The sequence below is a fragment of the Coffea arabica genome, chromosome 10c (genome assembly GCF_036785885.1).
Source record: "Coffea arabica cultivar ET-39 chromosome 10c, Coffea Arabica ET-39 HiFi, whole genome shotgun sequence".
Taxonomy (NCBI): domain Eukaryota; kingdom Viridiplantae; phylum Streptophyta; class Magnoliopsida; order Gentianales; family Rubiaceae; genus Coffea; species Coffea arabica.
In genome coordinates this window covers 4873647-4939417 of record NC_092329.1, presented here as the reverse complement: position 1 = coordinate 4939417, position 65771 = coordinate 4873647, and the positions used below count along the sequence as shown (strand labels likewise).

The 65771-nt window shown below is 36.2% G+C and overlaps 6 protein-coding genes and 4 long non-coding RNA genes across 14 annotated transcripts; 3 read left to right on the top strand and 7 right to left on the bottom strand.

Moving 5' to 3' along the window:
• Nucleotides 1-259: 259 nt before the first annotated feature.
• LOC113715177 (uncharacterized) lies at nucleotides 260-4169 on the top strand. 5 transcript variants are annotated; one of them, XR_011822455.1, is made up of 4 exons: nucleotides 427-815; nucleotides 995-3130; nucleotides 3550-3637; nucleotides 3706-4169. It is a non-coding gene; the product is annotated as an uncharacterized lncRNA (long non-coding RNA). The 5 variants fall into 5 exon arrangements; XR_011822453.1 differs by having other exon boundaries at nucleotides 425-815; nucleotides 995-3637; XR_003453844.2 differs by lacking the exon at nucleotides 3550-3637 and having other exon boundaries at nucleotides 428-815.
• A 1203-nt stretch (nucleotides 4170-5372) lies between these two features.
• LOC113714777 (patatin-like protein 2) lies at nucleotides 5373-8103 on the bottom strand. The gene is made up of 7 exons (XM_027238844.2): nucleotides 7842-8103; nucleotides 7466-7647; nucleotides 7093-7279; nucleotides 6829-6990; nucleotides 6404-6703; nucleotides 6028-6200; nucleotides 5373-5675 (listed from the first exon to the last, which is right to left on the bottom strand). Exons 1-7 carry the CDS (start codon nucleotides 7971-7973, stop codon nucleotides 5615-5617), a joined length of 1197 nt encoding a protein of 398 aa, XP_027094645.1. The 5' UTR covers nucleotides 7974-8103; the 3' UTR covers nucleotides 5373-5614.
• Nucleotides 8104-18881: 10778 nt separating this feature from the next.
• On the bottom strand, nucleotides 18882-20462 carry LOC113714989 (patatin-like protein 2). Its single transcript, XM_072069658.1, has 4 exons — nucleotides 20362-20462; nucleotides 19675-19786; nucleotides 19421-19582; nucleotides 18882-19299 (listed from the first exon to the last, which is right to left on the bottom strand). The coding sequence occupies exons 1-4, from the start codon at nucleotides 20460-20462 to the stop codon at nucleotides 18913-18915; spliced, it is 762 nt and encodes a 253-aa protein (XP_071925759.1). The 3' UTR covers nucleotides 18882-18912.
• An 11047-nt stretch (nucleotides 20463-31509) lies between these two features.
• LOC113713346 (patatin-like protein 2) lies at nucleotides 31510-33889 on the bottom strand. Its single transcript, XM_027237060.2, has 7 exons — nucleotides 33648-33889; nucleotides 33248-33429; nucleotides 32946-33132; nucleotides 32682-32843; nucleotides 32257-32556; nucleotides 31894-32066; nucleotides 31510-31803 (listed from the first exon to the last, which is right to left on the bottom strand). The coding sequence occupies exons 1-7, from the start codon at nucleotides 33777-33779 to the stop codon at nucleotides 31716-31718; spliced, it is 1224 nt and encodes a 407-aa protein (XP_027092861.1). The 5' UTR covers nucleotides 33780-33889; the 3' UTR covers nucleotides 31510-31715.
• A 9300-nt stretch (nucleotides 33890-43189) lies between these two features.
• Nucleotides 43190-46319, top strand: LOC140016225 (uncharacterized). Its single transcript, XR_011822568.1, has 2 exons — nucleotides 43190-43409; nucleotides 45199-46319. It is a non-coding gene; the product is annotated as an uncharacterized lncRNA (long non-coding RNA).
• A 3055-nt stretch (nucleotides 46320-49374) lies between these two features.
• LOC140016023 (uncharacterized) lies at nucleotides 49375-52504 on the top strand. Its single transcript, XR_011822352.1, has 2 exons — nucleotides 49375-49594; nucleotides 51384-52504. It is a non-coding gene; the product is annotated as an uncharacterized lncRNA (long non-coding RNA).
• Nucleotides 52505-54037: 1533 nt separating this feature from the next.
• LOC113714349 (patatin-like protein 2) lies at nucleotides 54038-56507 on the bottom strand. The gene is made up of 7 exons (XM_027238150.2): nucleotides 56234-56507; nucleotides 55910-56091; nucleotides 55618-55807; nucleotides 55364-55525; nucleotides 54943-55245; nucleotides 54639-54811; nucleotides 54038-54327 (listed from the first exon to the last, which is right to left on the bottom strand). The coding sequence occupies exons 1-7, from the start codon at nucleotides 56363-56365 to the stop codon at nucleotides 54246-54248; spliced, it is 1224 nt and encodes a 407-aa protein (XP_027093951.1). The 5' UTR covers nucleotides 56366-56507; the 3' UTR covers nucleotides 54038-54245.
• Nucleotides 56508-59979: 3472 nt separating this feature from the next.
• On the bottom strand, nucleotides 59980-62078 carry LOC113713805 (chaperone protein ClpD, chloroplastic-like). Its single transcript, XM_072068301.1, has 5 exons — nucleotides 61353-62078; nucleotides 60788-61282; nucleotides 60592-60690; nucleotides 60330-60426; nucleotides 59980-60242 (listed from the first exon to the last, which is right to left on the bottom strand). The coding sequence occupies exons 1-2, from the start codon at nucleotides 61838-61840 to the stop codon at nucleotides 61252-61254; spliced, it is 519 nt and encodes a 172-aa protein (XP_071924402.1). The 5' UTR covers nucleotides 61841-62078; the 3' UTR covers nucleotides 59980-60242; nucleotides 60330-60426; nucleotides 60592-60690; nucleotides 60788-61251.
• Nucleotides 60203-60889, bottom strand: LOC140016199 (G2/mitotic-specific cyclin-2-like). The gene is made up of 4 exons (XM_072069657.1): nucleotides 60788-60889; nucleotides 60592-60690; nucleotides 60330-60508; nucleotides 60203-60281 (listed from the first exon to the last, which is right to left on the bottom strand). Exons 1-4 carry the CDS (start codon nucleotides 60887-60889, stop codon nucleotides 60203-60205), a joined length of 459 nt encoding a protein of 152 aa, XP_071925758.1.
• A 1706-nt stretch (nucleotides 62079-63784) lies between the features above and the next one.
• Nucleotides 63785-65095, bottom strand: LOC113713410 (uncharacterized). Its single transcript, XR_011822449.1, has 2 exons — nucleotides 64526-65095; nucleotides 63785-64058 (listed from the first exon to the last, which is right to left on the bottom strand). It is a non-coding gene; the product is annotated as an uncharacterized lncRNA (long non-coding RNA).
• Between the last annotated feature and the right edge of the window lie 676 nt (nucleotides 65096-65771).

The following is a 65771-nucleotide window of genomic DNA, read 5'->3' as shown; positions in this document are numbered from 1 at the left end:
TGGCTGCTGAAAACGTTGACAAGCTTTTTGAACAAAATAAAAAAGAAGTATCACCCTCTGAGGTTTTCAGAAAAAAAAAAAAAAAAAAAACTTTTGTGTCCAACCGATGCCAAACAAACTTTTATGGTGCAAGTTATATAATTTTTTATGCAATATTGAGGTAAAGTGAATATTGTTAATTTCCTTGTTGAATTTAATTGGAGAAATCCTAATCTTACATATATAAAGCGTGAATCGGCTTGTGAACAGTGAAAAATGGACCGGTTATCCCGTGGTTGTTGTGGCTTTGAGGGGCGTTTTGGTCTTTTGCTGATGGATGGCAGTGGCTCTGCTGGAATTTGATTCTGTCCGCGTGGCTTTCTTGGATTGTAACTTTGCGGGGCGTTCTGTCCGCGTGGCTCTCAATTTTGGCAGTCAGCAATTCATATTGGTAAGTGGGCGGTTGGGCGGTCAGCAACATCCTTTCTTTTCTCTTAGCTTTCTTCTTCTTCTTAGCTTCTATTCTTCTTCTTAGTTTTCTTTGGTAGCTTCAGAAATGTCTTGAAAAGTTCCTCTCATTCTCGGTCTTGTTTCCTCTGTTTCTTTTCTTGGCCTTTTTTACCAGGCGTGATTTGAGGAACGATGGAACCACCACCGCTTGAAAGCTCTGCAATCTCCATTGCCCTTTCTCGTTCATCTCTTGGCCTTCTCTACCAGTTTTTTTCACTCATCAGCTTCCTATTTAATTGTTCCCTTCAACGCGTCTTCCTCCATAATCTTATCTAGAAATCTACAGCAGAATGCCTCTATATTTTTCCTGCACGCACAACAAAAAGGTAAACACTTTTCCAATTAATCTCATCTCCGTAATTGCATTTTTTAATTGTTTTGCCTCTTTTTCTTATTATTTTTTGACTTTTAAGTGTTCTGGGTTTTATCATTGCATGGGTTTTCAATTTCATGTGAATGGTTGGATTTTTTCTTGAGTTGGGGTTGACTAAATATGTCATTACAGAAAGTGGAAAAGAGGGCGACGAAGGAGGAGAGCTCCTTCCATCGGCATTAGAGGGAGATTTACAGTTGCATGGGACATTGGAAACCACAAGGCTTCGATTGGAGTTCAAAGATAAATAGGAATTTTGGCGGTCGGCAATTTCCTCTCATCCTCTTCTTCGTTCTATTCTTGGTTTTAGGAGCACCGCTTCAGAGTTTTGGCAGCTGCTACTTTTTCTTATTCTTTTGTCGGTCTTGTTTCTTCGTTGTCGGTCTTGTTTCTTCGCCTTCTTTACCAGGTGTGTCTTTCCCGTTCCTCGCTCTTCTTCTGAGCTTTCTCTGGCCAGTGTTTTTTCCTTCCCCTGTTTTCCTATTGAATTTTCTACTAGATTGCAGATAATTCAGTCGAGGAAGAAGCGGTTGAATTGCGCATAAGTTTGCGCATCGGTGCATAGGTGTAACTATTACTTTTTTTTTTATTGGGATTTGTTTCTGGTTTGTTAAGTTGTGTTTTTCATCGGGGATTTGTTTCTGGTTTACTTGTTCTTCTTTGGCTGGATTAGATGTTAGATTTATTATATTCAATTAAATGTTAAGTTGTGTTTTTCATTCCTTTTCTTCCGCATGGAATTCTTGGATGGGAGCAATTTTGGCAGTCAGCAATTTCGGCCTTGTTTCCTCTCTGTCTTTTCTTGGCTTTCTTTACCAGGTGTGCCCTGTTCTCTCACCATCGAAGTACACTGATACAATCGCCGCCCTTTCAATCACCTACTGAGAGATGACGCATTCCAGTTGAACACTCTCAAGGCACGCATGAAATAATCAACCGGATAGCTTTGCTTTTTCTTGCTGCTCTCTCTAAGTTGCTCTACACACTTTTCCAAACCCTCTGCCAATCCTCTCTTATGAGGGCTGCTTGAAGGTGGGTAAAAATATTTTGCTGGCACCAGGTGAAGTTAATTCTTGAGGCTTTAGCTTATTTCCTTCCTAGCCTGTTTTTTGCCCCAAAAATTTTGCCAAATTTGAAACCCAACCATAGCTAAAGTTGATAAGTTGATTAAACTTAATAACCGTCTTATTGTTTAGGGATGAAATTGATTTGTACCGTGACCTTTGTTATGTTTGGATTATTTATTCTATTTCCAAATTTTTTTTATTCTTTTCAATATGATTTAATAGAAAGCTTCAGTCATGGGTTCGGCCTAATTTTTTCAAATTTTGATCACTAGAATTACGGTTTACTTAGTTTTAAGTTTCCTAACAAATTTCTTGTATTATCTAAGAATTTAAGTAAAACTCATCTCCAGTATCTCTGATACTTCCAAGTGTGGTGTTATTCAGCTCAATAGTGGCTTCGCTCAAACTCCTCAGATGAGGTACAAGTTACATTCATAGTATCATCCTTTCTGGAATGCTTTTTTGTCTCTATCTAGCTATTGATATTGGTGGGAAGTCTGTCTATTGAAATATGGGAATGTATCTATAGTGTTGCTGGGAGACCATACGGAACATTTATAATAGGGCATTTTCCTTTGTTCAAATTTTGATAGATAACTAGCTGAACTTCCTAATTACTTCTCTGTTGGTTTCACTTTGTACACTCGGGTCTTCATGGAAAAATCTTTCTCAATACAAAAGGGGATATAGCATATATAGGTACATGCACATGTCTGTTTGTGAGGGCAGGGGGAAGGCATGCATGTGTGTGTGTAGGATGTTGGTGCGATTGATGTGTGGTGTACACCTGATTTCTTGATCTTTAATGCATTTTCCTATTAATCATGAGAAAAGATGTCAAAAAATAGCAATTGTTTGTGTAGATCTTATCTGACATATGTGAAGGAACTTATGATTTCTAATGCCTTTGGTAACTTGATATTTCTAAATAGGATCATATTTACATGGAATGCCAAATAAAGGTAGTAGTTTTATTGCACTCTGGTATGATTTGGGCTTCGTGGCCATTCTGTTATGAATGTTTACTGCAACAATTAAGATCATAATGCTTTTAACATTCTGCAGATTTACAGCATAACAGCTTACTTGCCAACTAGGATCAATCCTGCTACTACCACCAAAGCATGCAATTCATCGCCAGCTTCAAAATTGCTTATTTTAGAGAAGTAACGTCACTAATAAGCAAGGCTACACAGTACATGTATAGCCTGATGCCTTTTAGTTTTACCTAATCTTAGGCATTACTTACCGATTAATGCTACATTAAGAATGTTAAATGCCACGTTAAGAATGTTAGATAATCATGCCTTTTAGTTCTGCCTAATTTTAGACATTGCTTACTGATTAATGCTACATTAAGAATGTTAGATAACCCGATTTTAAGGTCATGTTTATCTGTGCAATTAGGAAAAAAAACACACACACACACACATGTCTACTCTATCTAACGAAGAAAAAAAACACACAAATATAACAGCAAAATAACGAGTCTTAGCTACCTGATGCATGGCATCAGGGCTTAAAAACTAGTAAAAGAATAAAAGCGGGAATGGAGTTAGGAACAGTGACTTTCGTCCCCATTGGCACCTTGGCTGTGTGATCATTTTTGGAATTTCACAGCAAAGGCTAAAGTGATGGTGAGGTCCTGATGAAGGATCGGTCGGCTGGGATTTGATATTGTGATGGCGTTTTACTATCCTACCCCTTGGTACCTATTTTGCCCCTTTATGAGGAATGCCAACATAGTATGAGTTATTGACTTTTTCGTCATTTCAGCCCATTAATTACTCGACAATTGGGATTCAAGTGCTAATGGTGCGCCCCCTCCAAAAAAGGAAAAAGTACTAATGGTGTGGTGCAATAGTGCTTTGTTGTGAGGCTTCTTCTGCTCGGTTTGATCATGGTTCAAAAACCTACACATCACCAGTAATCATAAAAGAAATAGAGCGGTGTTCGGCATTTGGCCATTGTCTTCTGCTGCGGAATTCTATCAATGAGCTGTGCACTATTGCAGTAAATGCAATTGAAATTCCTCCTAAAGTCGCAGAATCAGTTCATAAAAATTCGATGGTAAACCAATTTTCTGTACATTGCGAACAACAGAGTGAATAAATAGCATATGCTTAGATTGAAAGGCCATGTATCTTTACAATGTGGCAACAATTTTCCGGATTGAAAGGAAAAATATCTGCTAAACATCTTGATTGAATAGCCATCAATGATAGTTACCAGTGCCCATCTATCTATTATCTTTTCAATATCAAGTCTTGTGGCTCAAACTCAAAGAACCACCGGAATGTTATTTGAGCCATGTTCCTGAAGGCATTGCAAAGGCCAGATATCCAATATGCGTTCCCTCTTGCATTCATGGGGAACAACAATAAACCAGCTCACTATAGTAGAGAAAAAGACCTTTATATTAGCTTCATCTATTGCAGTAAATGATTTCTAAATCACATGTACCATCACTGGTTTGTTTAGGCATAATCGCGTAAGTATATGAACTAGACGTATAACTGAATCATTTAAGATCCGAACATCCTTTGATTTTTCCTTTTTCACCACCTATTCTCTCTAATGTTCTCTTTCAATATAACAAATTCTATCCAACAACTATCATACATATACATATTGGATACAATAGAAGTACACTGCCTGGGCAACCTCACGCAACGCGTGAGGCCCAATCAACTAGTTCTTCTAACCAATGTGATTATTTTGGTCCAGAACCGACAGCAGCTCCAGATGAAAACAAGCGTCCTGTTTTCGCTGCTAAAGACATCGAGCTCTTTTATCTTGAAAATGGTAATCTCGGTGCATCTTTTTTTCCCTCTGTATCGTTGTAGGGGGGACGCGAATGTTGATAACTTCTATAAACGGCTTCCAAACTTTCAATTGCAACGCCAGCAGGAAATTAAGAGAAAAATGCAATCTTGGTACTTAAATTTTGTTATCTGTGAGCGCTTTTAGTCTCCGAACTTTGGACAAAAATAAACCTGGTATCCAATCTTTTAAGTTTTGAGCACATTTAGTACCTTTAACGAAATTTTCGCAAATTACTATCGGAAAAAGTCACGTGATAGTCACATATCCGGTAACTATTGTGTAAAAAGAAATGTAGTCCTTGAACTCAATACTTAGTGTCAGAAGGATATTTTACATTTTTTAGCATTTTTAACATAATAGTTGACAGACATGTGACTATGACATGACTCATTTCGATAGTAATTTGGAAAAAATCATCAAGGGTATTAAATGTGCTCAAAAGTTGAAAGATTGGATATCAAATTTGCTTTTTTCTGAAGTTTGTGGACCAAAAATAGCTTCTATGTCAAATTTTAGATACCAAAACTGCATTTTTATAAAATCTTAAGACCTCACAGTTCACACAATGAATAGTGGAGTAACTAATAAAGTAAACGAATTCATGTGCAAGAAAGAACTTTGGAAAACAAAAGGTACAATGAGCTGATTATTCAAATTTCAAAGTCCTGATTATTGAAAATAAATTACAGCAACACTGGAAGGAAATTACAATCTCTTCCCCGGAATTGGTACGGACACTTATTGGGGATTTACTTATTTTACACATACACATACGTAGTCAACGTATAATATGTATATTTTTACGACAAGTGCTTCAATTATAAATTATCACACTTAACAGCGTTGAGCCTTCAGAAGATCATTTCTTGGACTTGTTCGAAAGACGAAGGCGCCTCTCCTGAGAGAGTGATGCTGCCAACCTACATATTCAAAGATCAAATTAAAAAGCAAGATTGAGCAAATTCAAGAAATCTAGATATTTTTGAAAAAACAGTAAATATTTTTTTGCTTTTTTTTTTTTGGTTAGATCAATTTTTTTTTTTCAGATTTGTGTATCACATCTGAAAATTTTTATAGTCAGTCATGGCAGTTTTTAGGACTAATATATTTGTAAATAAAGTAATTCTAGGAGTGCCGAATTTTAAAATCTGTTTTCTAATAAGTAATTCAAACCAAATAGATCAAAGGGTAGTCGAAGAGTAGATAAATTGAATTAAATCAATGTAACTTGATAAGCAAAAGAAAAAAGGGCTTGAGGACGATGGTTTGCACCTTTTGAGAGCCTCCTCGTTTGTGCCCTTGTTCACGGACTCACTAGCACCACTCTGCAAATTAGTCCTAGAAAGCGGTTTCTTCAACAAATTCTCCCCAACTTTGACAAGATTCTCTAAATTTTCCTTTGTGGCAAGATCCACAGAACCCAGGTCTCCAGATAACGTGTCATCCTGAAATATGCATGTTTGTACAAGCGTACGCTTATATACTATTTGGAGGACAGAAAAACTATATATAAATCAGGGCCTTCAAGGTTCGTACTAATATAGCTCATATTGCTTTCTTTTTTACTTCCAATTTTTTTTTCTTAATTATTTTTTCAAGTGTAAGCAAAAAAAAGATAAAAGAGTACAGCTAGCGCAAAGACTTTTACCTGAATTCGCAGATAATTTTCTTGACACTGCATAGTTTGAAAAATAGTGGAAAGATGAAGATCAGCGATATCGCCACTTGCTTGAGTGTATATATCTATTATAGGAGTTGTATTAGCATTTGTCAGCCAAGACAAGAGTCCCCACTTGGCAACATCCTCAGCATCAAACCCTCCCGCTTTTGTAGTACCCGTTCCCAAGGACAGAACAATGAAACGACTATAATCCGATGAACCGACAGAGGCGAAGTCGGGATTTCCTCGACTAATCTCCCTAGTCACTTGGCCCATAGCAACTAAGGTCTGAAGAAAATACAGTCGACAGATATAAAATTGCAGTAATCATGAGGAAAGTAATAATTTTGTAATAAAATAATTAGTGCATGGCTCTCAAATTAACATGGGATAGATGAGATTTAATATCTTACCGGATTGTTGGCCGCCATGCCACCATCGATCATGTGAAATTCTCTTGTGCTGCCATCAGGTTCCTTAGTTTCGAATTTGTGGGCAGGAAGATAAGTAGGAGCAGCCGAAGTTGATATGCATATATCGCTGAGCAAGGCGTCCAAACTTGAAAAGCGCTTCATCTGAGCCATTAAAAACACGAACCATATTAATTTCTGTTGGATGAGATAAAAGTAAACAATAGTCTAACTAAAATAACCAAGGTTTCTTGAATTGGTACGAACTGCATAGCTGGAGAAGATGGTGGGCTGGAATAGTTTGACGTCGAAAGCTGGGATGACAACATTAGTCAATGCATCGTGCAATCTGCTCTGGCCAAGCTTTTCCCGGAGCATGCAATGGAGATATTTCCCGTCATAGCTGGGTCCTGTCATTGATTTCACCACGTTTTCGACTCCACTGAATAGATGACTGGTCATGGACGAAAGTCGTGTCAATTGTAAGTTAAAAGTAGCATACACAATTTGAGTTTCTTGATATAGTACGCATTAAATTATTTGGAATGAAGATGGATCGAGTCTAATTAAGATATGGTATAAAAAAAAAAGTCTAATTAAGATATGGTATAAAAAAAAAAAGTCTAATTAAGATATCTACTTTGATTGAGGGAAGATTTTGGGACACTCCTCAAGGTAGAAGTCCTTGATATCTTTCGCAGCATAAAGAGGTCTTTTCTTCTCATTTGGAGCTGTAAGCATGGCAGTCACAAGGCCACCAGTGCTTGTGCCGGCAATCACATCAAAGTAGTCAGCAAGTCTTACATCCGAACCATCCAATTTCTGCACCAAGGCCATTCCAAAAATGAATTATGTACAAAGAGAATTTCTACACCAAGGCCATTCAAGAAATGAATTAGTACAAAGAGAGATTCAATTTTCCTTTTGGTCCATGGAATAGTCGTGCAAATCGAGTCCATGATTGTGTAGTTACGCTACACAAAATTAAAGATTGGAGAGATTAATTATTTTCAAACCTGAAGCTCAGTCTCTAAATATCCAAGGATTACTCCGGGGATGATTCCTCTGATCCCTCCACCATCAATGCTTAGGATGGTCACACAATTTCCATAAGATTGAGGCTTCAAAGCTGATACGGTGGTTGCCATGATGGATTGTAAGTTAAATACAAAGGAATGGAGAAAAAGAACTCAGAAAATGAAGGTTTCAAATACTAAAATGAAGCAAAACAAGGAAGAAAATGAAACCCTTTTTAGACTTGTATATTGTGATTGTTGAAACTTTTGTGTGCTGCATCCATGACGAAGTGGGGGTATTTATAGTGTTTTCCTACTCCATCTTCGAAGTACTTAGCTCATTAACGTCAAAACAAAAAGTAAAAAAAAAAAAAGGCACGTTTTTTGTTTATGCAAATTAAACTCATCTACTTTTCATTGGAAAGATGGTGCATGTAGTAGGCTTATCCAAAGGTATAGGAAAACCCCCAAGATTTACCTCAGGAAATCCCTAAACTAAGCTATCTCTCTATTGCGATGCATTACCTACCTATCTGTCCCCAGAACAAAGTTGCCCATTGTTGTAATACACAATTATTGTCATAGTTTCTCATCAAACGCATAAAAACTTTGGGACCCATCCCTCATAATTGTGCTAACTTATCTTGCAATTTTTTATGAAAGTAAATCAAACTTTACTAAACAGGGACATTTTAAAGTATTTATTTAAAATTTTGACCAAGTCAATTAGAAATTTTAAGGTTTTGCTACTAATATTATTAAATTGACGGAGATTAGTGTAATTTTTAAAATCTTGACAGTGAAATTGTCAAAAACAACAGGAAGGCTTCTGCAATTTTCCCTTTGAATAATGTTAGTTTTGAAAGAATAAACTGGAGAAGATTATGGGGTTCTTTTCAATGGCTGTGGCTATCCCATTCAATATTTCTCTTTTCTTTTCTTTTCTTTTTCTTTTGCCTTTCTTAACAGGAAAACTCCGTCCAACTAATTCTTAGTGGGTCGTATCGTACGTAACCTATCAATCTTTAATAGCAACTTTTACTAAGCACGACGACGTTTGTTTAGGAAAAAAGCATTACATTGATCCGTCATGGACGATGCCTAAGGTTCGGAGACCGCCCGGAGAAAAACTCCACTGGCTTCTGTTAATGATGTTGTCCTCTCTAAATTAATACAGGTATATAATTTTCGAACGAAACGAAACAGTATCAAGCCTCATCATTTTCCAAGTCTTCTTATCTCACTCACAGCCTCAAACGTGTCAGCCAATACTGCCCCAAAAAAACAAAAATCAAGATTAGTGGAAGTTCATTCATATTCTAAAGCATTACTTCAACGTGGCCGCCATTGCTTACTTTCGTGTGTCTGTCCTACCAACTATAACAATTTCTTACCCCACAAGAAATAAAGAAAAACTAAAATAATTTCGAAAATGCCCAATGATTTGAGGACCGTCTACACCAGGGCTTCAAGTTTTACACGTGTAGAAAAATGTGCCTTTAAATGAAGCATGATAGAATCGTGCATGCATCAAGTAATTAGCTGGTCAACCGTCAACGTCCACTGCTGTGCCATTATCGTTCATTGTGTATTTGGCATTGGGTCTTTGGTCCGGTGATCGCTGCCAAACCTTAATGATGCGGGAGGTCAAGGATTCGACCCTTATCTTTCACAAAAATTTGTTCATAATTTGTGACGGTTTTCAGTGGTTATTTTCGATAAAATTTCTACTCATATCGAGTCCCCTCCCCTTCCCCTTCTCTTTAGATTAGGTTAGATTAAATTATAAAAATTCTATCGTCGCGACAAATAAAAAAAAGAATATTTGGCCTAGCATCCAATGCACTTGAATAAGCAAACAGTAAAATGAAAGTTGAAGGAAACACCCAAAACAAAAACCTTTATACACATGACAAAATGTAAGAACTGCAAGGATCATGCATCTGGACTTGTAGATTATCATGCATTTTGACTTGAGATTAGCTAGGCTAGATATATTGTTGCCCCCTAGAATCTTGCCTCTGGCTGCCGCCGACCCTGCTAGAGGTTCTCGATTACACCGACAAATAAATAATGCTCGTGGAGGAATTTTACCAAGCTCGATCAACGACTGAGCAAAATCAAAAACCATCTCAGGAGAAGGATGTACTTGGAGCTATCTAATGTACAATATATTTTTATGGGTCTGATTCTTGGAATCTTTTTCCTTTAATTTTCCCTGTGTCAAATGAGGAGATTGGAGAATTCTTAACAATTTTTTCAATTTTTAGTAGTTTGAACTGGGATTTTAATCAGGATATTCCTGGAAAAAGTAAACAGTAAAATCAAGAGTTCAAACAGAAAACAAAAAAAAAAAAAAAGACAAGAAAAGAAAAGAAAATGTAGCTGAAGAAACTAATCAGTTGATGGTTTGGTTTGACATTTTCAATTTGTTTATCATGTGATATTATAGCACCAAATAGAAAAGACTTGTAAGGTATTGGAGTGATCGAATTGTGTGCTTATCGTAGAGTTTCTTTTTAGTTCTCATTGCAGATATTTTAACTGCTTGTGTTGACTTCCTGCTCTATCTAATAATATATTATTATTTTAGCTAGAAAAAACAAAGAATTCTGATTTGGGCTTGTATTCGTCACCATATGCATGCAGGCCCAGGAAAAGAAATCCATAATTGCTCGTCTCTCCGACTAATGCATCAGCACATCGGCAACTCCAATTTTTTTTTTTTTTTTTTAATAAAACGGAAGCCAATGTAATTAATAAACTAGTTGGAAACATTTCCAGTACGATTTTCTTTTGCTTGATAAAGAAAACTATATCAATGGTAGAAAATACAAAGAATATGACACAGATATTGTAGAAATATAAACCAAACTAGTGTTATTGGTTAGTTTTATTTTATTGGCCACATGTCATTTCTTTATTGGCTAGTTTCTTTGGCAAGTCAAAAGTTGGTCACATGGGATAAAATCCCATATTGGTAGTACTAATAAGTTGGGCAAGTCTGTAGGATACACAGGTTGTATAAAGCCTTTGCTTTTTGGTTTTTGTACTTGTGTAGCCACAACCTCCTTTGAGTAATAGAAGAAAATTTCTTTCCTTTTGCTTCATATATCAAATTCTTGAGATTGTTCCTGTCCTGTCGGTTTATATGTGTTTATTTATTTGGGTCTTTCAAAGTGGTACCAAAGTTATGGTAGATTGAAATATAGCAAGCTTTAACCCCAATATTATTTGTTTTATTCAAAAACTCAAAATAAATGTGGAGTTTCAATTTTTAACAGAAATAAATGATAACCCATCTCAAGGCATGAAAATTACATCGATATATTGAATCTGCACTTGCCCAAGATGCCAGTGAGGATGATAAGGCGAAAGATAGTTTGGCTTTGTCACAGATTCATCAGGCAATTGACATTTCAATTTTTGAAAAAATTACTACAACTAATACGACAAAAGAGGCTTGGGATATATTGAAGAAAACATACAAAGGGATTGGCAGGGTCCAACAAAATAATTTAATGATGTTGAAGAGAAAATTTGAACTCGTGACGATGGAAAAGTCGGAGTCTATTGAGTCATATTTTTCTTGTTTGTCAGATATTAAAAACGAGATGAAACTGAATCAGTATAACCTTCTTGACATAACATTTGTTGAGAAAATTCTCAATACCCTACCTATGAAATTTGATCATGTGATAGCTGTAATCCAAGAAACGAAATATTTGAAGGATTTGAATATTGAAAATTTGCATGGGTTATTAATTCTGCACGAACAAAGAATTAATTAAAAATTGGAAGATACCCCGGAGAAAAATACAGTAAAAAAGACGTTGCAGGTACAGTTGAATTTGAGAGACAATAATAATGTTATGGAGCAAGGCGAATCCAGTCAAAGGAACAGAGGTGGTTACAATAACAGAAGTGATCGTGACAACAATAATAGAGGCCGAGGAAGTACATCAAATCTTGGATGCGGTAGAGGTAATAATTTCAATTTTGGAGGTGGTTATGGTAGAGGCAGAAGTGGTAATTTTGGTAGAAAAATAATTTTAATCAGAATAATTTTCAAAATAATTTTGGACAAAGAGCTTAATGTTATAATTATGAAAAATTAGGTCATAGACAATTTAAATGTAGATTTGGAGAAAATGAAGACAGAAATTTTCAGGCTAATGTTGTTGACAATCAGGTGCAAGATAATAATAAAAAATCTGAAACTTTATTATTAGCCCATAATGCTGTTGATATGGTTGATAAAAATAAATGATACTTGGATAAGAGTTGTAGTAACCATATGTTTGACAAGAAAGAATTATTTGTTGAGATTGATAAATCTGTCTGTGATGAAGTTGAATTTGGGAATAACACTGTTTTACCAGTGATTGACAAGGAAAAAATTTCTGTTAACTTGAAAAATAGGTCTATTGATTTTATTTTTTATATTTTCTATGTTCCTGGCTATATCAAAATTTGTTGAGTACAGGCTAATTGTTTGAGGAAAAAAAATGATATTTGTATCAGAAATGGTGTTTGTACTATTTTTGATAAAAATATTGGAATGATTACTAGTGTACCAATGACTTCAAATCACTTATTTCCACTGAATTTGAGTAGTGTCAATTTTTCTTATTTGAGTATAATAATAGATAACAGTAATTGGTTGTGGCATATATGATATGGTCATTTGAATTTTGATAATTTAAAATTTTTGACCGATAAAAGAATGGTTGGTGGATTGCCTAGTATTAGAAATTCTGGTAGAATCTGTGATATGTGCGTTTTGAAAAAATAACATAGGAATGCTTTTCAGATTGGCAAATCATGGAGGGTCAGAAGACCATTAGAAATTATTCATTCGGATTTATGAACTGTGGAGGTTCCTTCTAATGGTGGTTGCAAGTATTTTATTACCTTTATTGATAATTTCAATAGAAAAGATTGGGTGTATTTTTTGAAACAAAAATCTGATGCCTATGACATTTTAAAATTTTTAAAACTTTTGTTGAGAGACAAAGTGGATGTCAGATTAAAATTTTGAGAACAGATAGGAATCAAGAATATTTGGTGTGTGATGATTTTTTTTTGAGAAAAATAGGATACAATATCAGTTGACTACCAGGTACACTCCCCAACAAATTGGAGTGGTGGAGAGAAAGAATATGACAGTTATGGATATGGTGAAATGTATATTGAAAGTAAAAAATATGCTAAAATTATTTTGAGCAGATGCAGTTTCTTGTGCAATTTATCTGTTAAGCAGATGTCCTACCAGAAGTATTTCCGAAAAAACTCCTGAAAGAGTTTGGAATGAAAGAAGACCATTTATCGGTCATCTCAGAGTTTTTGGGTGTATTATCTATTCCCATCTTCCTGATCAATTAAGAAAGAAACTTGATGGTAAAAGGGAGAAGTGTGTATTTATTGGTTATAGTGATATCTCTCGAACTTACAGGTTATATAATCTTGTGACAAAAAAAGTGATAGTGAGTAGAGATGTGACTTTTGACGAAAGAACTGTTTGGGATTTGTCTACTGAAAATCTTGAAACAGCAGGGGTGACTCTAAATTATCAGCAAGAGGAGGATAATTATGATATTCAGGTATTATCAGTTGCTGAAGATCCACAAACTGAGTTAAATGGACGTCCCCAACATCGGTGACAGATGTCAGCTCGTCTGCAGGATTATGTTATTACACTAGATGATATTCCTCCTGACGAAGATATTGTTAATTTTGCTTTGTTTGCAGATTGTGACCCAGTTGTGTATGAAGAAGTAGCCAGTGATAATCGTTGGATGAAGGCAATGGAGGAAAATGTTCGTGCAATGGAGAAGAATGACACCTGAGAACTTACTTCTCTTCCAATTGGTAAAAAAGTCATTGGAGTGAAGTGGATGTACAAGACAAAATTTTAATCCAATGGAGAAATTGATAGATACAATGCGAGACTAGTGGTGAAAGGATACAAGCAGAAATTTGGGATTGACTATTTTGAAGTGTTTGCACTCGTTGTGAGGTTTAACACAGTTCGTATAATAATTTCTCTAACTGTTCAAAATAACTGAAAAATTTATCAAATGAATGTCAAGTCAGCTTTCTTGAATCGAGTTCTTAATGAAGAAATGTATGTGAAGCAGCCGGCAGGATTTGTCAATAGAGGTCAGGAAAATAAGGTGTATAGATTGAAGAGAACCTTATATGGATTGAAACAAACTCCAAAAGCGTGGTATACAAGAATTGATTCCTATTTTTGATTCATGATTTTTAGAGGTGTACATATGAGCACACTTTATATATTAAATCTTCTATTCGTGGTGATATTGTTACTGTGTGCTTGTACGTAGATAATCTCATTTTTTAGAGAATAATTCAGAAATGGTAGCAGAATTCAGGAAAGTTATGATTAAATAGTTTGAGATGACATATATGATACTCATGTTATATTTTTTAGGAATTGAAGTCTTTCAGTCTAACAGTAAAATTTTTATATCTTTAAAAAAATATGCAAGTAACATTTTAAAGAAGTTTAAAATGGGTACAGTAAAGTCAATTATGACACCAGTTGAAGAAAAATTGAGATTGATCAAGGAAAGCACTGATGGATATATGAATCCCACCTACTTTAAAAGTCTGATTGGAAGTTTGAGATATTTGACGTCTACAAGACCAGATATCAATTTTGCTATTGGTCTGATTAGCAGGTTCATGAAAAATCCACCTTAGTCACACTTGCAGGTAGCCAAGAGGATTTTGAGATATATTGGAGGTATTCGCAGTGATGGCATTTTTTTTATTCAAGAAATGATCCAGTTGAATTGTTTGACTGCACAGATAGTGATTGGGCAGGTGATACAGTAGAAAGAAAGAGTACTTCAGATTATGCATATTTTATTGGTTCTGATGTGTTTTCCTGGAGTTCGAAGAAGCAACAGGTGATTACATTGTCTACAGCGAAGATGGAATATATTACAGTAGCTAACAGTGCTACTCAAGTTTTGTGGTTACGTCGCATACTTGGTGTCCTACAACACAAATAGGTTGATCCTACGAAAATTTATTGTGATTGTAAGTCAGCAAATGAGTTGTCCAAGAATCCAGTACTCTATTGGCGTAACAAGCATATTGATATCAAATATCACTTCATATGTGGTTTGGTTTGAGAGAGGGAAATTGAAATCGATTATTGCAGAACTGAAGAGCAAGTAACTGACATTTTCACCAAAACATTAAAGACGGATATTTTTGTCAAGTTGAAGAAGATGTTGGGGATGACCAAATTTGAGGAGCTTGATTTAAGGGAGGCAATGTAGAAATATAAACCAAACTAGTATTGATTGGTTAGTTTTATTTTATTGGCCACGTGTCATTTCTTTATTGGGTAGTTTCGTTGGCAAGTCAAAAGTTGGTCACATGGGATTAATTCCATGTAGAAATATAAATTCCATGTAGAATTCCATGTAGTCAAAAGTTGGCAATGTAGAAATATAAACCAAACTAGTATTGATTGGTTAGTTTTATTTTATTGGCCACGTGTCATTTCTTTATTGGCTAGTTTCTTTGGCAAGTCAAAAGTTGGTCACATGGGATAAATTCCCATATTGGTAGTACTAATAAGTTGGGCAAGTCCGTGGGGTACACAGGTTGTATAAAGCCTCTGCTTTTTTATTTTTGTACTTGTGTAGCCACAACCTCCTTTGAATAATAGAAGAAAATTTCTTTTCCTTTGTCTCATATATCAAATTTTTGATATTGTTCCTGTGGATTTATATGTATTTATATGTTTGGGTACTTCAGATATATCTAATTAAAAAAATTATTAAATTTAATAGAGTTGTAAAATAAGAAAGATTACACTATGAATTATAAATCTGACCAATTACACGAGTTACTCTATAAATATTTTTGCATATTTATCCTCTCCGATCTGCTATGCTATCCAACTAGTTCAAGTTTTGAACTAATGTTGAGATTTGACGAAAGAATTCAATTATAGATTTAAAAAACTCTTATATTAACAAAATGCACCAATTTAGCTTCCAGAATCATGATGAACTTGGAAATGCTGGAGAATTCAACCTTATCGATGGTGGCGTTGCTGCAAATAATCCGGTCTGGTACTCGTGTACTTAAATTAGCTAATCTATTATCATAAGTTTCAACAATACCCTACCAATGATGGATTACAGTTTTTGCATCAGAATATGTAACATAATCAGTAGCCCTGAAAAAAATATAACAAATCGGTAATTTATTTCCAGAATGCAGACTGTTGTGGTTACAATATTTGCACTAGAACACATAACACATCAGTTTATTTCATAAGTGCAGACTGTTTAGTGCATACATTACATAGTGGAAAAAATTATTTCATGGTTGGTGAGTGTAGATTAAATCTACCGAAGAAAACTCAATCAATCCGAAATATATGCAAAAAAATTTATAATGCACTTTATAAGACTACAAACCCATTATACTGGGATCGATACAAACAGCTTATAATTGAATAAAATAACCAACCAACGAACAAACAGTAGAAGGAATCAGACTCAACAACTCACATGTAGCGATACTCGAACCCTATATCTGTAAACATTAATTGATATACAAGTTCGACAAATCAATTAAAAGAATAATATGCATTGATTTCTTGGCTGCAGGCCTCAGTTGCCAGAAGCGAAGTAACTAAGCAGATCTTCCATGGAAATCCAGAATTCTTCCCAATTAAGTCCATGGATTGTTGCCGCTTTCTATGATCTCAACAGGCACAGGATCAGCAGAAGTGCAATGCAGCAAAGGCTGCTAAATGGGGAGTATTTGGATGGTCACTTTCCGGACATTCCACTCCCTTGGTGGATGCATTCACCCAAGCCAGTACAGATATGGTTGATTTACACATTTCTGAAGTCTTCCAAGCTCTTCATTCTGACGATAGCTATCTTCGCATTCAGGATGATACACTGATTGGGACGGTATCTTCGGTTGATATAGCTACAAAGAAGAATTCGGATAACTTGGTCATTATAGGTACTGAATTGCTGAGAAAGCCCGTTTCAAGGGTAAATCTGGGGACGGGTCTAGTTGAGACTAGGGGTGCACACCAATCGAGTAGCTTGAATCGAGCTCGTGAGTAGCTTGATTAGCTACTCGACTCGAGATCGATTTTGTTCGATCTCGAGTCGAGCTCAAGTAGCTCGAGTATATGAAACGAGTCGATCTCGAGTAGTTAGGATGATGCAATTTTAGCTCGTCGAGTAGCTCGAGTAGGGGTGCATGATCAAATTGAGCTCCAGTCGAGTACTCGACTCAATATTGAGCTCGTGTTAAGGGCGCAGGATGAAATCGAGTTCGAGGACTCGAGCTCGAATAGCACGCCGAGCTCAATCGAGTCGAGTTCGAGCCTATTTATGTTACTATCGAGTCGAGTTCGATCTTTATTTCTCGAGCTCTGGAGGTCAGCATCGAGTTCGAGCTCGAGTACGTTACTACTCGAGCTCGACTCGGCTCGATTTCACCCCTAGTTGAGACGATAGAAAGTGATGGTACAAATGGGGAAGGTTTGAAAAGGTACGGAGAAAAACTATCTCACGAATAATGTTATTGTACTTTCAGTCATATAATTGAGGCTCCAATTTTCATAAACAGTTTTTTTTTCGCTAAAAATTATTAATTAGTCTAACAAACAATTTTTTTCTCGTGTCCGTATCTCAATTTTTTCATCCTAAAACACTCTCCCCCAGCATTCCTTCCACATTAAATAAATAAATGTATCCAAGCATCATTTATTTTGTTTAAGAATAAAGTGAAGTGCAAATTTCTGTGGATGTCAACTTTCAAGTTTCAGGTTTAAGCTCTCTACTAAATTTTCTCTTGTTATCTGACTTTATTTTCGTTTAATTTAAAATTCAAGAAGATGTGTTTGTTTCTCCTGCAGTTTCACATTGCAAAAATTGTGTTCAGTCTCTAGACACACAAAGTTAGTGTAGACCTCCTGGAAAGATACAAGTAACGAAAATGCTGCCACAAAATGCAGCTATCATAACCAGTATCAGTCTAAGATGAATACTACGAGAATATATAATAATACGATTTACCATTGCAGCAACCCTACATGAGTCGGGCAAGGTCTCTTCCTACAAATAAGAGTCGAACTCTGCGAGTGTTTCTCGGACTGAATATGGATTGTTAAAGTTCCCCTCCTTGATGTAAATTTTCTGGTTCCATATATCTATGAATTTGAAGGAGGTGAATTTTAAAATGATCAAATCTTAACATTTATTTTCTAAATGAATTCAATTTCAATGAACCAAAACCATATCTTAAGATACATATTTTACTAGATTTGAGGTTAAGAACCCAAAGTTAATTTAATGTAAGCCAAAGAAAGGGGCTTTAATTAGCTAGATAATAATTATACCTCTTTAGAGCGTCTTCATTTGTGCCCTTATTTAAAGGTTCAAAAGCACCAGTCTGCAAATTTACCCTGGAAACTGGTTTCTTCAACAATTCCTCACCTACCCTAACGAGATTCTGTAAATTTTCATCCGACGCGATATCCACCGAAGACAACTCGCCAGTAAAGGTGTCATCTTGCATGCATGCATAATTGGATGGACCAAAGCACCTGAAGGTTATGTGCATTTTCCACACGGCGTAATTCTGTTTGTACATGATATAACTTACTTTCAACAACATATAATTTTAGAACAAAATTTTGTGAATCCCACACATGTTATTAAAAACGAGATACAAGATAAGATCTGGACCGTACAATTTTTTTGGCCAAATCTTGACCGTGAACTGCTCAGGACCATCCCTGCCCCAAATCCATAATCGGATATATGGGGAGAAAAAGTCATGAATCGTTTAAAGATCTTCTACTTGTACATGCACGTGGGAAAAAAATAAAATAAATGTCGGCTTCTCTGACTTTTCTCATTTTAATAGGTGTTAGTTATGAGAAAGAAATGAGGAAAATATAATTGACTTGTTTGGACTGCGATTTTCCGTCGGAAAATTACATCGTTTTCCGTGATCACATTTTCCAATTACCTTTTTTTCCTCACATACATCAAATTGTTACAGTAATTTTTTCATGAAAAATCATGGAAAATGCAATCCAAACGCAACCTAAGTCACAGATAGCTACCTGAATTCTTAAATAATTATCTTCTGATTGAAGGGCTTGAAAAACAGTGGAAAGATGAAAATCGACCAAATCACAACTTGCTTGGGTGAATACATCAACAAGGGGAGTTGAACCATCACTTGTGAGCCAACCCACAATGCCCCACTTGGCTGCTTCATCTGCATCGTACCTTCCTCCTCCTTTGGCGGTAGTGGTACCCGTTCCCAGTGATAAAACTATGATGCGATTATATTCAAGTGGTTTCATTGAGAAGACGTCAGAATTTCCCCGGCTAACTTCTTTTGTGACTTGGTTCATAGCAATTAACGCCTGCAAAAATTATTTAAATTAATGGATATTTACAGTAATTAGTGACCAGATTAATGGATCTTGTGCTAAATCAGTGCATTTTTATCGAATTAAATAGCAGCTGAAAGATGAGAATTGATACCGGATTATTGGCGGCGACACCACCATCAATAAGGTTAAATTTTCTAACACAGCCATCAGAATCTTGGACTTCGAAACGATGGGCAGGAAGATAAGTAGGGGCAGCCGAAGTTCCTTTGCATGTGTCTCCGAGAAAGGCATCTAGACTTGGGTGGTGTTTCAGCTGAACCATTTAAGTGTAACAAGAAAATGAGTTTTCATATATAGGAGAAAATGATGGTAAAAAATTGAAAGGTTTGATTAACCAAGAACAACCTCATAGCTGGAGAAGATTGTGGGCTGGATAAATTTGATGTCTCTGGTTGGATTGCTGAATTTTTCAAAAACTAATTTTTCAAAAACTATTAAAATTACCCTAAAAGTTACTCTAAAAAGTAGTCTAAATTTTTTTTAATATTAAAAAAATATTCCAAAATATATTCTAAAAACTCTTCTACTATTAAATATCCCAAAATATTTTCTAAAAATATCCTAAAATATATTATAAAAACTCTGCTATAGTAAAATTTTTTAAAAACACCTCCAAAAACAGTTAATCCAAGTGATAGAGTTTCATGCCACTTGGTCTCCCCGAGACTTTCCTTGAGCAGATCATGGAGATATTTTCCGTCATATTTGGGTCCTGACACTGCTGTAAATATTTTTCAGCTTGATCTAGTAGCGCCACGTGTCTGATCATGACTGGAAATAGAATTAGTTCATTGAAGTAGTTGGAGTAGTGCACTCACACACAATTATATTGGAAAAAAGTATACATAAAAATTCTTTACTTGAATGTACAACCGATACATAGTAGGAGTATATTATGAATGGAAATAGAATTACTAATTTGTAGTGGTTGTGTTAGGATACTTAAAATTATGTTGGAAAACAGTATACAACGAAGTTCTTTTATTGAATGTACACCTAATACTATATATTAATTTTTAGACGGTAATTTACCTTGCTTGGGGAAAGATTTTGGGGCAAGGGTCATCAAGGTAGAAGTCCTTGATCTCTTTGGCGGCAAAAAGACTATATGTTTTCAGACTCGGACCAGACATTGACTCGATCGAGTTATGGGGTCAGGGGTCAATGGATTCAACCGGATTCGATCAGGGTCGAATCGGATGACGTCATAAATATGTCACATATATAATACAAATCATATATAAAAATTCCTCTCATGTTGGTGGTTTACAATGTTATATACATACTAGGTATTCTGCCCTGACGCTATGCGTCAGGTAGGTAGGACCGGTAATAGGAAAACAAGGGAAGGAAAAAACACTGGCCAGAGAAAAGCTAAGAAGAAGAATGAGGAACGGGAAAAACACACCGGGTAAAGAAGGCGAAGAAAAGAAAAAGTAACAGCTCCCAAAACTCTGAAGCGTTACGCACTGGATTCAGCACATAACCAAGAACAGAATGAGAGGAAATTGCTGACCGCCAAAATGTTTCCATCCAAGAGGCCCACGCGGACAGAAGTGAATTTCCATCAAACCATTGCCGTCCAATGCCAAAAGACCAAAATACCCCTCAAGTTCACAAAAATCACAGTATAACCGGCCCACCAAACACAGCTTGCTCAGAAGATCAATTAGGTGAGAAAGTAAAGACATCACCCTACAAAACCAGAGACTGCTGCGGACACTATCCACCGCCTACTCACCAATGCAGCCAAAGCAACTACAATTATACAAGAGATTGGGAAACCAAACACACGTCTGAAGTGAATTATACAAGAGGACCACACCGACAGAAGCGAATTTCCAAGAAAGCTAATTAAACAGCGAATTACTTGAAAAGCAAAAGAAAACTTTTCAAGTCATTTCTGAAGCTACCAACGAAAACTAAAAAGAAGAAGAAAGCTAAAAGAGAAGAAAGGTTCCAGCAAAGCCAACTAAACAGTGAATCACTTCAAAAGCAAAAGAAAATTTTACAAGTCATTTCTGAAGCTGCCAAAGAAAACTAAGAAGAAGAAGATAGCTAAAAGAGAAGAAAGAAAACTACTGACCGCCCACCGCCCACTAGCCAGCAGAAATTATTAACTTCCAAAAGACCAAGCAGAACCGGAGCCCGCATGGCAAGAGACCAAGCCTTGTCTGCATCAACGTGTCGCCAAGCTGCCCCAATAGCATGCAACCAAGAAATCATGCAACCAAGAATCATAAAATTCCAGAAAAACCAATGCCACCCATCAGCAAAAGACCAAAATGCCCCTCAAGCTCACACAAATCACGGCATAACCGGTCCACCAAACACTGTTCACAGCTATTCGTGCTTTATATATGTAAGATTTGATGAGTTTAGATTTAGTCCAAAAGAACTCTATTGAAAAACTTTTAAAAGTTATAGGTAAACAATATAATTTGGAAAATATAATGGGTCAATATTATACTTTATTAAAACAATAAAGGGTCAAAATAAAATTATCTCAAAGTTGTAGGGCATTCAAGGTTAATAAATGCCAAACCTAATAAATGAGTCCTTCTTGTTTCTTCTTGATAGGTTGTATTTTTATCATTAATTTTATGATTATTTTTCTCTTTTATTTTACCAAATATTGCATTAATTGATGGATTCTAATTATATTTGGTAATTTGTGTTGGTGATAGGGATTTGGAATAAAAAGAGATTAAAAACATGAATTTTTTTGTTTTAAAAGAATAAAACTGCATGGCAACCAAAATTTTGGAGTGAAGAATCAGAACACAAGTTAAATTGGCTTTGATCAATTTCTTCTGGTTCACACAAACTTCAGAAACAACCAAACCAAAGTGATTTAATTTCACATTGGAAAAATGTTAAGCATGATTCCAAGGTGTTACGACACCAAGGATGACTGTACTAAACTAATCTCATATTGTAGACTGCTTTATTTTCCTTTGAATGCATCTTCAATTACCCAAAAAAAAAAAAAAAAAAAGGTGTAAGCAACTAAATCAAGTTATAGTCGCAAAACGAGCACTAGAAGCCACATGGACCGTGCTATCTATGTCCAATGGAGATTCACCTTTTCTATTAGCAAACCCTTTTCCAGATAAAATTTTCAAGTTTATTTAGGTATCTGTACTATAGCCTGGAATTGTAGCCAATTCTATACTAAATTTTGGTATATTTGGAACCCTGTACAAGGACAAAAATTAGGTTGTTAGTTTATAAGCGTTTGAGATTCCAGATGCGCCCAGCGCCAAACAAAAGGAATGGGGCCAAAAAAAAAAAATCAAGATTGTCATCCACTAGCTGATATTCACATAAAAATTAGATTAAAAAAAGTCCAAGGAATAGAAAGACAGGATCCAAAATAAATCAAACAGAAATGAAGGCATTTCGGTCAAAAGATGGCGCAATTTCTAATAGCCCCACCAGCTTCAGTTTCCCTTGTTACAATTCACACCTCTAATTTCCGAAAGGTCACAGGTAAAAAGGAGTAGAAAAAGAATCCACGGCTACAGCGGCGGCTTTTGAAAAGATTCAATTGTCGAACGACACAGTTTTGTTAAACTCTTCCCAGTAGCATGTCTTTCAGTTCGTCACTTGTAGTAAGTTTTTCAGCTTTTACGCATTTCACATTTAGTCCCTTAATTTTTTATCTGACTCATATTAGTCCTTCTTTTATGGAACTTTGACACCTTTGGCCTCTTCCGTTGGTGCAAATTATAGCTTGGCATTGACAATACTGGAGTCTTGCTGTTTTAGTATTACATGATAAAAATCATATGAGATTTCAATACAATTAAGTAAATTCACATTATTGAAAACAAGTTGTTTATTAGAAATTAACTCTTATTAGAGTGTAGGGGAATGTTAGATCAGGTGGTAAAATAGGAGGGATTGTATGCAGAAAATCTTTGATTCAAATCCTTACACTTGCCAAAAAAAAAATCTTACTAGAGCGCAGAGCATGAGTTTTACAACTTGACAGTTTCTTCTTGTCTACATTACAAAAAAAAATTAAGATTTAAGAGTTTATCCGCGAAAGGAATAAATTCAAATTTCTCCTCAAATGTTGTTGGTACTATGCATGACCTCCTCTTTTCATCCAACCAATGAGAATACAACACCAATTTTCTATGTATTATTCTTAATTGGCTTAAAGTTGTTTTTCAGTATAGCTAATTCTACGATTTCTTTTTATTATTCATTGCCCATTTTTTTGGAATAATTTCACAAACCTCTCCTCAGATTTGTCTTAGTATCAGTTAGCACCTTATAGTTTCAAAAATCTCTTTTACCTCCCCTGTTAAATTAACAAGACAAGATTTCTCTATCATGGGTAATAAATGGACAATATTACCCTTCTGGAAATCCTTAATTGATTGACTAAAATTTGCACAAAAAAAAAAGAATTTGGAAAGTAAAAATATCAGGACAATAATTAACAAAATTATCATTTGTAATTGTGACTTTTTTTATCTTATAGTAATAAAAGATAGGGAACATCTATCATTACTATTACCTAATACATCAAAAGCACATCAAATGGACATTAGAAGCAAATATAACTTATTTGGATTTCTTTCGCTTTCAAAATCCTAATTGTCGTCTTCTTATTGTAATTAATAATATCAATTTTTTATATTAAATGCTGTTGGTGAATTATAAAGTGTCTTTAATATTAGAACTTGTTATGATTTGCAATAATATCTTCTACTAATTTCCTCTTTAAATTGCTTCTTTTGCCATTGAACTCGTGTTTTTTATTTTGTTATCTTGTTGTCTTTATAATCCTAGAGTTAGATGATTTGTCATTGCAAAGTTATAACATTACTTATTTGCTGCAACTTCTTTTTATTGCACTTACATCTCTTTCAATTTGTCTTTTACTTATTAGGTTTATTTTAATATTTATATAAAGGATAACAAAAAGGTACAAATGAAAATAAATTATTATCTCTCCTTATCTATGAATGTTTTAATGCACAAGGGGTGACAATGTTACAAGACATATCAATCAAGGGGAGGTAAGAGATATTTTGAAAACCATGAGGGTACTAAGTGATATTAAGGCAAACCTCATACATGGGAGGTTTGTGAAATTACCCTTTTTTGTTTGGGAGGTGGGAAGGAGTTTGTAGGGCTTTTCAATTGTCATATCAACTTATGTGACAGCTACTCGAGTAGGATTCATCACTTACACATGCGGAGTGTTAAATAAAAAAAAAAAAAAAAGGGAAAAAGAAAGAATTTGTAAGCTTTAGACAATGCTTTCCCATAAATTGCTACACCCTTTTTTTTTTTTTTTTAAGGAATCAATTGCTACACCTAAAAACCAAAAAAATGAGTACAAAAGAAATTACAGGCTGCAATCATTAACGTCTCAAGGCAGTATGTATTTATTAATGGTTAGGTTCCAAGTCGTAATCGATATATCGGTCCTGGGTGGTTGAATGTCACTCGGGTTATTGTCACATTAATATTGTGATATGAATTCATTCCGAAGCTGTGAGCAAATTAAAAGATTGCCTTTGATCTCCATATTATAAGAGTCTCAGTTGCTGGAATAAAGTTAATGTACATCATTATATATGAACCGAACTTAACCCAAATACAAAACTGCAGCATTGTTAATTTAATTGCTGCAATACCCCATCTGAAATCAATAAATTTATAGCAGATAAGGATAGAAGACGATTTCCCCAGCTGTCACTATAGAGTGACGCTGGTTTTAGTAAATCCCTTTTCATTTATTGGGTTATCATTGATTTAGAGGATAAGTTGATTCCCTTTGTCTTTGACTAAGCCGGATTAGTGAGTCTAAAACGCAACCTCCTTAGTCTTTAGTCTTCATTTATGGTATTAGTCTTTAGTCTTCATTTATGGTTGTTCCCATGTTCAAAAATTTCTCTCGTTGTACGTTGTACAACGAGTGTCACATGTATAGATTATCCTCTTTTCAACATTCGCTAGGACCAAGTTGAAATTGATCGTTGCATATGTCTGTCTTTTGATTTGATGATCATTGGAGACCCGTTAATTTCATAATCAATTATGCAAGTTCATAAAATTTTCCAGGACACCTTGGTAGATTTTGCAACCCTTATCCAACGATCAACTGCAGATATTGTTCATTCAAAGCCATGAAATTTCATCCAACACAAGTTTCACGGATGGCGTCTTACAGCGGGTCTTGATCTCAGCTTCTATGCTATACTCTGTAATAATTTTTTCATGCATTCCAAGCACTAAACATTCAGGCCCTCCTGTGTTCTCATGGATAAGTCTTGACTTGGAATTATCCTGCTCGAAGAATGCAACGTCTGTGTTAAGGATGTCACAGGACAGAAAGTAAACACTGGAGTCAGGACTCTTTCGTTGTTTGGCAATTGCAAGAGTAACATGCTTGATGGTGACTTCAGAAACCCGCCAAACCAGAGAAAAACATAGCTAGATGTCAAGTCACACCAAGATGCCTCTAATGTTCGAAGGAAAAAACATGGGGAGCTCACAGGAGTTGAGTTATAGAAGCAACCTGTACAAGTGATTTTTCAGTTCTTTAGTAGCTGCAGAGTTTAATTCTCCATTAGTTGCAACAGATTCGAGTAATTTCTCTTCTGCTGCAATTTCCGCTTTAACGTAGTACAATTCAAGAATGAGGGAACCGGGAGGATAGCAGGATATAAAGCAATTTGCAAAAAATTTCAACTGTACTGCATGTCCACTGCTAACACAGTTACATTTAGCAGGTCGCTATAACGAACATAACAAGTTAAAGGAAGAAATTTTTGTAACACTGAAGCTGCATTATTGGATTATGAAGACAATACAACAGACAAGGCTGTTTGCACGTAACTTATCAATGTGTCCATTTGTTGTTACTTTCTGTTGTATAATTCTCGCATTGATCCTATACGCAAATGTCAAAGGTCAAGAAATCGAGCCATTGATCACAAAGTTCCATCAATAAAGTTAACAGTCTTTAGTCATCATTTATAGGGATGGCAATGCACCCGCCCCCAGGCAACCGCCCTGCGGGGGGCAATCGGGGCGGGGGTTGGGGCGGGACAGGGGGGAATTTTTTCCCCCCGTTTAGAAACGGGGCGGGGGAGTATACCCCCGCCCCATCCCCCGCCCCGCCACCCGCAAAAAAAAAAGTATATATATATAAATATATATATAATATGTAATTTAATTAGTTATAAACTTATGATAATGATATTATTAGTTAGATGTATTATATAATGTATATTAGTGTATGTAATATAATTGATATTATCAATTATATGAATAATTAGACATGTCTACTAATAGAATTTATTAATTAGTTATACTAAATTTACTAATACATTTATACTAAATTTCTAATTACACTTAATAGAATAACACTTTTTTTAAAAAAAAAAGCACAAACACAATAATGAATTAGTGATTGTATTTGTACCAAAAGTGAAAACTTGACTATTTTAGTTGTATTTATTTCATCATGTTGGATTGTATTCAAATAACTTTTGTTTGATTGTTTTTATGAGTTTCAATTGTAAAATTACAATAAATAATAACTTGATGATGTGTTGATATTTTAATACTTGATTATTTATTAAAATTTAACAATAATAAAATTTTATTAACCCCGCGGGTGCCCCCGCGGGGGAAGCGGGGGGCGGGGCGGGGGGAGTGGGAGGCGGGGGACGGGGCGGGGGTCGGGGGGAATTAATAGGCAACGGGGCGGGTGGTGGGGGAGGGGTCCCCCGCCCCGTTGCCATCCCTAATCATTTATGGTCTTAGTCTTTAGCCTTCATTTATGGTTGTTCCTATGTTCAAAAATTTCTTATCGTTGTACGACGTGTCACATGCATAGATTGTCCTCTTTTCAGCATTCGTTAGAACCAAGTTGAAATTGATAGTTGCATATGTCTGTCTTTTGATTTGATGATCATTGGAGACTCGTTAATTTCATAATCAATTGTGCAAGTCAATAAAAATTTCCAGGACACCTTGGTAGATTTTGTTACCCTTATCCAACGATCAACTGCATATATTGTTCATTCAAAGCCGTGAATTTCATCCAACACATGTTTCACAGACGGCGTCTTACAGCGGGTCTTGATCTCAGCTTCTATGCTATACTCTAATAATTTTTTCATGCATTCCAAACACTAAACATTCAGGCCCTCCTGTGTTCTCATGAAAAAGTCTAGACTTGGAATTATCCGGCTCGAAGAATGCAACGTCTGTGTTAAGGATGTCACAGGACAAAAAGTAAACACTGGAGTCAGGACTCTTTCGTTGTTTAGCAATTACATGAGTAACATTTTTTATGGTCACTTGAGAAACCCGCCGAACCAAAGAAAAACATAGCTAGATGTCAAGTCACACTAAGATGCCTCTAATGTTTGAAGGAAAAAACTAGGGAAGCTCACAGGAATTGAGTTATAGAAGCAACCTGTACAAGTGATTTTTCAGTTCTTTAGTAGCTGCAGAGTTTAATTCTCCATTAGTTGCAACAGATTCGAGTCTTCAGCTACAATTTCTGCTTTAACGTGATACAATTCAAGAATGAGAGAACCGCTATATACAAAATTTGTATTTTAATTGAGTAAGTATTTATTATTGCACAAGTTCGACATCTGTCAATAAATCTCGGTCAAATTTGGCCTTGCCTATGTTGGGAGTATGAAGTTCAAGCTTGACCAATATAATTTGAAAAGAGAAGACTGTTAGAAAATTGGTTTAATTTCTTTTAGTCAAGATCCCTATTTGGTGTGGGAAGTAACTAGTTTCCTAATTGGATTTAATTACTTGAAGTAGTAGTCAAGAAAACTCCTATTTGATTTTGGATTTAGATGTTATTTCCTATTTTGTATAAGTCTAGGAATTAGTATTGGGTTCCAATTGTTATTTGATTTTTTGGCCAAATAATGTTCTTTATAAATAGGTAGATTGACATACTACAAAAAAATACAAAAAAGGAGTGAGATAGTTCTTAGTGGATGAGAGGGTTATATAAGAGTTGTGGTTATCAAGTTGTAATTTTGTGATATTTTTTCTCTCATAGTAAAAACAAGTTTTTCTCTCCGTGGACATAGGCTTGGTGATTAAACCGAACTACGTTAATTCTTGTGCGTTGTTCATCATTTGTGCTAGATATTATTTTCTATTAAATTGTTGGTCTTTTCTTTTTCAAATAGTTGGTCTGATATCCTAACAAGTGGTATCACAGCTCCATTAGGATTTTGGTTAATTATTTGAAATTGAGTGGGTGGTGGTATACCATGGGATTTGGAACTATACAGTTTTCAATTCAACTGTTTAATGAAACTACAAATTTCACTCTTTGGCAAAGAAGACTGAAGGATATTTAATTGAACAAGATTTGACAAAAGCGTTGAATGGAAAGAACAAGAAATCAGAAAACATGAAGAATAATGAGTTTGAGGAGTTGGACGCAAGGTGTGCGAGCACGATTCGACTTTATGTGGCGGACAACATTATAAATAATGTGATAGATGAGGAAGATTCTACAGCAAACCTCTGGAAAAAATTGAAAAAGCTTTATCTGGCTAAACGCTTATCCAATAAGTTGCATCTGAAGCGACAACTTTATACACTAAAGATGGAGAAGGGTGGCAGTCTCATAAATCACATGAATACATTCAATAGAATTTTGGATCAACTCCAAAAGGTTGGCGTAGATATTGAGAAAAAAGATAATGCCCTTTTATTTCGTACGTCAGTCTCTGATTCTTACAATAGTGTCGTGACGATCCTGTTGTATGGGAAGGACATCTTAGAGTTTGAGAAATGTGTTGTCTTCTTTGTTAGATCATGAAAAACAAAGGAAGGCAAACAGTGACGGAGCCAGGATTTTTTTTTTTGGGGGGCCAAAATTGAAATTCCATTCAAAGATGACTAATTCATATATATATATATATATATATATATATATATATATATATATATATATATATATATATATATCAACTCTCATAATATAAACTAAAATTGAAAAAATTTAGGGGGGGCCAATTTTATTTTACACACATATTTACATATTATGAATTAAAATTCTCAAAACTTAGGGGGGGCCATGGCCCCCCTCTGCCCCCCTTGGCTCCGTCATTGAAGGCAAACCAAGATGTAATACAAGAAGTTGCGTTAATTGCTCGAGGTGAAAATAAAAGAGAAAAATAATTTGGAGGTGAATGTAAGGCAGGTGGTCCAAAAGTCAAGAGAAATGGTAGAGTCCAGTGCTTTGGTTGTCATGAATTTGATCATATCGAAAGATATTGCCCTCATCAAAAGCAAAATGATGAGAATGAATATGATGGTGTTGCTGGATATGTATCGAATGGAGATATTCTCACAATCTCCAAGGGTAATAATACTTCTTCTCGTGATGGTTGAATTTTAGATTCTGATTGTGTTTCACATGTTTACTCCAAGTTAGACTATTTTGATACTCTCCAAAGAAAGAAGACAGATTTTGTGTCCTTGGGTGATAGATCTACTTGTGAAGTCAAAGGTGTTGTTAGAAAGGTAAAAATTAAAATGTTGAATGGAGATATTCGTTCTTTGGGTGATGTGACTTATGTCTTAAAGTTACGAAAGAATCTAATTTCTTTGAGCTAGTTAAACTCCAAGAGCTACCATTTTTGGACTGTAGGTGGAGTCTTGAAAATCACACATGACGAGACGGTCTTGTTGATAGGGAAGAAGTATGATAATTTGTACTTTTTGAATACCTTAATGGATTGGGAGCAAAAGAGGATCCAGGAATGCTTTCAAATTATAAATGGTGATGAGAGGAAAGTCCTGCTATGGGAAAGGGTGAATTGAGACCCCTCTCGCGAGTCAATTAGATGTTGGATTTGGTTAGTTACACACGTTCATTTGCCGATTGAATCAATTGAAAACAAAATCGTCTTGATTCGGGTGTGTAGTTAGGCACTAAGATATTTGGTGGAAAAATCCAAATGGAGTTTTTTGGATGATTTACTGTGTTTGCTAAAAGGAATATTCGCCAAAGTGGAGATTTGTTAGGAAATTGATTTAATTTCTTTTAGTCAAGATCCCTATTTAGTGCGGGAAGTAACTAGTTTTCTAATTGGATTTAGTTACTTGAAATAGTAATCAAGGAATCTCCTATTTGATTTAGGATTTAGATGTTATTTCCTATTCTGTATAAATTTAGGAATTAATATTGCATTCCAATTGTTATTTGATTTTTTGGCCAAGTAATGTTCTCTATAAATAGGTAGATTGACATACTACAACAAGACACAATAAAGGAGTGAGAGAGTTCTTAGTGGGTGAGAGAGTTATATAAGAATTGGGGATTGAGAAACAAGTTGTAATCTTGTGATGTTTTTCCTCTCATAATAAGAACAAATTTTTCTTTCTGTGGATGTTGGCTTGGTGATTAAGCCGAACCACATTAATTCTTGTACATTGCTCATCATTCGTGTTAGATTTTTTTTTTATTAAATTGTTGGTCTTTTCTTTTTCAAATAGTTGGTCTAATACCCTAATAAAGACAAATTCATTTTCCATGTAGTTAGGAATATGCAATTACTATAGTCAGTAATATAACCACTAAATCAGTACTGCTCTTTTATAGCAGTTAACAATTGGAATTGTTTATACATTTTGAAAGATGGGCGATATTAATTAGCATAGAAAGTAAAAGAAGATTATTCCTGGTTTTCTGTCGAGGTTGATAGGAAGTAGGAGTAGTTTTTCTATTTCATAATGCTAGATAATCAAAAAGACCGAGAAATAGGCCTAATTTTTTTAGGTGTAAGAGGACATGATACTACCAAGCACATACTTATTCGGCAGTGAAGGTGCAAAAGGACCTTTGTAGGGCATTTTCTGTAGAGGACATCCTGATATCTTGGAGTCCTGAAAAACTAGTTGTACATCCTATATCCTAGTAGGCGTACGTCCAGTGCAGGTCCACCTTATTGCGACGTATTTGTCTTTCGCTGTCTGCAATTTATTTCTGTATCAATCCATCACTCGGAAAAGATTGATCCATCTTGTGTACAAATAGAGTTTGTACATTCATCTGCTAAATTTGTTTGTCATTCGTCTCACCATTTGTTGATTAATTTGCAGTATTACTGAATTTGTTTATAAATATTTCATCATTATGAGCAACTGGAAATGTATAAAAACAAAACAATAAATAAGCTGATTATTCGAATTTCAAAGCACAGATTCTTGAAAACAAATTTCGTTGATACCGGAAGGAAATTCCGATCTCTTCCCCGGAATTGGTACGGACACTGATCGGGGATTTATTTATTTTCCACATACACATACGTAGTCAACATGCAATATGTATATTACTAATATTTAGGCGACGAGTTAACTCAACAGCGTTGAGGATTCAGAGAAGAGAAATTCTTGGACTTGTTCGAATGACGAAGGCGCCTCTCCTCAGAGAGTGCTGCTGCCAACCTACATATTCAAACCAAAAGATCAAAGGGTAGTCGAAGAGCGGATAACTTGAATTAATTCATTGTAAGCAAAAGATCAAAGGGTTTGCACCTTTTGAGAGCCTCCTCATTTGAGCCTCTGTTCACGGGCTCACTAGCACCAGTCTTCAAATTAGTCCTAGAAACTGGTTTCTTCAACAAATTCTCCCCAACTTTGACAAGATTCTCTAAATTTTTCTTTGTGGCAAGATCCACAGAACCCAGGTCTCCAGATAACGTGTCATCCTGAAATATGCATGTACAAGTGTACGCTTATATACTATTTGGAGGACAGAAAAACTATAAATCAGGGCCTTCAAGGTTTGTACTAATACAAGTCATATTGCTTTCTTTTTTACTTCCAATTTTTTTTTCTTAATTATTTTTTCAAGTGTAAGCAAAAAAAGATAACAGAGTACAGCGCAAAGACTTTTACCTGAATTCGCAGATAATTTTCTTGACACTGCATAGTTTGAAAAATAGTGGAAAGATGAAGATCAGCGATATCGCCACTTGCTTGAGTGTATATATCTATTATAGGAGTTGTATTAGCATTTGTCAGCCAAGACAAAAGTCCCCACTTGGCAACATCCTCAGCATCAAACCCTTCCGCTTTTGTAGTACCCGTTCCCAAGGACAGAACAATGAAACGACTATAATCCGATGAACCGACAGAGGCGAAGTCGGGATTTCCTCGACTAATCTCCCTAGTCACTTGGGCCATAGCAACTAAGGTCTGAAGAAAATACAGTCGACAGATATAGAATTGCAGTAATCATGAGGAAAGTAATAATTTTGTAATAAAATAATTAGTGCACGGTTCTCAAATTAACATGGGATAGATGAAGTATAATATCTTACCGGATTGTTGGCCGCCATGCCACCATCGATCATGTGAAATTGTCTTGTGCTGCCATCAGGTTCCTTAGTTTCGAATTTGTGGGCAGGAAGATAAGTAGGAGCAGCCGAAGTTGATATGCATATATCGCTGAGCAAGGCGTCCAAACTTGAAAAGTGCTTCATCTGAGCCATTAAAAACACGAACCATATTAATTTCTGTTGGATGAGATGAAAGTAAACAATAGTCTAACTAAAATAACCAAGGTTTCTTAAATTGGTACGAACTGCATAGCTGGAAAAGATGGTGGGCTGCGATAGTTTGACGTCGAAAGCTGGGATGACAACATTAGTCAATGTATCGTGCATTCTGGTCTGGCCAAGCTTTTCCCGGACCATGCTATGGAGATATTTCCCGTCATACGTGGGTCCTGTCATTGATTTCACCACGCTTTCGATACAACTGAATAGATGACTGGTCATGGACGAAAATCGTGTCAATTAGTACGCATTAAATTATTTGGAATGAAGATGGATCGAGTCTAATTAAGATATGGTAAAAAAAAAAAAAGTCTAATTAAGATATCTACTTTGATTGAGGGAAGATTTTGGGACACTCCTCAAGGTAGAAGTCCTTGATATCTTTCGCAGCATAAAGAGGTCTTTTCTTCTCATTTGGAGCTGTAAGCATGGCAGTCACAAGGCCACCAGTGCTTGTGCCGGCAATCACATCAAAGTAGTCAGCAAGTCTTGCATCCGAACCATCCAATTTCTGCACCGAGGCTTCCAAAAATGAATTATGTACAAAGAGAATTTCTACACCAAGGCCATTCAAGAAATGAATTAGCTAGTACAAAGTGAAATTCAATTTTCCTTTTGGTCCATGGAATAGTCATGCAAATCGAGTCCATGATTGTGTAGTTACGCTACAAAATTTTTTTTTTTAATTTCTTGAGAGTAAAAGATTGGAGAGATTAATTATTTTCAAACCTGAAGCTCAGTCTCCAAATATCCAAGGATTACTCCGGGGATGATTCCTCTGATCCCTCCACCATCAATGCTTAGGATGGTCACACAATTTCCATAAGATTGAGGCTTCAAAGCTGATACGGTGGTTGCCATGATGGATTGTAAGTTAAATACAAAGGAATGGAGAAAAAGAACTCAGAAAATGAAGATTTCAAATACTGAAATGAAGCAAAACAAGGAAGAAAATGAAACCCTTTTTAGATTTGTATATTGTGATTGTTGAAACTTTTGTGTGCTGCATCCATGACGAAGTGGGGGTATTTATAGTGTTTTCCTACTCCATCTTCGAAGTACTTAGCTCATTCACGTCAAAACAAAAAGAAAAAAAAAAGCACGTTTTTTGTTTATGCAAATTAAACTCAACTACTTTTCATTGAAAAGATGGTGCATATAGTAGGCTTATCCAAAGGTATAGGAAAACCCCCAAGATTTACATCAGGAAATACCTAAAACTAAGTTATCTCTCTATTGCGATGCATTACCTACCTATGTATCCCCAGAACAAAGTTGCCTATTGTTGTAATACAATTATTGTCATAGTTTCTCATCAAACGCATAAAAACTTTGGCACCCATCCCTCATAATTGTGCTAACTTATCTTGCAATTTTTTATGAAAGTAAATTAAACTTTACACCAAGGCCAATCAAGAAATGAATTAACACAAAGAGAAATTCGATTTTCTTTTTGGTACATGGAATAGTCGTGCAGGTCGAGTCCATGATTGTGAAGTTACGCTCAAAAAGATTTTCTTTTAATTTCTTGTGAATAAAAGATTGGAGAGATTAATTATTTTCAAACCTGAAGCTCAGTTTCTAAATATCCAAGGATTACTCCAGGGATAATTCCTCTTATCCCTCCACCATCAATGCTAAGGACAGTGATGCAATTTCCGTAAGATTGCGGCTTCAAAGCTTTCACGGTTGTTGCCATGATAGATTGTAAAGTAAATACGAAGGAAGGAGAAAGAGAGCTCAGAAAATGAAGATTTCAACTACTAAAATGAAACAAAACAAGGAAGAAAATGAGACCCTTTTTAGACTTGTACACTGTGATTATCGAAACTTTTGTGTGCTGCATCCATGACGAAGTGTTTTCCAACTCGATCTTCGAAGCACTTAGCTCATTTTTACCCCAGGCAAACACAAAAAGGCCAAAAAAAAAAAGCACGTTTTTTTGTTTGAGCAAAGTAAACTTGACAACTTTTCATTGAAAAGCTGGTGCGAACAGTAGGCTTATACTATGGTAGGAAGTAAAGTGTCTTATTCGGATGGATGGTAGAGTATTTGGGATAATTTTTTGAAAAAATATTGTAACACATTTTTGATATGATATATATGAAATAAAAAGGTGATTGAAAAATGTATTGATAACGCAAATGAATAAATTTTTATTAAAAAAAACACACTGTTCGAACAAACCATTTTAGTTATCTTTTTATAGCTACGCATCACCTACCTATGTATCCCTGGAGAAAAGGACGTAGTACCAGCTTTAACTTATTTATCTCGTTTCATTGTTTCCTTTTCTGATTGTTCTCTAGGATAAGTGCAATCGTCGGCGACTGGCTAAAACCCTGCTCGCAAATGATAATTCAAGATTCATCACATTGCCATTACTCTGAATAAGGGATAATTCCTGACAATTTTAGTGAGCACCCTTGAAATTTGGGGAAAGAAATAGGGATATGATAGGTTGTAATTTTATCATTTATTTTATTATTAATTTTCCCTATTACCGGACCCGATGTGAATTAATTGCTGGATTCTACTCACTTTTAGTATTTTGCATTTATTTCAGGGAGTAGAACGAAAATATAATAACAGGTGCTAATTTGACAGGAAAAGAGTCCAGATGATAGAGCTTGTCCCGGGGGCATTTTTGGAACAACAAAACGTGAGCCCTTGTTGGGCAAATTGGGCCGAAGTCTTCATTTTTCTGCACAGGAGCCGCCGCAAGGAACACTACTTTATATAGGAAAATTGCGCAGGGAAAAGGGGACATCATCTTCCTCTCCGGAGGGGGAGCCGCCGCACAGCACAGAGAGAGCTTTAGACTTTTCTTCATTCTTTTAGTCCTGAGTAGTAGATTTTATCTTCTTAGTACGTAGGACTACTTAGCTTAGTTCCTTTGACTTTTCTTCTTCATATATTAGTGGGGCTCTTGGTAGTTTGTTCCCTCACATGTCAGAGCCTTTTGAAGAATTGAATCGTACACTGTAGTTTCTCGTTTTTCTTTCATTCATTCGGCCAAATTGAATTCGCACAAGCAAGGACAAAGGCCGCAGTTGTCGTTTCGATTTTGTGTGGATTTTGTTCATTAATTATGAACTAATCTCCCCACTCTAGCCAAGGGACAACGGATGCTTTGAGTCATCTAAAATTGTGAGATCGATTCAATTTTATCTTTTCTTTTTATTTATTGATATTCGCATATTCCCTGGTTACAGTGCTTATGATTGTTTAATTGATTGATTGTCTTGGATCCGGATAATTAGTTAATTTGATAATCTATTGTCAATTGGGACGTTAAATCCGTAATTGTTTAATTGTCTCAAAATAGTGACAACTGGCATGATTGGGTTTGTGTCAGGGGATATGCGGGCTAATTAAAATAACCCTGGTAGTGCGTTATTTGGTTAGAATAGGGCTCCTCTAATACGTAAGGCAATTGGGGAATTAAATTCTATGGGCGTACCTAGGATTATTTCTCAATTAGAGCAGTGATTAACGGGCGTACCTTAATCATCGACACAGTAAGGAGGGGTTGACTGTCATCGCTTGTTTGGCAGTTATAACCTATTTATTAGTAAATAATTGGAATTGGCTTTGCATCGATGATCAATTAGGTGAACCATTGCTGAAGTTATTTCTTGGCTAGATCCTTAATTATTACTCATTTGATTTTAATATTTTGTTATTTAATTTTTAGTAGTTTCTTAGATTTTATTTGGATTTCTTTGAGTGTCACCTTCTACACAAAAACACCCCCCTTTGTCACTGTGAATTTGAAAAGAAACAATTACTCCCAGTCCCTGTGGATTCGACCCTGCTTACCACTATCTACAGAAATTACTTTTAGTTTGAGCAGGTATTTATTATTGCACATGCTTCGACAACCTGTCAGGATAATTTCAGAAACCACCCTTGAGATCTGTAACAATGTTACATAGCATCCTTGTATTTGAAAAAATATTACTTGCCTTCCTTATTTTTATCTTTATGTAACATTATCAACTCATTTCAAAGCATATTATTAAAAAAACTCATTAGTGGATAGAGAATATATTTTCATTCGAACATTACCCTTTTCTTGTAAACCATTTTAGTTTCATAACAAATCTAATTAATCCCTTACCTTTTAAAAACTTGGCTGATATAATTTTTTTTATTATGAATTATGAGGTGTTAATAAGGTTGAACGACCTATTAATAATTTTAATGTTATTAGGCCACCAAGAAATATAATAAAAATTTGAGATTCTAAAGTTATCTGAGAATTTTACAATGTAGAAAATAACATTTTGCACTTTAAAAGCACCTTGAATAAGTTTCTAAATATATAGTTAAAAAATTTATATTTTTCAAGCCATTAATCTAGACAGAAAATAGAAAATTCAAAAAACTTGTACACAATTCATGAATCTTTAAATTCATCCATAAGCACCTTTTGAATTAAAAAATAATTTTTATCATTGAAAAATCCTCAAATGAGTTTGTAAACATAAACATTTTATCTAGTTTTTCTAGTTTTCAAGCCATCAATCTAAACAAGAAATTTAGAAAATTTTAAAACTGTCAAAATTTGAAAAAACTCCTCAAATTGACCGAAAACACTTCACAATAAAGGAAAAAAATCTTTTTTGGCTTGAAAACAATTTGGACATATTCTTAAAACCAATTTTTTATATTAAAATACCTATTGTTATATTGTGTTTATCAAAATTACACATTTATACAATTTGTCTTTATATTCAATTTTTTATTACATACTTTCAATTTTGAAAAAAAAAATAGGACAAAAAAGGATATTTTTAAATGAAAATATATTCTTTGTCCAATTGAGTTTTAAATAATATATTTTGAAATGGGTTGATAATGTTACAAAAAGTTGAAAGTAGGGGAAGCAAGTGATATTTTTTAAAATTAAGGGATGCTAAGTGAAATTGTCACAACCCTCAAGGGGTGTTTCTGAAATTAACCAAAAAAAAACTCCGTTTTAGTATTTTAATGAAACTCCATTTTTAGATATAGTCACGTGACTAGAGCAAAGGTTGCAGCAAAAGGGGCCGGGAAAGAGGCATGATGAAGGAAGAGGAAGGAGAGTGGGCAGGGGAGGAAGGGGAAAAGGAGGAGGAAATAGGGATGATAATGGGAGCGGGCACCCGTCCCGCGGGGGGTCATTGGGACGGGGTTGGAGCGGGGGGAATTTTTCCCCCCGTATATATATTTATATATATATGTGTACATAATTATGTATATAATGATATTATCAATTATACTACTAATTATACATGTCTATTAATAAAAATTATTAATTATTTATACTAAATTTATTAATAAATTTATGTTAAATTCCTAACTATATTTAATACAGTAACATTTTTTTCTAAAAAAAACACAATAATAATTTAGTGATTGTATTTGTATCAAAAGTGAAAACTTGATTATTTTAGTTATATTTGTTTTATCATATTAGATTGTATTCAAATAACCTTTGTTTAATTATTTTTATGAGTTTCAATTGTGAAATTATAATGAATAATAATTTGGTGATGTGTTGATATTTTAGTACTTGATTATTTGCTCAAATTTAATTATAATGAAATTATATAATAAAATTTTTTAACCCCACGGGGGGAAGCGGGGCAGGGCTAGGGCGGGGCGAGGGAAGCCGGGGACGGGGGTGGGGGGAATTAAAATGCAACGGGGCGGGGGTTGAGGGAGGTGTCCGCCGCCCCACCCCCGCCCCATGCCACCCCTAGAAGGAAAGGAGGGAGAGAGGGAGGATGAGAGAGAGGGAGGGACATAAAGAAAGGGAGAGTGAGGTAGCAGTGACGGCAACAGTGGTGGGGAGGAGGAAGGTAGTGGCGGCAATAGAGGAAGGTGGAGAAGGAAGAGTAGCAGTGGTGTACAAGAAGAGAAAAGGAGAAAAGAAATGGAAAAAAAAACATAGAGAAAGAAAAGAAAAAGAGAAGAAAAGGAAAAAAATAAGAATGTTTTGGTTAAAATTCTACATTAATCTACAATAGAGTGTTACACAAACTCCCAAAACACACAACATCCAAACAGATTTCAGATTCAAAGCACCAGGATCACTTTAAATAAAAGATAATTTTTGAAACCTCTATGATGTTTCTAATAATTTTAATAAGCACCATTGAAATTTTAAAAAATTACACCTACCACCCATGCTCATTTTAAATGACCCTACTAATTTTAACATTTTAATGAAACTCCATTATTTGCAATGCTTATACCAAGAATGTATGTTAGAAATATTTTTGCTTTCTTTTTTCTCTTTTTATTCCTCCCTTTCATATTTCCCAATCAAAACCCCCTTAGCCTCTATTATAATTTGTAACCAAATATCAAATGAGTGATCTTATTTGACAAGTTAAACTTTCATATAACTTGACTGTTTTGCTAGTAGCTTTTCTTTCCTGCTTTCAAATTCAAAAATAATTGAAAAGAAAATGAAAAAGCTCCTAAACTACTACCAATCTATGGTAGTTTTATCATCGCAAAATTCCATGAACTCTAAAAAGATTATGTCAATAGAAATTTATATTCACAATAAAATACCATAAAAAGTCACCTATTGTAGTAATAGAATTATTGTCATAGTTTCTTATCAGACATATAAAAAATTTGGCAATTGTCCTTCATAATTGTGCTAAATTATCTTGCAATTGTTTATGAAAGTAAATTAGACTTTATTAAATAGGGGCATTTTAGGATATTCATTTAAAGTTTTGACCAAGTCAATTGGAATTTTAAGATTTAGTTATTAAAAGTATCAAATCTATGGAGATAAGTGTAACTTTTTAAGTTCTAAACGGAACTTGGTAAAATTGTCAGAAACCTCAAAAAGTCTTTTGCAATTATCCATTCGAATTGGTCCGTTTAACAAATGAGTTTTTTGGATATTTATCTAAAATTTTACTACCGTAGAAGCTGTAGAAAAAATTTTTAAGATGGAAATCTTTTTTTTCCTCTCTTCTTCTTCTCCCTTCCTCCTCCCCCTCTCCCTCCCTCCGCCAGAACAAGCCACAGCAGAAACAAAATTTTTTCCTTTTTTCTCTCTCACCCTCTTGTCCCTCTCCTCCCTTTCCCCCTCTCCCTCTCTCTTCCCCACCGGAACCAAGCAGCAAAAACATTTTTTTTACAATTTTCTCTCTCCCTCTCTTCTCTTTCTCCCTGTCTCTTCCCCTTCCCCCTCCCTCACCACCCTTCCCCTCCCTTCCCCCCTCCCACATGATCTGGTCGCCCCAACAGATCGGGCAGAGGGGTAGGAGAAGGGTGGCGAGGGAGAGAGAGGGGAAAGAGAGGTGGCAGGGGAGAGGGGAGAGGAGAGGGGACAGGAGGAGGAAAGGAAGAGGGAGAAAAAAAAAAGAAAGAAAAAAAAAAGGTGGCCGGTGCTGGCAACGGCACCAGAAGAGGTGGCCAACGGAGGTGATGGTGGGTTGAGGAGGAAGAAGAAAAGAGGAAAGGAAATTTTTTTTGGATGTTTTGGATATTTTGAAATGCGTAGTTTAAAAATTTGGAGGAATTTTTTAAGGTTACTATATCTAAAGTTGTTAAAAAATTTATAGAAAACAAATTTGGCCAAAAACTCCTTTGCCAAACAAGCCCAATGTTAGTTTTGAGATTATGGTGTTTCTTTTTAACGGCTGTTGTGGCTATTGAACTGAAGATAATTCCATTCAACATTTCTCTTTTCTTTTATTTTCTTTTCTTTTTTTTCCCTTTGTCCTTTTTAACAGGAAGACTCCGTCCAACATTTTTTTTTTTAATTTAAAAACTCCGTCCAACTAATTCTTAGTGTATCGTATCGTAACATATCTTTAATAGCAACTTTTACCAAACGCGACTACGTTGCGAAAGAAGCATTGCATTGATTCGTTATGGCTGTTTCACAAAGGACCCTAAGGTTCGGAGACCACCCAGGGAAGAACTCCATTAGCTTGTCAGCCAATACTGCCCAGAAAAACAATAAATCAAGCCTATAACTTGTCAGCCTCGTTACATCAGTACATAGTTTCTATATATTACTCAGAGCCTCAAACTTGTCAGCCAATACTGCCCAATAACCAAAGTCAAGGTTAGTGGAAGTTCTTTCACAAAAGTTTTTCTACATAAGAACACCAAAATTCAAAACCACGAGAGCAAAATGTTCCATGGAGGAATAACACCCCGCAAAAGGGTTATAAGGAAACATCACTTTAACGTGGCGATAAGGGTCCAGGATATTGTGGCTGCAATTACTGGCAATCCCATAAAAATCTCTTCTTGCAACCAACTGAAATAAATTATCTTGCAATTGTTTATGACATTAAATTAGACTCTATTAAATAGGGACATTTTAGGGTATTCATTTAAAATTTTGACTAAGTCAATTGAAATTTTAAGATTTAGTTATTAAAATTATCATATCTATGGAGATAGGTGTCTTTTTTAAATTTTAAATAGAACTCGTTTAAATTGTCAGAAACCTCAGAAAGTCTTCTGCAATTATCCCTTGAATAATGCTAGTTTTGAGACTATGGTGTTTCTTTTTAATTGCTGTTGTGGCTACTGAAGATAACTCCATTCAACATTGCTCATTTCTTTTCTTTTGTCCTTTTTAAAACCACGAAAGCGAGACTATTCCACGGAGGATTACACCCCACAAATGGTCCAAATTATAAGGAAACACCACGTTAACGTGGCGATAAGGATGCGGGATCTTGTGGCTGCAATTACTGGCAATCCCATGGAAATCAACTTGCGTATGTCCTACCAAGGAAAATAATTCTGAAATGTCAATGATTTGTGCTGCAGTTACACCAGGGCATCAGGTTTTACATGTGTGGAAAAATGTATCCATAAAATAAAATGAAGCATGATATAATCGTCCATGCATATATACAATTATACATGCATCGATACATTTATGCGCCAACAAATTAGCTAGCTGGTCAGCGTCCACAGTGGTGCTTGTTAGGTTCACGAGTAAAGGTTTGTGTCCCACATTGATCCGAGAGATGGAGAAAGAGCGATTAATATGTAAATAAGGGTCCAAGACCTAATAGTTTAAGCTTTTGGATCAGAGTTGGATTCCTAACTTACATATTGGACTCTTTGGTGGACTCTCTTGAGGTGTTTTCCCCTAACAAATTGGTATCAGAGTTTCAAGTTGTGAGACTGGGCTACTCATGGGCAAGTGGATTCTTCTCGGAGTTAGACCGATAAAAATTCTCTTCTTGATGGTGGACCGAAGTGTCAAGAAGTTTGGTTAGTGTTGGACCAGATGTGCCATGGGTTTGGCAGGGGGTCCAGTTGATGTCAAATCAAGGAGCTAAGAGTTGGTAGGGGTCCAGAATGCAGTTTGGATGTTTGGGTCCAGAATGCAGTTTGGATGTTGAAGAAGAGTGAGTCCATGTTTAGGAGAAGAGGTGACCTTGGTGATAAATGTGGGCTAGCATTGAGTATTAAAGTGGGATCGAAAAATAACTTGTAAATTTGGGTTTAATGTGAGGGTTACTCATGAACGGGGAGATTTGTTAGGTTCATGAGTAAAGAATTGTGTCCCACATCGACTCATGAACGGGGAGATTTGTTAGGTTTATGGGTTGGGTTCCTGACTTATATATTGGACTCTTTGGTGGACTCTCTCGAGGCGTTTCTGTGAGGACTCGTAAAAACTATTATTTTATGCCCAATTTATGGCTTAATAAATTATTTAATTGGATTTTCGCTTCGAGGAATATTTTCTAGCCTTATTAGACCTAAATACATGGTAATGTAACTTCGTTATATTTTTAAAATAATTCGTTTCAAAAATTAATTTCCTAGAGCGCGTTTCGTAAAAATAGTGAATAGTGCTTGGAGATTTTATTCGCGTAGTAGCACAATAAGCTTGGAATATTGGAGACTTGTACTATGGTCCTAAAATAGGTAATTTTATGAATAAATATTCAAGTGATAGTTAGTAGTGCAATCGTTATAAGAATTTTCGAAAGTTTCGCGTTATAGCGGTAAAATTGACGGTACGCGTTTTCACACGCGCGACTTCATTTGAGGGACTTTAGACCCTTATTTCGGGACAATTAAGAGTGAATAATATTTACATGAATATATATGCATTGGAGGTTTAGTGCACTAGCGAACCAAACGCGCGAGAAAAATCGAGTCCAAACGCATCCTAATTGCACTATTTCAAGTTGACTTTGAGATGGGTTTTGCACCACACAATGAATCTTACTTAGGAAGCCACAATTGAACCAACACCTTCTCTCTCCTCACTTCATTTGGCCGTGCAACAAGAAAGGAGAAGAGCTCTCCATTGTTCTTCATTTTTCATCTTCAATCCATGCACCAAAATTCATCCAAATCACACCAAACTTGGAGACCACTTAGCAAACCACTTGGAGACTATATCTAGCTAAGGAAGAGGGGAGCTTTCACGGTTTCTTGGAGCTTCAAGAGGGCCGAAAATTCTGACCTTGCAAACCAAAGGAGTAGGTAATGATCAACCCATGGATTCTTATCTTTTGGAGATTATATGGCAAGATTAAGCTCATGCATGCACTTAGTTACTTGATTATGGTGTAAAAATGTGATTGTGGGCTCTTGGAATTCCCACACTTGGGTTGTTGTTGCTGATGTGATAATTAATGGTGATTATATTGTTGGTTTAGTGATTATAATGATGCATTAGTGGTGGGTAATTAGTAGAAACTTCATTGGGTGTAAGAAGCAAAAACTTCCGATTCTACCCCTGTTTTATTCGGCCATTTTAAGGCCAGTTTTTAATGAACTAATGGCTTGAATTGGATGCTTATATGATGTATTAGAGGTGTGGAAAATTTCATTGAAAAATAACGAGGTTTGAATGGGCAAATGAATTTTTTTTAGAAACCAGCAAATCTGGAAACTGATTCGCGTATGACTCCGACCAGCAGTAGTATTTTGGCTATAACTCTGTGCTCGGAAGTCGAAATCATGTGCCGTCGGTGGCGTTTGAAACTAGACATTCCTAGCTTTAATTTGGTATAAAATGCACGTTCTGATTCTTTGTGAGCAAGCCGAACCAAATGTTTTAAATTAGCTGTCCTGTCTCTCGGATTTGCTGGAATGGCTTGTTGAGGCAGCAACTTGAGGCTCAATTTTGAGCTGGTTGCTTGCCGAATTTCAGAACATTTCCTTCTGTGAACTTTTATTCCCGTGAATGTATTTTCTAACGCCATAAACCATGCCTCATTCTGAGTTAAATTGATTGAGTTGTGACTAAAACAAGAGGACTGCCCTGTTTTGGAAAAACGTAGTATTTGGACTGATTTGGGGCAAAACTTGGGAATGATTTTATTAATTGAAGTTCTTGATGCTCATCACTTACCAAAGGTATCATGGATGTGTCTTAGACCTTTGTTTCACAAATGAACCATGTTCGGATAGTTTTCTTGGTTAAACGATTTGAAATTGTGAAATGAAAGTCACAAGGCAGATTGCATTAGAATTTTTCCTGAACTTTGGTTGACTAATTAACTACCTTCCCGAGGGTATTTTTCCCTGAAATTTGATAGAGGAATACCTTGCATATAGGAGTAAAATACTGCCAATTTTGGCACCAATTCAAGTTCGTTTCGATACCGAATTAAATTGCTAGTGTTGGAGGTTCAAAACTGGAAATTCTTCTTCAGTCTTGAATCTTCCTCAACTTTGAGCTACCGTATCTCGGTACTCGAAACTCCGATTCTTGATCCGCTTGTTTTTTTATAAACCTCACTTGTAACACTAATTGAGCTGTAAATTTCAGAGGCCGGTTTGCAACATGTGAATCGTGCCGAATTTCCAAATTTGGCCGAAATCCAACTTAATTCTGCCTTGTACGCCGAACCTGTACCTTCAAGCTCATTTTTGAATACCTTCCACTTAGATTCATGGAAAAGTGTCTTTTAAGAACTTTTAGTACTTTCTAAGAGGTTTCCAACGGTACCAAGTTTTATAATTTTGGACCTACTGAGTGCAAGATCTGATTTTTCTAAATTTGACGCGCAAAGCAGAAATTTGCTGATTTCTTAGAAAATGAAAATTTGAAAACTTGTTACTCCTTCTTGATGATAATTGATCGCTTTAAACTTGATTTCATGAAGGAAATCAGTTTTTCTTGTGTTAATAAAACCTCACTTTTGAACCTTTATTTTGAGTGGCTAAGGTTCTTGGTTTGAGGTATTGACTAGTCCAAATAAGCGTAACTCCTTTCTTGATTAATACGTGATTGTGAGTGAAAAATACTTGTTAATTGCTTCAGGTGCTCAAGCGAGTCTTGAAAAGAATCCCGGAGGGGACAACTAAAGATTTTCTCGCTCAATTACTTTTGAATTGGTGAGTGTCAAGTGCCTGATTTGTCGTGTTTACTTGATTTACCTGCTTATATACGTGAATATCACTTGATGAGACGAGTGTGTACTTTATCGCACTCGCTCTCCTTTACTTGAACTTTACTTGTATTAACTTGGTTTTCAAAGTCGATTGAGTGAATCTCGTCGACTAAAATATACCCATTTTCGTGTGCGTGTCGTGTTGCCATGCATGTCGTGTATGTCGTGCGTGTCATGTTGTCGGGTGGAGTGAACCTCCTCGACTTATGGGGACGCCCAATTCTCTTAACCAATCTTACAACTCGAGCCGGCATGGGTTTGGTCGAGAAGTTTGATAAACCAAGAGAGTAACAAAACACAACTTGATCTTTTGAGATCTTGTTCGGCATACTCGTGGAGTATCGCCCTTTCCGTGCGTGTTCAAAAATCAAAACTTGATCTCTTGAGATCTCGTGTGGCATACTCGACGAGTATCGCCTTTTTCGTGCGTGTTTGGTTTCGGATCCGAGAGGGTGGAATGTTGGTCGGAGGAAGTAATAAGTGAAGTTTCTACGGATAAAATACCCATCAGGATAACGGAGTGTCATCACGAGGGGGTATCGGATCGAGCCGTGGCGAAGCAAGAGGAAAATAGCTCCTGAGAGCTCCTATATCCTTGAATTGTTTCTGTTTATTTTTTTTTCTTTCTCGCTCGAATTGTAAATTACTTGAATATTGGGATTGTTATTTGGACAACGTGCTTGCATGTGTGTTTTCTTGGCCTCACGAGCGTTTCGCTCACCCCGTAGATTTGTTTTCCTTAACAGGAATGGATGGAGTGAAACTCGTTGGAACCCTTTGGATGTACTTTTGTATTAGGGTTTCAATTGTAATTGACTAGACATTTTGGCTATTGTATATATTTGGGAATTGATGTATCTTTTGGATCCTGACGTAAGAATTGGATAACGGATGTATTTTGAACACGTGGTACAAGACTTGGATATTCGTTTATGGAAGCGATTTTTCCTTATTAGACTGGTATAAATTGTTTTATATTGTTAAGTTTGAATTGATTTGTCTCGAGTCCTGGCGAGAGCTAGGCAGGCGTTCCGCGGATACCCTTGGGTTCGCCCTTGGGAGAAGTGGGGGCGTCACAGTTGGTATCAGAGCTTAGGCTTTAGATCTTTGTAGTGTATCGTAGGCTTAAAAGTTTAGGATACCGGACTGTGGGACTGGTTTGAAAGTTAAGTGACTACTTGTAGGGAAAAAAAAATCAGAGTAACTTCGCGTGGCCTCTGTACGGAGTGAGTTTGGGCCAAGACGTGATATGGTCCCAATTATGTGAATATGTATAAATGACTAAGTACTCTTCTTGTGCGTAAGTTGTGAACTATGAAAGTGGTAAGTGTAAAACCTTTATCATGCTATTTGAGGTAGATAGATATGTACGTCAGGTAGGGATCTTAAACTTTGTTAATTTGCACTTGGGAGCGTACGGCCTGAGTTGTAAATTCTCTTAGTTCTGGATTCTTGTACTTGAGTACTAAATACTTTTTCTGAGAGAATACTTGTGACTTCGAAAGGGATATAGTCTCGTATATTATAGTGTGAATAAAAATCATAAGTGGTTTTGAGATAAATTCTGATGGCAAAGGTCAGAGCCCGGAGGATTCTTGTATTGGACTTGAGATCTCCATTATGGGAAATGAACGAGAAAAAAAAAACTAGACCCTTTTGACTGATATAGTTAGAATTGTCAGGGGTGATGCTAAGTGTTGAGGCCATTGTATTTTGTATGACTGTATGGCCTACTTTTGGGGCACTTGTTTGACTTTAGTCTTCTGTGAGTAAAAGTACTTTTGTGGCACCTGTGTACTATATTTTTGTGATCTTCCCTGACTTGCTAATTGTATGGATTGTGACATGTTAATGAATGTAAATTATTATTATTTTCAATGTTTTCGCAATTGGCCCTTGTTTCAAGTATTTTCTCGCGTAATTGATTTATTTCTTGCACTAGGCATACTTAGGTTATGGAAGGTCTAAGAAGGGGTCGAGGCCGTGGTCGAGGCCGTGGGCGAGGGACTGGACAAACCCAACCTCAAGGGGATGAACAAGGATCGGCCACTAGACCGACCCAAGGACAAGAAAATATGGAGGTTAACCAAATGGCTACTGCCATTAATAGGATGACTGACATCCTAGAACGATTAGCTGAGAGACAGGAACCAGTGCCAGTTAACCAACCTGGGGGCCAGGATAGAGGGGAAGATAGAGCCTTAGAGAGATTCTTAAAGTTCAACCCGCCTAAGTTCATTGGTGAGCCTGATCCTGAGGTAGCGGAGAATTGGCTAGAAAGAATGACTAATATTTTCGCAGCCCTAGATTATGCGGAGGAGAGACGAGTAACTTTTGCTGTCTTTCAGTTTGAGGGTGCAGCACGTGCTTGGTGGGATATGATAAGGGGAAAATGGGAAAGAGCACAAACCCCTTGGACTTGGGAAAATCTTTTAGGAGAATTTAATGAGAAGTTTCTCCCGCCCTTAGTTCAAGAGAAACGGGAGGACGAATTCATAAAAGTGAAGCAGGGGGCGTCTAGTGTGGCTGAGTATGAAGGAAAATTTACTAGACTTTCTAGATACGCCCCAGAATTGGTAGCCACTGAGAGGAGAAGGATAAGGCGATTTGTACAAGGACTTAACGTGGAGATTCAAGAGGGGTTAGCAGCGGCCCAAATCTCTACTTTCACTGAAGCCCTAGAGAAGGCGCAGAGAGTCGAAAGTGCAAGGCTGCAAGTTAAGGATTTTCATGCCAAGAAAAGGGGCACTTCTAGTCATCCTTTTGGACAAGCAGATAAGGGTGCCCCACCTTCTAAAAAGGAAAAAGGAACGGGAGGAGTAGAGACATCTGGTACACAAAAAAAGACTCAATCAAGAGGAGGCCACAATGGAAGGGATCAACCGAGGGAGACTCCTCCAAGTGGTCAGCTTGTGGCTCCTCAAGTTATTTGTGGTTATTGTCGCAAGCCTAACCATACAGAGAATGAGTGCTGGAAGAAATCGGGAAAGTGTTTGTATTGTGGCAGCACTGAGCATCAGATCGCGAACTGTCCAAGTATACCGAATGAAGGAGGTAGTACTCAAAGGCTTGAAAAGTCAACCGCAAAGCAGTCTAGTGCTGTAGGAAGTCGATCTAAAGCACCAGGTAGGGTTTATGCATTAGGCTATCAACAGGTTTTCAATCCCGTTAAGGTCATTGAAGGTATGATTTTTGCTTTCTATTGTTTAGTTAAGGTTCTAAGTGACTATAGTACGACGCACACTTTTACAAAATCCTAGATTCATGAGATAGAATCAAAGTTTGACTACTAATTGGGTGAGTAGAAATTGTGAAATGGGTTGCAGAAGGTAAGTTATTGTTTGACCTGATAAGTGTGACTATTAAGGGGTATGACTGTTATCCTAAGTGTGAATTTCGAGGACGAAATTCTCTTAAGGGGGAGAGGATGTGAGGACTCGTAAAAACTATTATTTTATGCCCAATTTATGGCTTAATAAATTATTTAATTGGATTTTCGCTTTGAGGAATATTTTCTAGCCTTATTAGACCTAAATACATGGTAATGTAACTTCGTTATATTTTTAAAATGATTCGTTTCAAAAATTAATTTCCTAGAGCGCGTTTCGTAAAAATAGTGAATAGTGCTTGGAGATTTTATTCGCGTAGTAGCACAATAAGCTTGGAATATTGGAGACTTGTACTATGGTCCTAAAATAGGTAATTTTATGAATAAATATTCAAGTGATAGTTAGTAGTGCAATCGTTATAAGAATTTTCGAAAGTTTCGCGTTATAGCGGTAAAATTGACGGTACGCGTTTTCACACGCGCGACTTCATTTGAGGGACTTTAGACCCTTATTTCGGGACAATTAAGAGTGAATAATATTTACATGAATATATATGCATTGGAGGTTTAGTGCACTAGCGAACCAAACGCGCGAGAAAAATCGAGTCCAAACGCATCCTAATTGCACTATTTCAAGTTGACTTTGAGATGGGTTTTGCACCACACAATGAATCTTACTTAGGAAGCCACAATTGAACCAACACCTTCTCTCTCCTCACTTCATTTGGCCGTGCAACAAGAAAGGAGAAGAGCTCTCCATTGTTCTTCATTTTTCATCTTCAATCCATGCACCAAAATTCATCCAAATCACACCAAACTTGGAGACCACTTAGCAAACCACTTGGAGACTATATCTAGCTAAGGAAGAGGGGAGCTTTCACGGTTTCTTGGAGCTTCAAGAGGGCCGAAAATTCTGACCTTGCAAACCAAAGGAGTAGGTAATGATCAACCCATGGATTCTTATCTTTTGGAGATTATATGGCAAGATTAAGCTCATGCATGCACTTAGTTACTTGATTATGGTGTAAAAATGTGATTGTGGGCTCTTGGAATTCCCACACTTGGGTTGTTGTTGCTGATGTGATAATTAATGGTGATTATATTGTTGGTTTAGTGATTATAATGATGCATTAGTGGTGGGTAATTAGTAGAAACTTCATTGGGTGTAAGAAGCAAAAACTTCCGATTCTACCCCTGTTTTATTCGGCCATTTTAAGGCCAGTTTTTAATGAACTAATGGCTTGAATTGGATGCTTATATGATGTATTAGAGGTGTGGAAAATTTCATTGAAAAATAACGAGGTTTGAATGGGCAAATGAATTTTTTTTAGAAACCAGCAAATCTGGAAACTGATTCGCGTATGACTCCGACCAGCAGTAGTATTTTGGCTATAACTCTGTGCTCGGAAGTCGAAATCATGTGCCGTCGGTGGCGTTTGAAACTAGACATTCCTAGCTTTAATTTGGTATAAAATGCACGTTCTGATTCTTTGTGAGCAAGCCGAACCAAATGTTTTAAATTAGCTGTCCTGTCTCTCGGATTTGCTGGAATGGCTTGTTGAGGCAGCAACTTGAGGCTCAATTTTGAGCTGGTTGCTTGCCGAATTTCAGAACATTTCCTTCTGTGAACTTTTATTCCCGTGAATGTATTTTCTAACGCCATAAACCATGCCTCATTCTGAGTTAAATTGATTGAGTTGTGACTAAAACAAGAGGACTGCCCTGTTTTGGAAAAACGTAGTATTTGGACTGATTTGGGGCAAAACTTGGGAATGATTTTATTAATTGAAGTTCTTGATGCTCATCACTTACCAAAGGTATCATGGATGTGTCTTAGACCTTTGTTTCACAAATGAACCATGTTCGGATAGTTTTCTTGGTTAAACGATTTGAAATTGTGAAATGAAAGTCACAAGGCAGATTGCATTAGAATTTTTCCTGAACTTTGGTTGACTAATTAACTACCTTCCCGAGGGTATTTTTCCCTGAAATTTGATAGAGGAATACCTTGCATATAGGAGTAAAATACTGCCAATTTTGGCACCAATTCAAGTTCGTTTCGATACCGAATTAAATTGCTAGTGTTGGAGGTTCAAAACTGGAAATTCTTCTTCAGTCTTGAATCTTCCTCAACTTTGAGCTACCGTATCTCGGTACTCGAAACTCCGATTCTTGATCCGCTTGTTTTTTTATAAACCTCACTTGTAACACTAATTGAGCTGTAAATTTCAGAGGCCGGTTTGCAACATGTGAATCGTGCCGAATTTCCAAAGTTGGCCGAAATCCAACTTAATTCTGCCTTGTACGCCGAACCTGTACCTTCAAGCTCATTTTTGAATACCTTCCACTTAGATTCATGGAAAAGTGTCTTTTAAGAACTTTTAGTACTTTCTAAGAGGTTTCCAACGGTACCAAGTTTTATAATTTTGGACCTACTGAGTGCAAGATCTGATTTTTCTAAATTTGACGCGCAAAGCTGAAATTTGCTGATTTCTTAGAAAATGAAAATTTGAAAACTTGTTACTCCTTCTTGATGATAATTGATCGCTTTAAACTTGATTTCATGAAGGAAATCAGTTTTTCTTGTGTTAATAAAACCTCACTTTTGAACCTTTATTTTGAGTGGCTAAGGTTCTTGGTTTGAGGTATTGACTAGTCCAAATAAGCGTAACTCCTTTCTTGATTAATACGTGATTGTGAGTGAAAAATACTTGTTAATTGCTTCAGGTGCTCAAGCGAGTCTTGAAAAGAATCCCGGAGGGGACAACTAAAGATTTTCTCGCTCAATTACTTTTGAATTGGTGAGTGTCAAGTGCCTGATTTGTCGTGTTTACTTGATTTACCTGCTTATATACGTGAATATCACTTGATGAGACGAGTGTGTACTTTATCGCACTCGCTCTCCTTTACTTGAACTTTACTTGTATTAACTTGGTTTTCAAAGTCGATTGAGTGAATCTCGTCGACTAAAATATACCCATTTTCGTGTGCGTGTCGTGTTGCCATGCATGTCGTGTATGTCGTGCGTGTCATGTTGTCGGGTGGAGTGAACCTCCTCGACTTATGGGGACGCCCAATTCTCTTAACCAATCTAACAACTCGAGCCGGCATGGGCTTGGTCGAGAAGTTTGATAAACCAAGAGAGTAACAAAACACAACTTGATCTTTTGAGATCTTGTTCGGCATACTCGTGGAGTATCGCCCTTTCCGTGCGTGTTCAAAAATCAAAACTTGATCTCTTGAGATCTCGTGTGGCATACTCGACGAGTATCGCCTTTTTCGTGCGTGTTTGGTTTCGGATCCGAGAGGGTGGAATGTTGGTCGGAGGAAGTAATAAGTGAAGTTTCTACGGATAAAATACCCATCAGGATAACGGAGTGTCATCACGAGGGGGTATCGGATCGAGCCGTGGCGAAGCAAGAGGAAAATAGCTCCTGAGAGCTCCTATATCCTTGAATTGTTTCTGTTTATTTTTTTTTCTTTCTCGCTCGAATTGTAAATTACTTGAATATTGGGATTGTTATTTGGACAACGTGCTTGCATGTGTGTTTTCTTGGCCTCACGAGCGTTTCGCTCACCCCGTAGATTTGTTTTCCTTAACAGGAATGGATGGAGTGAAACTCGTTGGAACCCTTTGGATGTACTTTTGTATTAGGGTTTCAATTGTAATTGACTAGACATTTTGGCTATTGTATATATTTGGGAATTGATGTATCTTTTGGATCCTGACGTAAGAATTGGATAACGGATGTATTTTGAACACGTGGTACAAGACTTGGATATTCGTTTATGGAAGCGATTTTTCCTTATTAGACTGGTATAAATTGTTTTATATTGTTAAGTTTGAATTGATTTGTCTCGAGTCCTGGCGAGAGCTAGGCAGGCGTTCCGCGGATACCCTTGGGTTCGCCCTTGGGAGAAGTGGGGGCGTCACAGTTTCCCCTAACAGTGCTATTATTCACAAAGTTGTATGGTCTTTTCCTACGGTTCGCCCTACCTTGCAAGCGCCATGAATGGTGCGCTGGTCCATTAACCTTTTTCACCTTATATTACACGATGGTTCTCGATCATTAACGGTACGAGCTCTCGCATCACCATGTACAAAAATCTTTAGTCACTCCTGATGCACTTGCGACTTTACAGCATCCTAGCATCAAATGCATTTGAATAAGCAAAAAGTAAAATGAAAGCTGGGGGAAACACCCAAAAAAAAATTTGTAAACATGACAAAATGGAAGAAATGCAAGGATCATGCATCTTTACTTGTAGATAATTCAGACAGATCGAGCCTCTTGCTGAGATTAGGCTAGAGACATTGTTGCAATCCGTAGCCACTAGATTCTTCGGTCTGACTGCTGCCCCCCACTAATACAACTCTAATGTCGGTAATGGAAATTCGAATACATGATATTTTGTGAGGAAACAACCTGTCATTACCAATTGAATGAACTTGTAAATTTTGTGATGCGTGAAGATTTAGAAAAAGTCGGATTCATTTAGCATTGGTACCATCTGATAGTGTCCATAAAAAGGAAGCCTACAACCAATTCCCCTTAGGTGAGTTGGTTACTATGTGAAGCATAAAGTGTAGATGTGATTGTAAGTTAAAGGGTTCAAATCTCTGAACCTTAGTGCACTCATGAATCAAGAATTCAAAGATCTAAGTTGAATTTGATAAAAATGAAATTTGAATATATTAAGTTATTGAATTTTTAAATATTAAATCTGATACATTTGAATGTATATCACATTAATTAATGACTAAAAAATTAATTACTTACTTTTTGGGAGCAATTTTTATCTAAAAAATTTACTGCTACTTAATTAATTTAAGAGTTCAATTGTTTATTATTAAACATATCTCAATACGTTAAGATATGAATATATTAAATTTAAGTATTAAATCTATTAAATTTAAATATTGAATTGAATTACGGAAACAGGCCCAACAAACATTATGATATATGAATGGGAGTTTGTGCAATTCCAATCCTCGGCCCGTACAAAGGCCCTCTTTCCAATCATTATGATTTATGAATGCAAGTTTGTGCGGCTCTGTGCCTTTTCTCCATCTAGTACAGTAGTGCTGCACGTTCTGTACTTGTTGCTCTAGACATTTGAAGAGCTCATAATACTTAACCAATGGCAATGGGCCATCCTCCGTAGTTTTGGATCTTGTTCACATCGAAAAGGGAAGTTCACCCTCGAAAATCAATAGAAACCGCTGAGTTTGGGGTTAGATACTTAAGTTTCAAGTTTGTTTCAAGAGTTGCTGGCTTTTAGGGTTAAATTTGGAATTAAGTTTAATTAACTAACTTCAAAAGTCTGATTAAAAAAAAAAAATAGAAACCGCTGAAGTAATCAACAAAAGAAAGTTCGTGTAGAAGAGCTTTAGAAACGAATAAATGAATTGATTCCATTCAAAAGCATTACTGCAAAGAATTACAATCCCTTCCCCACCACGTGCGTGCATGCATGAGCGGGGGAATTTTATATACTTGTATTCATACAAATAATTAAAATCTTCAAACAACAAAAACTTCAGTTGAATTGTTGAGCCCTAAATAGATTGTTGAGGACTGATTAGGATCATTTCTGGCGCTTTGGCACATGCGAAGTAGGTGATCTCAGATCCCGAAGCCGCTTCTCCTTGGAGAGCGTCTCGGCCAGCCTGTGCAAAGATTAAACTTGTAAGCATGTTTAGGTAAAACTCAAGGAATCTAGCGACTAAAAACTGGTAATTAAGATAGGTGATGTTAAGAACAAGTGGGATTTTCTCGTCTATTCCAATTTACATAAGAAAAATGTAATTTCAACAATGAAGTATTTTCAATTTTTATGACCGAAAATTTCTGAGTGCCGCTCTTCTTTGATCAGTTCATTCTTAAATATTTCAACTGACTAAATGGAATGGTAAGAGCATTAACTTCGAAAAAATATATACTTTTAAGTAAAAGAAAATGGGCTTCAGTTGTTTTCTACCTTTTGAGAGCCTCCTCATTTGTGCCTTTATTCAGAGGCTCAAAAACACCAGTCTGCAAATTAATCCTAGAAACTGGCTTCTTCAACAAATTCTCCCCAACTTTGACAAGATTCTGTAGATTTTCCTCCGTTGCAACATCCACGGAAGCCAAGTCTCCTGTTAATGTGTCATCCTGCATCCGTGATGGACAAGAAAAGTCATTAACCAATGGAAGAAGACTGAAAACTAGCAGCAAAAGGTTTTCTAATTTTAATATACGTTAGCAGAAAAAGAAAACCAAAAGAGAGAGAGGAATGTAGGTACCTGAATTCGTAAATAATTTTCTTCAGACTGAAGTGTTTGAAAAATAGTAGAAAGGTGAAAGTCAACCATATCGCTACTTGCTTGAGAGGATACATCCACTAGCGGAGTTGAACCACCACTTGTGAGCCAACCCAGAATTCCCCATTTCGCTGCTTGCTCTGCATCATACTTTCCTTCCTCTTTCGCTGTACCAGTTCCCAAGGATAGAACAATGAAGCGAGTATATTCCTGTGATCTAATCGAGAAGAAGTCGGAATTTCCTTGGCTAACCTCCTTAGTCACATGGTTCATTGCAACTAAAGCCTGAAATTTTATTTCATATTTACCTTAATCGTGAGAAAAAATGATTTTTTTTTTTTTTGGCTAAAATATACACAATCCAAGTTTCTCAAAGTAACACGATAAAGATTATAAATTATACCGGATTGTTAGCAGCCACGCCACCATCGATAAGGTTAAATTCTTTGACGCTACCATCAGAATCTTCAGTTTGGAATTTATGGGCAGGAAGATAAGTGGGAGCAGCTGAAGTTCCTATGCATATATCTCTCAATAAGGCGTCTAGGCTTGGATGCTGCTTCAACTGAGCCATGCAAAACATCGGAATATGAGTTTCTTTTAGAAGGAACATGTAATACAATGATAAAAAAATGAAAGGGTTTGATCGAGACGAACTGCATAGCTGGAAAAGATGGTGGGCTGGAGCAATTTGATGTCGAAAGTAGGGATGACAACATTAGTCAGTGTTTGGTGCAACTTGGTCTCACCCAGCTTTTGCTTGAGCAGATTATGGAGATATTTGCCATCATATTTGGGTCCAGTCACGGCTTTAATTAGCTTTTCAGCTTGTCCCAGCATTAAGTGTCTGGCCATGAACATGAATCATGTTAGTTAATTGGCACTAGCGGGTCGATATAGTAACTTAATTGTTTGGACAATGAAGATGGTATATAGTCAGGCTGATTACGTTTCTTGCGGGAAGATTTGAGGGCAATTGTCAAGGTAAAAGTCCTTGATCTCTTTGGCAGCAAAGAGAGGCCGATTCTTGTCATTTGGAGCGGCAAGCATTGCAGTCACAAGACCACCAGTGCTGGTGCCCGATATCACATCAAAGTAGTCAGCGAGTCTCGCATCTTCACCATCCAATTTCTGCACCAAAGACATATATCACATGAATATTATTACACCAAATAAGAGTACTCTATGCAATTTAACGCATGCATGCGAAAGTCACAAATCGGGTTTATTCTCTTCATGAAAGATTGGAAAAGAAAATTGATGCTTGGCAAACCTGAAGCTCAGACTCTAAAAATCCAAGGATTACTCCAGGTATAATTCCTCTGATCCCTCCGCCATCAATGCTTAAGATGGTGATGCTATTTCCATAGGTTGGTGGCTGTAGAAATGATCTGGGGCTTTCCATGACAGATTGTAAGGTTAAATACAATATCAAAAGGCAGATACTTAAGTATATGAGAGCTAAAGATGAAGAGTTAAAGTCGTAAAATACAGCCTTTAGCTAGATATATGATGACAAAGATACTGAGAAGGCGATGAAAACCCTTTTGAAACTTTTTGAGTACTAAAATGATGACGAACTTGGGGTATTTATAGTGTTTCAGAAGTGTCTAGCATTAATATATTGTTATCTTCTTTTGTTGACTGAACCTCCTGTGTATACGTTTGACCTGAAAGATTTGACCAATTATTCTATTATGACTGGGCCGTAGCCCTGTACGCAAAAGAAAAGTTCAAAATCCTACCCATGCACAGAAGTTTTTCGTGGCTTTGAGAAAAGAAAATAGTAACTAAAGAGGATTGTAAGTTTTTTTTTTAACGGAGTTTATTGAAACTTGAAAGTTGATTGTTGGCTTTCTATTGGCACTCTCTCTACTTATTGTTAAAAAGACAGAGACGCCCACGTTTTATTAGGCTAAAGCATACTTTTATTTGGTTGTGGATGTCTTATTAATTAATTAATTAATTAAGCCATAAACCAATGCCAGGGCTCAGAAAAACATTTATTTTTAAAGGCACTGATCCACTTGTCTTAAGTTCTACAGACTCACAAAACTTCTTTTGGTCAAAAAAGCCCTCCACTTGATCAAGTTGAATATTTGTGTATAATTTTCCCACGAAACACGATTTTATCAAGACTTGCTGTTTCCCTGAGCCTGCGTGTATTGAAATGTTACAGCTTGTTTGGCGTGGTTAACATTTATTAAATGCCCATTTTCATTAAGAAAATGAGGGCGGAAACTTCAAAGGAAAAAAATAAAAGATTGGCTGCAGGACAATGAATGATCCGTGGTCTTCCGATCCACCCGGTAATTCTTCTGTTCTGATAGCTACATTAATTAGCAGAATTTGTGAATATTTTTTTTTTGCCTACCATATAATGGTAGAAATTAATGAACTTTCTGATTTGAAACTCATTAACATTCCTTCAAAAAAAAAAAAACTCAATAACACTTTTACCATCTTAAAACGAGTCTTGTTTTCTCATCTTAAAACGAGATTTAGAAATTTGCCATTTCTATGTTTTCCTTCTCTCTTGCGAATAGCCTCTGCGTCCGTCTTTTAGCTTTTAGAAGAAGTAGTAGCCTCCGTTGTGCTTTGTATGGTAGAAATGAACTTTTTGATTTGAAACTCAATAACATTTTTACCCTACGCTAAGGGAGGATGAGGAAGCAAAATGATACTGTCTGTTAAAGACTCTTGTTTTCTCAACGAGATTTAGAAACTTGCGATTTCTCTGTTTTCCTTTTCTTTAGCGACTAACGAATGTTTTTGTACTTCAACAATCACAACAATGATAGGGATTGACCTCTTATTACCTGCGTGCTCTAAACCTATATCATGTGAGGTAGACTTTTTTTTGGAGAATAATGAGTTAAAGGATTTCTGACAAAATTTACACTTGATTTCTCAATTTCATCTCCATACAACGCTGCCAACGATTTAGAGAACATTTCCAAGAAAATGCGTTTGAATATGAAACTTTCAAACTCATAAATTTCACTAGTAAACAGCCGCAGCTAATTGCAGGGATGAGAGTCGATTCTTACGGTGATCACGTTCCACAGCAAACATTGCACTAGTACATGACTGATCATGATGTTGAGAAAACCGAGTTTGCATCATTTCTTCTGAATATCAGCAATCAAGTTACTACTTAAATCGCGTCATCGGTGATTCAGATCCATGAATCGGTTCCTTCCTAGAAGCGCCATGGAATTTAATTCCACGGGCATGCAAACCATTGACTTCAAGTGCAGGCCCTCATATAATATTTAATCAAATATATATCACAAACAATGGACACAGAAACAAGCCACAAGGCTTGCTGTTGAAAACAAGAAAACACGAGTAACAACCCGAGGCCAGAAACATAACTGCAAAGACGGGAAACATCTATTTAACCATCTAAATGTTTTCACACTTGTATCAATGAACCAAGAACGGGCCATTGAATGATAAAATCCTGTAAGGATTAGTTACGTAATCGGGAACCATAATTGAATAAAAATAAAACAAGTAGTTTCCTAGATAGATAAGGATTATAGTTTTTATCCATTGTCAGTGTAATTAATTTTTGTTTTTACACCAACAGCAGGTAGATGTCTGCCACTTATGTAAAATTACATGTACTTCAAATTTGAAATTAACTTACGTGACATGCATCAATATTCGTTTGTATGTACCCAGACAGTGCATAAAAAAACTACTCAATAAATATACTAATACTAAAAATACTTAGTTTAGAATCCTACATTACCTCCCTGAAACCAATGTCTTCAAATTTCATTATACCAATCATTTTTTTCAAGTTGAAAAATAGTTCCCACCTTTAATGGCTTCATGAAAATATCTGCCACTTGACTCTTGCAATAGTCAATAGCAATTTCTTGATTTTAAACTAGTTTGAAATGAATTGAAACTTGATGTCAATGTGCTTGCTCCTCCCATAAATATAGGATTCTTTGACAATTAATAGCAGACATGCTATCACAATAGATTTTGGTAGGACTAACTTGATTATGCCATAAAAAATCAAGCATTCTTCTCAACCATAATATTTGAGTAGCACTATGTTCAAATGCCATATATGCCATAGAAGAGTGATGTTTTGAATCAGCGGAATCAAAATTTCAGAGGATGAGGATGAGGCCAGGGTAGAAACAATTTTAAAGGCCGAGGCAGAGGTAATTTTTACTAGCAAAGAGATAACAATAATCCCAATAATAAGCAAGAAAATAATAATAATTCTCGTAGATATAATATTCAGTGCCGTAATTGTAAAAAATTTGATTATTATAAAAATGAGTGCCGGAACAATTCTAACAATAAAGTTAGGCATGCTAATATGGCAAAGAATAATATTGAAAATGATGAAACCATTTTATTTTCTTGCTCAAGAATGGAAGAAAATAAGAAAAATAATGATTTTTGGATTTTGACTATAGTAACTATATGTGTGGTGATAAAAATATATTTACTGATTTGGATGAGTCTTTCAGATAGTCTTTCAGATTTTTGTTAAATTTGTTAATAATGAAAGAGTGCTTATGCTTGAAAAAGAAAAAATTGGTATCACTTTGACGAATGGTAAATCCACGTCTAGAACTAATAACAAAGGTGTACATGCACTACAACAAAAATGACCTTTAACGGCATTTAAAGGTGTCAGTATAGATAATCTAACCTGACACTTTACCTTTTCTCACACCTCGGACGAGTGTCGTCCCTTCCAATATGGGGATAGGCTCATAGCATTCAAATGTGTCAAGGAAAACTATGCTGTTATAACATCCCAACTGCCAACAAAAATCCCTTGTCTTGATAATTGAAAGTGTCAGGATAGCTATAGTACAACATTAGGATATCGAATTCTATGCTAACACTTTTAATTGCCAGGAGTTTTTTTTTTTTTTTTTTTTGATATAGAAGCAACCTGCAGGTAGTGCTCCCTACTATACATTCCGTCAATCAGAAACCAAAGGACTTGTAAAATTATCTCAAAGAACAGAATGCATATGGCAATCTAAAAGCAAAAGTCATTGCTCAAATATAATTTGTTGAACTAAAAGTCAGTAATAAGTACTAACATAGCAAATCCCTAACAAGTACAAACTTGAAAGATTCTCTTGTGGACAAACTAAAAGATCCTCATGTGCACAAACTAAAAGATTCTCTTCCCTAACAAGTAGAAAGAACTTGCAATAGCTTCCAAACTTTCCAATGAAATTAGAGCCTTCAGTTATAACCACAAATACCCATCAATCTTCAGATGGTTCCACCTATGCACAAAATTTGTTGGGATCATTGGATCATCATAGCTAGCAATAAAATTCATTAACGTGTGAAAAGCATAAGGAACCACTTACAAAAGCTGATCTTCAGTGTAGTTTGTGTGCCTCTCGCATGTCTTAGTCCACTTCTTGAACCCATTGACAGAGCATTGTGCAATAAAGATTGCTGCTACTGCTAAGAAAGACAGGGGGAACCTAAGCATTTCATACTCGATGAGGCACAGCTCAACAATAAAGAAGGATAGAAGCTCCAACTAGTCACCAGAAGATTATTGCCAGTTATTAGGCAGATTAAGATAGTGCAAAAAATTCACATACACTAAATACGAAACAATACCTTTTTATCAGATTGAGCAGCTTTAAGAAAACACCTCATGAAGACACAATGAGTAGGCACTGAAAGATTAAACTGCAAGGTGTTGATCATTAAGCTCTTCTGCAACGAGCCACAGTTCAATTTTAGTTATATGACAAAGGAAACCTTCATCTATCAAAGATTAACTCATAGGCAATAGATGCCATAACAAACCTACCATCTCAAGCACGTCATTTCTGGAGTAAGCCCTGTCAGAAATCAATATGAGGTCTTCAACGACAAGGACAGAAACTTCTTCATACTTGCAAGCCATAAGCATTGCTGTCACTCCAACAAGTTGAAGTTTCTTGTTCGGTAGTAATTCTGAGGATACAGCTGAAGACCAAAAGCACTATTCTGCTACTGAAGACCAGTAAGATTGCAGACAATAGGTGAGCTCTGGACCCTGTGCATATGCATTCGGGTGCTGTGATAATTGTTCTGGAGCATGGGTTCATGGGCATTTCCATCGGTGTTGCAGCTCTTAGGTGATCTTAGGGAAGAGCAGGCAGAAGATATGCCAAAGGAAGCCCCAGGGGCAGGATGTACAGTCAGAGTTGGGTGATTCTTTTTACCTCCCAGTTGACTTGTTTTGTCATCCCTTCTTAGTTTTGTCTTCGATCACAAGTTGTAACAATAGTTTCAACAGTCCATATAAGACCAATATAAAGCACTAAAAAAATTGCAATTCTGAGTGAGTAAAGCATTCATGGATAAAAATATGCTAATTCAAAATGTACTACCTCTTAAGTACACGGCCAGCACTTTCATCATCGACAGTGAACAACCCAACGGCAATATGTTTCGGCTCAATATAATTATACCCCATAATCCTCGAATACTTCACAACAGCCTCAAAAACCCGCTTAGTGCTCGGCGAAAATGGCACATCCGTGGCCGAGACCTCTGCCCCCTCAGGACCAAGACCACTCCCATTACCCTTACCATTCTCCTCCTTATCATCAATATCGGTATGCCAAATGCTCTTAACGATTTGGCGACCCATCTCAATTGTGATTCCAGAACCTAAAAACCCACCGGAAAAACGATCTTCTGCGATAAGTCCTAGCAAAAGATGCTGGGTATACACCATTTCTACCTCCAAAGCTTTCGCCTCCCTCTGGGAAAACATAACCGCTTTAATTGGTCTCTTAGTAAATTTCTCAAACACCCCAGCTGCAATATACAAAGATCGGTTTGACTTAGCTTTTCCAGACGAAACAGAAATCATGGTTTTGTCAGAAATCGAAATCCCAAAATAGGAAGAAGAAGAAGAAGAGAAAGAACAGCTGGTGCTGGTGCTGGTGTTGGTGATTGTAGAAGGAGAGTAGCTAGGGAAAAGAGAAATAACATTCCGGCAGTGGTGGTGGTGGCGGTTGTGGGGAGAAAGACGGTGGTGAGCTTGAGGAATGGAATGAACTGAAAGCGGAGATGATGAATCCCGTGGCTGATTCTTCCTTACTTTAACTGGTCACGGGAGCCAGAAAGAGCGAAAGAAAAGAAAGTGAAAGAAAGTCTCATTTAGTACCTCGGTGGTCTATTATTTTTCAGGTTTTCGTTACCCATCTGCAATCGTCTTGCGCCATCTACAAAAAGCTCCGGTCTTAACGCCCCTACTTGGCTGAGAGATAATTTGCCGAGAGTTAGTTTGCGGAGAGAGTGTTTTTTGTGAGAGAGATCAGAACAAGCAAAATTTGACTAATTGTTTTGCCCGGCAAATTGAAAGTTTTGAATGTTTCACAGCAAATGAATCTTCCGCCAATTCACTATGATGTTGTCTTGTGCCTTTCTTTTTTTTGGTATATCTCACATTTTCTCAAGTGTCATGATATGTAATCTAAAGGCACATTATTATTTTTATATCAGATAAAATAAAAAAAATTAGAGTGTATATTATTGAGTTGATAACAAGTGTCATAATAGAAGTGCTATAATGACACAAACCAACAAGTGTCCTGATAGGCATGTCACCAAAAGCCATTTTTGTTGTAGTGATGAATACTAGTTGTTTACGACCTAGATCAATTAATTGTCATTATTTACCTTACTTTAAATTTATTGTATTTGATGACATTTGATTATGGCACATGCATCTTGGTCACTTCGATTTTGGGATTTTGAATTTTCTTACTAAGAAGAATATGGTATATGGGCTGTCTTCTATTGATTTTTCTGCTAAATCTTGTGAGCCTTGTATTTTGGAGAAGAAAGACAGAGATCCTGTTCCTAAAGGCAAGACTTTGTGGGCTAGTCAACTATTAGAGCTGATACATTTTGGCCTGTGCTCAGTTGAGTTACCTTACAATAGTGGTAGTAAATATTTTGTTAGCTTCATTGATGATTTTAACAGAAAAACTTGGGTGCATTTTTGAAGAAATAAATAGGATGCATGTGATATTGTTAAAATTTTAAAATGTATGTTGAGAAGCAAACTAGTCAATTTATTAAAATTTTGAGAATTGAGAGAAGCATTGAGTTTACTATTTGTAATGATTTTTTTTATAAACATGGAATTAAGCACCAATTCATAGTCAGATACACTTCTCAGTATAATGATATAGTAGAGGAAGAATCGCACTCTATTGGATATGGTGAGATCAATTAAGAATATACCTAAAGGTTTTTGGGCAGAAACTATTTTCTATGTTGTTTGTGTTTCTAATAGATCTCTTGTGCGATGCAATTTTGAGAAAACATCACAAGAGTTGTGAATTAATAAGAAATCAAATATTTCTCATTTGAAAGTATTTGGTTGTCTTCTCTATTCCGATGTCCCAAATTCTATCGGGAAAAAGTTAGATGACAAAGTAGAAAACTGCATTTTTATTGACTGTGATCATAAAATCAAAGGTTATGGGTTGTTCAATCTAGACACCAGAAAGGTGATTACTAGCAAAGATGTCACATTTGATGAGCAATGAGCTAAGAATTTGTTTTAAAAAAATGTTAAATTTTATGTCAAAGCATCCATCAATGCCATCATATTTTGATGAAGAAACTTCTTTCAAGTGTATGTTTTAGATATACTTGATTACGCTACTTGTATCCAATTAACAAAGCAGAGGATAGAGGATATATATTTCTCTTCTTCTCACCGGCCACCCTCTTTCCTTCTTTGACAAGAAGAAAGAATATATCAACCAGTGTTAAACTAACTTAAAGGCATGGGCAAAGGTTTGACGTAACAAAGTACATAGCGCAAGTGCATACATTATTTATTATTGAATAATAGGAAAAACATGTTGACATTTTGTTTCTTTACTTTCCGGACATTCCACTCCCTTGGTGGATGCATTCACCCAAGCCAGTGCAGATATGGTTGATTTACACATTTCCGAAGTCTTCCAAGCTCTTCGTTCTGACGATAACTACTTTTCGCATATGGTGACTTGAAAAGCTTTGGGCAAGGCCTCCACTTCGGAAAAATAGTCAGACTTTGCGAGCGTTTTCTGGATTGAATTCGGATTAGTCTCACTAAAAGTAGAGATATCAAGTGCTCAAAGCAAAAAAAATGTTGCAAACTGCAAATGAAGGCTCATGTGAAAGGCCGGGTTTTGGAAAATTATTACCAAATGATCATATTGCTTAATATATACAAGTATTGCCCTCTTAACAGGATATTATAACCTCTTCCCTAGTTAGTGCATTCAATTTTAATTTTCCATATGCAAATAATCGACATGCAATGTAATATTATGCATCTTTAAACAAGAAAGTTGAATTGGGCAAAGTGAAAACCTCTGAGAACTATGAAGGTAATTTCTACCGCTTTGCTACATGCCCATTTGGTGATCTAACGTCTCGGAGCCCCTTCTCCTTAGAGAGTGGAAAATTATATTGGAAAACAGTATACAACGAAGTTCTTTTATTGAATGTACAACTAATACTAGATATTAATTTTTAGACGGTAATTTACCTTGCTTGGGGAAAGATTTTGGGGCAATGGTCAAGGTAGAAGTCCTTGATCTCTTTGGCAGCAAAAAGAGGGCGTTTCTTCTCATTTGGAGCGATAAGCATTGCCGTCACAAGACCACCAGTGCTTGTGCCCGAAGCCACATCAAAGTAGCCTGCAAGTCTTGTCGTCGTCACCGTCCAATTTCTGCAACAACACAAAACACCGTCCATTTTCACCGATCAAAGGCAGACAAAACTTCATGGGGGTAGAGACTTTCTTAGTTTGACCTGTAAAGGATATAGACCGATTGTACGCTGTCTGACCAAATCCCCACATGCTAAAGAAAATCCAGAATTGTTCTATCCGCGGAAGTTAACTTTTGTTTTTTTTTTTTTGGGCACACGAAAGTCACTTTGGAGAGTGATAATTTTGGAAAAGACAAATAAACAGGGATTACTATAGTCAGTAATACAAAGTTCAAGCTTGGGCTTGCCTATGAAGTTCAAGCCTGACCAATATAATTTGAAAAGAGAAGACAAAATTTCCAGCTTGACCAATATATATAAGTTCAAGCTTGCCTATAATTTTGGTATCTTTCGAACCCTGTAGAAGGAAAAAAATTAGGTTGTCGGTTTATAAGCGTTTGAGATTCCAGATGCGCCCAGCGCCAAACAAAAGGAATGGGGCCCCAAAAAAAAAAAATCAAGATTGTCATCCACTAGCTGATATTCACATAAAAATTAGATTAAAAAAAAGTCCAAGGGACAGAAAGACAGGATCCAAAATAAATCAAACAGAAATGAAGGCATTTAGGTCGAAGTTGGCGCAATTTCTAATAGCCCCACCAGCTTCAGTTTCCCTTGTTACAATTCACACCTCTAATTTCCAGAAGGTGTGACAGATAAAAAGGAGTAGAAAAAGAATCCACGGCTACAGCGGCGGCTTTTGAAAAGATTCAATTGTCGAACGACACAGTTTTGTTAAACTCTTCCCCGTAGTATTTGAATTTCTTTATCGGTTCGTCACTTGTAGTAAGTTTTTCAGCTTTTACACATTTCACATTTAGTCCCTTAATTTTTTATCTGACTCATATTAGTCCTTCTTTTATGGAACTTTGACACCTTTGGCCTCTTCCGTTGGTGCAAATTATAGCTTGGCATTGACAATACTGGAGTCTTGCTGTTTTAGTATTACATGATAAAAATCATATATATGAGATTTCAATACAATTAAGTAAATTCACAATATTGAAAACAAGTTGCTTATT

Excerpts from the sequence above, each read along its gene's own strand:
- LOC113714777 (XM_027238844.2), bottom strand. The coding sequence starts at position 7,973 with ATGGCAACCACCGTATCAGCTTTGAAGCCTCAATCTTATGGAAATTGT. Across the intron at positions 7,648-7,841 it reads ATTTAGAGACTGAGCTTCAG|AAATTGGATGGTTCGGATGT; the intron begins GTTTGAAAATAA and ends GCCTTGGTGCAG. Across the intron at positions 7,280-7,465 it reads AAAATCTTCCCTCAATCAAA|TCATCTATTCAGTGGAGTCG; the intron begins GTAGATATCTTA and ends GTCCATGACCAG.
- LOC113714989 (XM_072069658.1), bottom strand. The coding sequence starts at position 20,462 with ATGTCTGGTCCGAGTCTGAAAACATATAGTCTTTTTGCCGCCAAAGAG. Across the intron at positions 19,787-20,361 it reads AAAATCTTTCCCCAAGCAAG|AGTAACTTTTAGGGTAATTT; the intron begins GTAAATTACCGT and ends ACTACTTTTTAG. Across the intron at positions 19,583-19,674 it reads CAATCTTCTCCAGCTATGAG|CTGAAACACCACCCAAGTCT; the intron begins GTTGTTCTTGGT and ends TAAATGGTTCAG.
- LOC113713346 (XM_027237060.2), bottom strand. The coding sequence starts at position 33,779 with ATGGCAACCACCGTATCAGCTTTGAAGCCTCAATCTTATGGAAATTGT. Across the intron at positions 33,430-33,647 it reads ATTTGGAGACTGAGCTTCAG|AAATTGGATGGTTCGGATGC; the intron begins GTTTGAAAATAA and ends GCCTCGGTGCAG. Across the intron at positions 31,804-31,893 it reads AATGAGGAGGCTCTCAAAAG|GTTGGCAGCAGCACTCTCTG; the intron begins GTGCAAACCCTT and ends TTGAATATGTAG.
- LOC113714349 (XM_027238150.2), bottom strand. The coding sequence starts at position 56,365 with ATGGAAAGCCCCAGATCATTTCTACAGCCACCAACCTATGGAAATAGC. Across the intron at positions 56,092-56,233 it reads TTTTAGAGTCTGAGCTTCAG|AAATTGGATGGTGAAGATGC; the intron begins GTTTGCCAAGCA and ends TCTTTGGTGCAG. Across the intron at positions 54,328-54,638 it reads AATGAGGAGGCTCTCAAAAG|GCTGGCCGAGACGCTCTCCA; the intron begins GTAGAAAACAAC and ends ATCTTTGCACAG.
- LOC140016199 (XM_072069657.1), bottom strand. The coding sequence starts at position 60,889 with ATGCTTATGGCTTGCAAGTATGAAGAAGTTTCTGTCCTTGTCGTTGAA. Across the intron at positions 60,691-60,787 it reads GAAATGACGTGCTTGAGATG|AAGAGCTTAATGATCAACAC; the intron begins GTAGGTTTGTTA and ends GGCTCGTTGCAG. Across the intron at positions 60,509-60,591 it reads CTGCTCAATCTGATAAAAAG|TTGGAGCTTCTATCCTTCTT; the intron begins GTATTGTTTCGT and ends TCTGGTGACTAG.
- LOC113713805 (XM_072068301.1), bottom strand. The coding sequence starts at position 61,840 with ATGATTTCTGTTTCGTCTGGAAAAGCTAAGTCAAACCGATCTTTGTAT. Across the intron at positions 61,283-61,352 it reads GCTGGCCGTGTACTTAAGAG|TGCTTTATATTGGTCTTATA; the intron begins GTAGTACATTTT and ends CAATTTTTTTAG.